This window comes from Symphodus melops, assembly GCF_947650265.1.
Source record: "Symphodus melops genome assembly, chromosome: 5".
Classification (NCBI taxonomy): Eukaryota; Metazoa; Chordata; class Actinopteri; order Labriformes; family Labridae; genus Symphodus; species Symphodus melops.
In genome coordinates, this window is record NC_136695.1 from 23,716,230 (window position 1) to 23,777,431 (window position 61,202).

Sequence of the window (61,202 nt, forward strand, 5' to 3'; positions counted from 1 at the left end):
ATACACTAAGGGTGGGGAGGGACACACAATTAGTTAGGAATGTCAGAGCCTCTTACCCCACCCATGCTGCCCCCTTACCCTGCAGCATGTGGCTCGGAAAAGAATCCCACCCTCACACTATTTTTCATTCACTACAGGTTATAACCAAAGGACCTCAAATCGCCCTTAAAATGTACACTCAGTTATGAAGTTGAGACACAGCCTGGGTCAATAGGAAGGACATTTACTGTACATTTATGTGTTGTGTTGTGCTGGCGGCGATCCTGCAGGTGGAGACTCGGAATCCCATCACTCCCTCTCCTTATCAGACCTGTTCACTTTATTTGATGTTGGGTCCGAGGACAGGGGTCTGGATAACCTCATACACACACACACTCACACACACTGGTGTAACAAATATACCTTATATCTACCCAACATACCTTTTGTTACACCAGTGTGTGTGCGTGTGTGTGTGTGTGTGTGAGGTTATCCAGACCCCTGTCCTCGGACCCAGCATCAAATAAAGTGAACAGGTCTGATAAGCCGATAAGAATACAGCTGGTAGAAATACCAGGGCCTCTGACTTACTGAGGGCGCCCTCACACTAGGCAGACCCTGAGTCCAGTTTTTTGGACTACAGTGAGAGCTCTGGCCCGGATGGAAGAGGTGTGGTTTGGAAATGGCATCGTTGCTCATGCATGAGCACCTGATCGCCGCCTTCCATTACAAAGAGTTTTGTGGCTGTATCTGACCAAACGGACTCAAACTAAGCCACAAAGTCAGCAGAGCAAGTCATATTCTCTTCGTTGTTTCTGATGTGCAGTCACAGACTCGACAGTTCTGTGAGCCATGTGAGTGCAGGCCAGCGGGGAGCAAACATACTTCAGCACAGTACTGAGCAACTGTGTGTGCGAGTGTGCCCTAAGGCCTACACCCAGGAAGAGGGGATGCAGGAGAAGGAAAAGCTGGACACAGGTAGACACACTTGCACAGTAGCTGTCCGCAACTAAGCACTGAGTCATTTTTTCAGTACGACCCCTCTGGCTCTGTAATGTACCGCACACTCTCATAGCAAGATAACAGCTATTTTTCCATGACAGTAAAAGGAAGTTGGAATTGTCCGAGAGTGAAATAAAATAGACGTTGAGGTCAGAAGGGGAGATTGAAAATGGAAGGACAGAAAAAGGGAGTCCCCCGTGTGTCATTCTGGATTTACAAAACACGGCGTACACGCTGTTTATTCTGTTAGCAGCGAGGGCGAAGGTGAATTCGTGACCGAGAGAATAAAAAAAGGGAGGATGGGATGTAAAAGCCTCGCTCCATTAGTAAGTCAGTGGAGCATATGATAGTAATTATCAGGTGTACTCTTGGGATGTCCTTAGTTGCTCTCACTGTCAGTGCTATAACCGTGACACATTAGGGATACAAACACTTTTCACTGAGTGTGATGAAGATCATATGGAAGAGTAAGAGGACGGTATAAATGCCACTGAAGCTGGTAAGCTATGTGACGAGTTTACACATCGTTTCTCATGAGTTAACAAGCAGAGTAAGTCTACGGTCTGTAATAATGTTAAAACGACTTGACGCTGAATATTGCGAATTCGCATCAAACCGCTTCCGTTCCAAATGCAGCCAAAATAGCATCCGTATTTCTCCACTGCAGGTTGATGCACTTTCAATACATAACTGGGAACCTTTTACAAGCATTAGTTTCTCAAAGGACCAGCCGGGGATTGATTAATTTAGCATCTACTTGAAAGCAAAAACACATGTAAAAAAATGTTTTAATACTTGGAAATAAATTCAGGCGTCAAGGGGTTAAATGATCATCAATTTATGAGATCCTCTTGCAATTTACTTTTTTCGTTACATCCTAAACTAAAAGATGAACTCTGCGAACGCTGTTTGTGTCGAGTACTGAAACATTCCCAGTGAATGATTATGATGGACACATTGCTTTCCTTCACACCTGTCCATGCTGTTGTCTTTTTGTTTATGTTTTCGTTTCAAACAAAGGGACACATCCAGTTCATGTGAAAGTGCAGCCCCTGTTTGATCACAGAGGAAACCCTGTAGCAGTGTTGATTTGCATTAACAGTGAGTTCATGTACATAGGCCTTCTCTAATACACTGTGGACTTTGAGCTTCTTTGGGATTTATTTACGTTACAGTGATATTTATTTCTGGAGTAATTCACATGCATATTTTTTTAGCTTAAAGAGGGTGTAAACTTTCTTCTATCGGCATGTCAATGAAGTGTACTGTATGTGTTGATGTGTAAAATGTGTTTTTATAAAAACATTTGCCTACAGTGCCACTGAAAAAAACATCGCCCCATCATTCTCTGGAGTTTCAGGAGTGTAAAATACAACGTTGGATGATGTAAATGCAACCAATGTTTTTGTTGGCTTTGTTTATATGTTTGGCCTCAGGCAGGTGTGTGTATACTGTATGTGTGCATTTTGAGGCGTATTTTGCAGCGAGAGTTCAGCAACAAGGTCAAGTATGAAGTTTGTGCAGCCCTTTGATTACACTACCCAACTCAACATGCTTCAAGGTATGTAGTCCATTTCAAGAGGTTTACGCACACAAAGCAGGGAGTTACGTGTGTTATTGTATTTTTCCTGTGTGTTGATGTGGAGAAATAAATCATCACCTAAAACATGTGTGTTTAAGTGTGTGTGAGTGTTTGAACCTCCAGGCAGCTGCTGTGCTGTAACGTTAGCCAGTGGGAGGAGCCTGCTGCTCGTATTGAAGTCCTCCAAGGAGCAGAACTCAACAGCTGCTCTTCAGCTCCTCAGGGCCACCCCCCTCTTATCTTAACACTCACTTTCTTTTCTGATCCTACTGGGCCCCAGGAGGGTTTTTTTTTTTCGCCTTTGGCTGTATTTTCAGCATTCATAGTGTGTGTGACTATGTGTGAGTACAAATGCATCTACACCATGCAGGATTCTCTCCTAACTCAGTGTGACAGTGACGGAGCACTTGTGGCACTTTCTCAGGTGATTTTACATTTAATTTGACTGAATCTACTCATCATGCTCTTTAACTAGTCCCACGAGTAGTTAACCCTTTGATAGCCCTCCACAATGTGAGGGGACGTCCACCTGAATCAAAGCAAATTGACTACTTTTAATAATATGAGAGATGAATAAGGACAAATGTACGGCATGTAAAACCCCTTTTGACCTTAAATCTGCTCCAAGGGCAAGGAGAAACAAATATGACAGATTTCTGCTGTGCCTCTTTTTCACCAAGAGCAGGAAGGAGCCTTCCTTTCCTTTGTTTTTGGTGACAATGTTGTAATTTAGCATTAAAATCTTCTCCCCTTTGTGTCATATGGAATTATATTCTGGTTATGATCAGGTTTTGAGCACCTGTTGCCACATTGTTCCTCTCCCTCCTCTGGCTCGCAGATAGTGCTCTCATCAAATCTAAAACCTTGTCGCACACTCCAGGTATACACTCCCTTCTGCCCCCTACTCTCTCTGCCAATGAAGGGCGTCTGATTCAACAGTTGCAACAGGGCCTTTAGTGTCTAACTAGATTCGTCTCTTCTGTCGCCCCCCGGTGGTGGAACAAACTACCACACTCCATTCAATCTGCGGTCAATTTGCACCTTTATGAAAAAGCCAAAGACCCAGCTCTTTTATGAACACACATCATGATGGTTTTGTTTGATGATGATGCTGATGGCTGATGTTATTTCCTCCTTTCTTGATCTATGCTTGTGTTGTACTTTTTCTATGATGTAGGTCACTGAATTGAATCACTGAATTGTGATAGTTAGTAGACGATTTGGAACTTATTCACGTAAGTAGGTAATCATTCTGAGATGGATTTTGTCCTGATACTTACACATTAATTGCTGCAGTTGATAGACATAAGAATTAAAAAAAGAAAAACAGAAAACTTGTTCCCCATGATGCTTCAACCCCGCACATGACTTGACTTCAAGGTAAGGACAGCCCTAACATGCTTTGTTTTTTTTGGGATTCAGTGTTTGCACAGTTGTGGTTAAAAATAGTACTGACCTCGTGCTCTTGATGGTTAAACTGAATCTTGGAGTTGACCGCAGCCAGTCAAAAATGTAACAGCCTCTGACCCTTGTGGATCGACTCACACACACCACATCATTCCATTAATTTAGAGGAGCCCTGAGGGAGTGCAGCACATAAACACAGCTCTCAAGTCTGCTATTACATTTTATATTCTACACATCAATGCTGAGTAGTTATTGTTTTTTTTTAAACACTGTTAAGCTCATAAACCCTGCTGGAAATTTAATCTCCCGCCTCTAAATTTCACCAGACACAACACAAAGTAGCATAACCAATTAAAATTAAAGCGCGCCAAGCTGTGCCTTAATAACTCAACATCCCACAGGTAGTCTCTCTCGCCTCACACACTCGTTGAAATTTCAGCGGCAGGGGATCGGCCCACACTCGGCTTAATAGCGCGGTCGCTGATACAATCGATGAAACAAATCTTCCATGCTGCGAGATAGACATCAGAAATTCAGCAAATAAATGCAGGGCTGCAGGTAGATGTAACACATACACACATATTGAGTATACACTGGTATACCATCTCTCCGATCTGTCTCTAGTAATCACACCCAAACAGTAGACGCACTCAGGCCACACAGGATATTAAACCAAAGGACTGAGGGTTAGAAAAACAATTAATCACTCAAGCCTTTTTTATTTTTATCTCAGTACATTTTATTTATACCTTGCTCTTCTTCCTCCCTTTATCAGCAGTTTTATTTCTTAAGAGCAAGTATTTATTAAAAGCAAATGCAGATTTACGACATCTTAACAAGCCATCTTCTGTTTTCGTCCTTCGCCACTGATCACGACTTTCATTTCCTCCCATTCTGACGCGTACACCTTCTGAGCTATATGTGTCTCCACTGTCAATTTACTCCCCCCCTCCCTATCTCTCCACTAAATGCATTTTCTAAACTCCATCCATCGTTTTCTTTTCTTTTTTTTCTCAAGCTCTATCAATTTTTTTCTTCATTTCTGTCCTCCCTTGACACAAGCTTTCCATTAGTCTGAAAGTCCAAGCAAGTCTTCTTTTGGCCCCGTTGCGCTTGGGGTCGTGTGTGCCAACTTTGTGTAAGAAGATGAAGCATATAACATCAAGGAGGCTGCTGTTAAAGCCTTATTCAAAATGGATTCATTTTAAGAGTGTCGTGTACGAGATAATGTTTCTCTATTTTTCTCTCAATCTCTGCATACTGAAAGCAAGGGCTCCGAAATAGCAACCAGATCCGGGTGGAGCAGGCAGAGGGGACAGACAGTGGCTGTCATCCCTCAATAGGCTGACACTAAATGACTAAATCAATTTAAAGCTACTGTAACTAAACCCAGAAGAGGCAGCAGGGAAACTCACAGGGGGCAGAGGGAAGCAGGAGAAAGGAAGGGAAGAGGACACTGGGAGGAATGACAGTAATCCCCCCTCATTGTTAGCAAGACTGAGAAGCTCCAATCCTCTTTCTTTGCAAAACAAAATGAGAGGATCACACAAACACACACACAATCTGTAAAACAGACACTTTTCTTGACATAATCTTAATCCATATCAAACAATGAAAGCTGGGTTTTACTCCACTGCTGATTATCTTTCAAACATTTATATAATCATTACCAAGCAAAACAGTGAAACCAAATTCAGATATGTTCCACTCAAAAACTTATTTGATCAAACACCCCAACTCTCATAATTCCCTACTGTTGGGTTTGCTTGCTAACATATGGTGGCTAATGTAAGCACACTTTAGATTACAACATATTTACCTATATTGACAGTTTCACTACATTTTAGGCATGCCACAGACTGTAAGAAGAAATTAATTACCTTCTAACATTTATTTAATTACAAGTTAGAAATGGAACAATTGAATTAAAGTCCAGCTAGTTAGCTTGGTGTGGTTCAGTTCAACAGGTAGCTTCAAAGAAAAATTTAAAAAAGAGCATACAACTCATAGTTACTGAATTGTGGCCAAAGATTTCATTTATATTGCAGGCTTGCTAGCAATACCTCTCTGTTCAAGAATTAGCACTGTATGTTTTTTTTTGTGTATAGCATTAGACTTCTCTAATGTGTAGTTAGTTAATGGTTAAACTAGCAGCTAATGTGAACACTGTCATAACTTCCTTCTGCTTCAATAAATCAAGTTTTTTTTACCACACAAATTCATAAAAAAAGAGTATGTCAAGGCACAAGTTAAAAGACCTCACTCATTGTTACAAAGACCCAATGTTCAACACAATGTTTATCCATCATAAACTCAGCTTGTTAAACCATGATGCCTAAATTGTTTATTGTTGCACAACACAATAAGTAGCCCAATCTATAACATATCAAAGGTAATACAGCACCAATGTGAGATTTTAGAGGATTTATTTATAAAGTAAACAAAATACAGGCCTACCTTGTTGTCTTCTGTGCTTCCTCGGCTACTCTTACGTCCACAACAGACACCAGGAAGTACAGGGAAAAATCCAATGGCTACTTTCTTGAAATTTGAAACATGACCTATCGTTCTTCTTGAAATATTTGGCTACTTTAAATCAAAGAGTCCCAAAGTATTTGTTTTCAGGACTATCAGATGGGCTGTCTGATGTAGAACAAAAAAGTCATGTTTTCTTACAAATGGTGATTCTGCAGTTGGTACCAAATCCCAGATTAGAATTTGTTCTCAGGTATCCTAGAAGTTAAAATAAAATCCACTCATATGCGAGACATTTTTCGAATTAATTTCCTCTAACTGTCTGTAGATCTTACGATGTGAAGGTGCAAATGGTGATTCACTTTATGCCTTGTTTAAGGCTCTCAAGAAAGCTAGAGGAAGTTGTTGCTCATATAGTGAATTAACATCCATTAAAAAATGAATGTTTATTCCTTTTTTTGTTGTCATAATCAATCAATAAATCTTTTTTTTTCATGGGATTTCCATAGACTTTTTGTATTTATGTGTTTTGTTTAAGTGATGATATGCATTTTTTATACATATTATATATTTTCTTTGGTAAAAATCAGTGTACATTTTTCCCTGTGTGGCAAACATGAAACAGCAAATGCATCAAGCTATTATTTCAGGTTTTATATTCTGAAAACCCCTGTAGATGCTTACATTTCATCCTTCAATCACATAAGCAATGGAACTTGCTCTGTTATTTATATGTTACATAAATTACCTTTATCTGCCTATACACTCTAAGTGCTTGCGTATGTCTTTGCTTGTTTGTATTCAGAGCACAGATCGATTTCTCCAGGTCACATTGATGGGAGACTTTAATTTCCTAATGGAGAGTCTGCAGCGCAAAGGGGCGTGTGGAGGAACAACGTTGCTGATAGGCCTGTAACCAGAGAGCCTCTGTATGTGCATGGTGTAGCTCTTTAATCGTCACAAAGAGTTACAAGGGTAAAACATACTGTTATATAAGCTAAACAGAAGAGGGAGGGAAAACTTAATGTGGGGAATAATGCGGGATAATTTCGATTTTTAGATGAATTATTTGGCCGTTATCGTGATCCACTTTGATTGTGATTCATGAATTTGCAAATGACCAGTTATGATTATAACTGGAACTGATAAGAGTCATCCCACTTACTTTTACTGATCTATGCACAATCTGCCACACAGCAGTTTGCAGATGATTGGGAGCTCCATTTCAGCTCATTTCTTAAAAAATGAAAGTGAAGTTGGCAGTGATCCGATGCCTTAAGCAGTTATCGATGCAAAACATGAGCTTCCTCGATTTTTCAGTTCTGTCACAACAAATTAGAGGATCAATCAATGTGAGGGGAAATTTACATAATGCTGGTGTTATCAAAGAGATTACACTTTGCTGCAAACTAGGAATCAATTTAGATTTCATCTTCTAGGAACTGAAGAAAAAAAAGCACACGCAGGAATCACATCAAAACCAATTGGATCTATGATAGCTTTTTTTGCTTTTTGGTCTGATTGTGAAGTTTGTAGAGATGCTGTTCAGTGTTGAGCAAGTGTTTTAGTAGCTTTCTTGATCCCATACAATTTTGTCTCCACAAAAGCAGCAGATTTCAAAAGAAATTTAGTCCCATTAGGGACCAAAAATAACAAGTGATCTCGCAAAAAGAGAAATCGTAAAGTGGCGTTTCAAAAATTGCTAAAAAAAATTGGATTGAAAACACAGGATGCAGGGTTGTGATTGGTTTTCTTTTTTTTTTTTCATTATAAATTCTACACAGCTGGAACAACAAAAAAGGATACATCAACACACAGAGGTCACAACAGCGTACCACAAAATATACAGCATACAGTACAGAGAGAGAAAAGTCAAACGCACTGAGAATTTCTCAAAAAATCCAAAGAAAAACAATCTCTCAGAGCGAGTGGAAAAGCATGGAAAAAAACGAAAACTCAGTAGTTCAAAAAAAAAAAAAAAAAGAATCCCCCTCCCTAAAAAACACTTAATACCACAATATCTTTCATATAAAACATAAAAAAAGAATGCTCCAAGTTCACTTATCTATCTTCACCAGGTTTGCTAACAGTCAATATGGCAAGATCAGTAGACAGACACTAAAAAAACCCAAAATAAAACGAGCCTTTTCGGAAGCGATAGTGGTTTGAGGTGACCTCTAACAAAAATCAAGGCCATTGGTTCCAGTGTTCAACGAAGTTATAAAGGGCACATCAACCCGCTATCAGAGCTCTCTGGTCTGGACAGTGTAAGAGCAGAAACAGAAGACAAGCACACACAGTAGCTATTGCGTACCTACAGTAAACAGAGAAACATTCCTGCTGTGACACTCTAAACTTTCATTTGGTAAAAATAAAAAGTACATCACATTCTCCAGCAACAACCCCCAGATCCCTCCCACACCTTCCCATTCCCTGTTGGATCAAACCAGAGCAAACTAATGGCAGGGATTTCTTCTCCAGGTGAATCTTTGAGAACTACGCCGCTCACCGTGAAGGTCTCATTTTGCTGCCATGGTGAACACAGTAGGCTACAGTTTTAGATTGTCGAACATTTTGCCCTATTCTACCGATTTTAAAGTGAACGTTGATGATAATTGGGCCTTCTGAGCATAGCTGCTGCTGCATGCTGAGAGAATGGTTGGCTGCGAGAGACTTGTTAAAAAGTGGTGGCAATCACAGTCAAACACCAGCAGTGTAGTTAAAACAGACAATATGGGCTCCACATTAGCACGCCTGGAAGACAGGGAAATCAGAATTTACAGAGAAACACAGGATCACACAGGGGAAAAAAACAAGTGAATGTACTGACATAATATACATGTGTGCTGGAAAAGGCAAAAACAAATTTGTACAACCTAATAGCTTGCTCGTTTGAAGTCGTTTTAGCTGGATTTAAAAAGGCAAACAATCTTAGAGGAAAGATTGGCATTATTAAAAGCCTGGGCTGTTTCTGCAGAAGGCTAATTAGGGATATTGGAAAAGGAAAAGTACATAAACATTCACAGGTGGCAAAAATGCAATCAAACAAACAGCGCTGAAGTGAACACAGAGCTTCTTTGAGCGGAAATGTTACAGCAATGTGTGCCAAACTGTGTGCTCAGTGGATTTATTGTTGAAGGCATAAATCATCATGTTTTACTGATGTGTTTAAAACTGAATGGCAGCATGTGATAATTTATCCCAAAATACCTGACAGAGAGCACAGAGTTTAAGTGCAGACTCCCATACAGAGTAGAGGTTCTTTGTCATGTTTACACACACGCTCCAGAAATACACAGTGGCTTAATGGTTTCATTTGGGGGAGATAAGAGATTCTGCCACTGAGTTTGGATTGTATCATACACACCTCGCTGTACAGCTCTGCTCTGCAGAGGAGTCAACCAAAGATGTGTTTGGTGAATGAAAGATGATTATATTAGCATCCAGTGTTGTCACATTTTGCACGTGTATGGTTTTAAAACCTGTGGTAGCGTTGATGGATGGACTTTCATCTTTCTTGGCAAATCGAGCTTTAAGGAAAAGGAAAGAAACTCCATTCAAGAAGGTCTACTACAGGTTATAAAACAAGCACACCAAAGCCAAACATGGTGCCCCCCCCCAAAAAAATAAAAAATAAACCCCAACTCCAAGCTCCACCACGTGTTGTCCCCCTTCAGTCGAGTGTAGCCAAATAAAAAATAGCCCTGTTGTCTTCATAACGGTCCTCCGACTTCCCTTCATCCCTCTGTCGCTTTCTGTCATTGTCCTGTTTTATCACTGTGAGAGAGAGGAGAGAAAAAACACGACAAGTAATATAAATATATTGAATATCGGAGATGACTAAATAATGGGTATTTGAGAGTAGAATATTATAGAACCATATATAATAACTAAACCATAAAACTGATGTTCATGACTCCAATATTTTTGTATATTTAAATGAAAAACGAAAAATTAAATAATTTAGATTAATAACTTCCACATACTTGTGCTCAGAGCCTAATTAAAGCCCCTGGAAACCTGACTTAACATTTTAAAAATCTGTATGTGATATCTAAATGTAATGCATCATTAAGCATGGACAAAACTCGAAGTAAAAATAAACATTAATAAATAACAGAAAACCTCACCCAAAAACAGCTAATTTTGCAGCTTAGATCATTTATCAGGACCATGTGGGGGCGTGTCAGCTCACAATGGACACATGTCAATCAAAATGACCCCCCCATTGTGTATTGCAGTCGTTCGACTCCTTGCTCGAAGCAGAACATTAACTATAAGTCACCATTTGCATTGTAGGGGGCTGTAGTTTAAAAAAAAAAAAAACAATAGATGTTTTCAGACTTTTTGAAAAGGGACTATCCACTGAGGACTTCTGCATTAACACCTCAATGGTACCTACTCTGAAGCAGAAGCTAAAAAGGTTGCTCTAAACGGGGTTCAAAGAACTAAAATAGTTCATAGTTTCTGCAGTGCGGAATTATTAAAAAAGGGGGAGGGTTCCAACAGTTCCTAAAATGACGAAAAAGTTCCTTCAGTCTGAAAACGTCTAATTAACACTGTGCTATATAACCCTGTTTGAAGTTGCTTCATACAATGTGTTCTCCTCCTGCAACAGAATGGATATTCAAATTTTTTCTGGCATGGAAGAAGGAATATGTAGAGGTTACAAAAAGTTTGATCACAGAATACTAACATACTTCTGCAGCTGGCTTTAGAAGCTGCAAGCATCAGAAGCTATTGCCACTTCATCCATCTCTTAGTATACTCACATATTCTCCTAAATGAATGTGTTCTAAAAAATGTAAAGATTTAATTTTGCAGTCAAATTTAAACTGTCCATGGCTCGCAGCTCTGTAGCCTTTTAGAAGACATCTTACAGAGTCATATTTTTTTAATGACATCTTTTGAAAGAAGCATCACTTTGTAGCACATGGAGAGGCCGACTTTAACATCTCCTCGTTTCATCCATTTCAAAAGCAAAGTAAAATGTGTCTGCAGCTATCCTGAAATGTCAGGCAGTTTGCTGTCAGCGGTTTTAGAAATCACATAAAACAAATCTCGCATAAACTGACTTTTACATTCACATTAAATCTGCCGCTTCCATAAATGCATGGGTGAAATGTTGCACATGTTTGAGAGCACACTTTCAGATAACTGGGTGCAGCTGTCACACTCTGTCATTTGGGCTGCAGGGACAGCTTTTTGAAACATGCTGCATTTGAACTTGATGTGACTTGAGACAAGCTATCAGCATGACTGATTCATCTGAAAAAAACATTTCTGCTGACTGTAAAGCTCACGTTAAAGTAAAACTTATCGCTCATGAAGGATTTTTGAAGGCGGGTTTGTGTCTACATGATCATTTTCAGGCTTGTCGTGCTGCAATAACTCAGATTATTGTGCATTTAAGTTACAATTGCATGCGCCTTCTCCTCCAGAATCCAGATATGTATTTTACTTTACTACATCTAAATTAGATAAAATCAAGATGACATGAATGCAGCGTTTGAATATGGCCCAGTATCTTGCAATCAGCTGTGATTAGAACATGCATGTGACAGGCCTAACTACACACAAGAAATTATTTTGTATATAAGATGCTTAGATCAGGAGTGAAGTTGTTTTAATTCACCTCCTTGATGCTTAAAGTGTCTTTGACCTGTCTTTGCTTACAATCAGGCTATGGCATCATGCGGCAAGGGCAGTAACCCCTCCCCCGGGTGGGTGACACTCCCACAGCTAACAGGTAAGTGTTTATTCTGCCCTCTGAGCCTGCCATCTCACTGTTAACAATTGGGCATGGTTCAAGAAAGCCAGAGACACCCACACCTTTCCAAAGGGGCGTGATCAGACACAGCTCAATTTAAAATCACAGATATAGAAACAGCCTGTTCAGAGCGGGGCTGAAATAGTGGACTCTTTAGACAAAATACAGGATCAGAGAGGATTTTTGAAGAAGAAACTTCACAGAGATGTTTTGGGGAACTCTAAGACTAATTTAAACTTGTTGAAAAGGAGGATTATATTGGACCCATAAATCATACACATGTCAAAGCCACATTGTAAGCTAACTGTTGCTAACCTGTCCTGTGGGCGGCCTCTTGTTGAGGAGACCAGCTTCTTCGTTGGCTTTGTCTGTCTTCATCTCTACCACGATGTCGTTGTTCACCTCTCCACTGACCCTAAAGTGAGAAAAGGAAAAACAAGGATGATGTATAAAAATAACTTATGAGCCAACTGGTGGATCAAGACATTACGAAGAACTGTTGATTGTATGTTTGACTTTGAAGTTGTTGGTTGTTCTTGACATAGAGATTGAGGCTGGGTTGCCTTAGATACTGTTTCACTTCTAGGAGTCTGTTTCTAGTTTCCCAATCTTTCTACATTTTGAGACAGCCTTACAAAAATGAAAACAGACTACAATGCAAAGTTATAGAGAAGCTCACTCATAGAGTCTGATTACAGATTGTCCATGGATGGCATGAGTAGATTTATTTAATTATTACACATTATGTTAATGCTTGCTAAAAGCACTGTGTTAATTAGGCCTAAACCACTGATTGTTCCATGAAAACATGTATATTTGAAAACATGGGGAAGCCTGCCACATGTTGCTTGGCATCATTTTTTAGAAATGGAGCAATCCAGACGGTTGGCAGAAAGTTTAATTAAACAGCTTTGTAATAATTTGACTCTGATGCTGCTCTCTTTGGCATTTTTTTTTCAGAAAGCTTTTCAGCTGCTTGAAATGAGCAGTCGTTTAATTGTAGTGGATTTATCTAACCATTCATGCTTTGATACATTGAAGCTGCTATTTTTTTAGTCACATTGTTCTCTCTTTATTTTCATGAAAATATCATTTACAAGCTGGGGCCTACTTTACTTGTTTTGTCATCACTGTTTTTTATAGAACCAATAATTAATGTAATTCACAAGAGTTTGTTTGCCATGTTTGTCACGAAGAACACCCTTACAAAAGGAATACATCGCTGTTTCCAATAAGTGGTTATTGAGATACATGAGGTAATTACTGTCAACATTAATCCCTTCCTCCCCCCATCCCTCCTCTCCTGTCCACTTACACTTCCTTCTTGTCCTTCTTGCTGCAGGGCAGCTTGCTCTTCTTGTTCAGGAAGTAGATGAGGGCCACCAGCAGCAGGAGCAGCAGAACACAGACCACCACGGCTATCACCACCCCGCTGGAGCCTCCCTGCTGTTTATCAGCTACAGCGACGCAACGAAGGGACACATGGAGGGATGGATGTTGGGGTGGATGGTTGGTGGGATGGAAGAGGTGGGAGGGAAGGGTATAGTGGGGTGAAGGATTGATTATAGTGAGGGAGGAGGGGAATGGGGTGATTTTTGATTTGGAGGGGGCATCATGAAGGGTGTAGAGTGATTATTTTGATTTGTGGGGAAGAAGAGAGGGAAGCAGGGGGAGGAAATAATTTGATTTGGGGTGCAGAGAGAAATGGTGTGAGGAGGGGAGGTTGGGAATGGGGATGGAAACGGATGGGGTCCAGATGAAGACAATGCATGGATAGATGGGTGGAGAAAAGAAGAATTGGGAGGTGGGGATTGGGATGTGGGGTTAGACTATCTTTTGAATGCAATGGCTGAAACGTGATGGGACCCAAAGACAGGGCCTGAATACTCACAGATAATACTAAACAACCTACCAGAGCAAGAAAACAACACCAAACATACTCACCCATCCACCTACACTTGTATCACCATACTTGTGAGGACATGACTCTGAAATTATTGATGATGTTTTTCTAAATAGGCCTTAAAACTACAATGCTCTGAAGTGTTTTGTAGACCATATGACATTATATTTTACTTAGCGTCTTTGGGTATTTAGAAAAGTGCTACATAAAATAAATGTATTATTACTATTATTATAATTAATTCAACATTTCGGTAAGTGTAGCCTACTTCTTCACTTTCTTTCCAGGAGTAAGAAGGCAAAATCAACCCCACTGAGATATCTTTGTGTTTAAAATGAAGTTTGGAGTAGCTAGATTAGCATTAAGACTGGGAGCAGGGGAAAAAGCCAAACTAGCTCTGTCTAAAGCTAAAATAGAATCCAACTTCCAGCACCTCTGTAGGTTACTAAATTACACATTATAGCTAATGTTTTTAATGTTTTACAGGGATTCTGTTATGTAGTCTCCACTGGTTAACTCGCAACAACATGGCTACAGCAGGACTTAAGACTTAAAAACTCAACTATTTCTCTAGAATGATCATCAATAACAATTTCTGTGAAAAGTTATGATAACTTAAATAGGTGCAGAGTTTGTTTTTCAAGTCCTAAACTTAAGTATGTCCTCTCAACTAGAGTGATACAAGTACAGATACAGAAACACCAGCTCTTGTAAACACAAAAACATTCACCTGTGTGCACACAAACAAACAATACACAGACTTACAGTTGTAGACAGACGCCATACACATGTTTAGAGCGTTAGCAATACAGACCTGACGTAAGCACAGGGTTTCCAGAGAGCAGCACTTTGAGAAAAAGAGAGTTTCTCAGTCTGAGTAGCATAGCAAGGCAAAGCAACTTTCACCACATACATTTCACTGAGGGCATATGCACACAAAAGCTAAGGTTATTAAATCACACACACATCACCCCGACAAGAGGAAATGACGAAAAAGGTAAAGCGAGAAACAAGAAGGCAGTCGGAAAGAAGAGGTGACTAAAAAGGAGACACAGTGAGGAAACAAAGAGAAGAAAGGAAGAAATAGAATAGAATAGAATCCTTTATTGTCCCCAAGGGGCCACAAAAAGTTGTAGTAGCATCCACAAAATATAGGACAGACATCATACAAAGGTGACAAGAGAAGAAGAATAACAATATACAATATCCACAGTGTTTGGTAGCAAGAGGGCAAATATACAAGATTACAGTACAGCAGAGGGAGTAGTGTGTGTGTGTGTGTGTGTGTGTGTGTGTGTTTGTATATTTTGTGTGTGATGAAGGGCCGGTGCAAAAGGAGATGGGTGGATGGGGGGGAGGGGGGCGTAATTTTCTAAATTAAAGGGTCTGTACATAAAAGAGTCCTGAGAGAAGAAGGGAGGAGAGGAGGAGGAGAAGGGAGAAGGCTCTACCTCTGTCGGCCGAGTTGTCAATTGCTGCAAGAGAAGAGAACAGAGGGGGAAAGGAGGTTTTAGCCTGCATGTTAATGTGCTAGTTAAAGCGAATATGAAACCTGGATTCCATTGCATTTGGTACATGTTAATCCAAATTTAGTGGTGATGATTTCCAAGTGGTTAGCATAGAGTTTAGTTTACAGGCTTAGTGCGAGTGAAACAGCAAAAGAAACGTGTGTCAGCTGAAAGTCCTTTCGAAGTTCTTGGTTCTTAGCTGGTAGCCAACAAGCTAGTTTGAGCATGATTTTAACACATGACACAGCTTCGGGGCAAAAAGTGTATTACATTTACCTGAAAACTGTAGGTTGCCCTTTTTCTTCGCTTATTCTTACATGGAGAGATATGTAAGTTCAAAATTAGCAGTTTAGCTTGTGGGACTTTTTTTATGTTAATGCAAACCTAGCTGCAATTATTTGGTCATTCACTGTTATTGAAATAACTTACTTTGAGATATAAGGGCTAAAATTGTTCACTTTGCATTTTATGAAGTTTGAAGTTCAGGTCTGCTGGCAAAAGGCTATCATTTTTGTATTCTGTGAACATATAATTTTATGCTAACATACGTTTTGGCTAGGTTAACTCCACAAATGTCACACCTGAAAGCTACAAGGTTTTTAAATTTGTGACAAACTCTGTACAGTAGAACTAGTTGTTGTGTCTTTACTTAACAAACACTGATAAGCATGCTGAGTTATAACCTTGAAAAAAACAATTCTTGTCATCTTCAAATCAAATAAGATTCATGGGCACAAAGCCAAAACACATTTCTGTATATTATGAACATCAAATGCCCACAGTGAAAAAAAAGTGCAAGATAAGAAGGCCTCATCTTTCCCGTCATCTAAAGAAACTGACCTCGTTTGAGAGATATCAGGAAGGTCTTGCTATCTGTTCCATGCTCGTTGGAGGCCTCGCAGGTCACCCCGTCCTTCATGACCTCGGCTGTGGCTTGTAGGCTCACAGTGCTCACCACCTTGTTACCTTCCACTGTCACAGACTGGAAAAAGGGGACATGAATTTTAACATAGTTCTTCATCATCTTTTTGCCTACATTTGACACTTTTCGCAGCAATTTTCAAGTCTGACTCCCTTCATTGTCATCTCTTCTTTCACTGTTATCCCCTCCCTTGTGCTGATGAGTCTCATTAATACATTGAAAGCCTCTCTTGGAAATTCTAAGTCATGCAAGATCAAACATGTCTGAACTTTGATTTGACATATATCCCATTTTGCTCTTGAAATTAGCTGTTTTTTTCACCAGAAACATTAAAGTTATATTTCATTTCCAAAGAATTTTTTCCCCAGTAAAATTTTAATTTCAAAGCTCTCTTCCCCTTGTAGCTTCTGGAATTGAAGTTGGAATTGTCTATTCAACCATATCAAATCCATATAAAAACCAGTCTAAACCAGTCTACCAAGAGATAGACATTAAGATGTTATCAAAAATCAAACTTCACAAAATTAAACCCCAATGTTAGCGGTAGCCATGTTTGTGTGGAATACAACTTAATCTCTGTATTTATAATTAAATGTGTGCTTCATTCAATATTTTAGGAAGTAGCAATTACATGTGTTTACAGAGCAACTCCTGTAAATTGTAATCTATGAGAGGAAATAGATCATGTGATGATAGGTTTTAAATTTATCTTGGCTAGTCGTGCTTGTTTTCATATCCTCACCTCTTTTCCTGAGGGCTTCCAAGTAAACTGAGGGGCAGGGGATCCGTAGGCAGAGCACTTCAGAGTCACCATGTCTCCTTCCTTCCCCACCTCTCCGACAGCGGGGGTCTCGATCATTGGCTTTCCTGGAAAGAGAGTGAGAAAATACTTAGAGGGGAACTCCTGGTATAAACAATACAGAAACAGCTCCAACACACATATTCATCGACTGTAAGAAATGTAAATTACATGAGAAACAGTTGAAAAAGTCCTCTTTTGTGATTTAGTGCATTCAGGCTTACATTCAAAACATACATACATACATACATACATACAGAACATGCTAAGTAAATTTGCTTTGAAGTTAGCAAATTTTGTCTTTTGGCTTTCTTCATTTGCAAAAAAAAGTTTTAAACTCTAAAACAATGCATGCTGGGAAGTCTACTTGAATGCTGAATATTGTTTAAAAAACTTCCAGCAGTCTAGTCCCCTAAAAATGTATTCTTATGTTTTAGATTTTTTTTTTGGTTCTAAATATTAATAAAGTATTTGAAGTTGAATCAATTTAAATTAGTAGATTGATCAGAATCAGTTTTTACTGTCAAGCACATTTAGATATACAAGGAATTTGTCTTGGTGTTTTGTTGCAAAAACAACAAGGGAAATAGAGCTCAAATAGCAAGAACTTAAATAAAATAAACTATAAGAAGTCATTACAAATATATATGATAGAGTATAAAATAAAAAAAACAAAAAATGCACAAAATATGCAGTATGTGTAGCCCAGTGACCCCAGACTGAATCTTAACCATCAACAGAGAAGGAAACCACACCTTCAACCAGTTGCATCCACTCAACCTCCTTCCTCCGACTGAAACAATACCCAGCACATACCATTGCTTATTATTTCAAGAGTAAAATGACAATGTAACAAAGAAGATTCTAGTGTGATGGAATCGATTTCTTAAGTCTGTTTTATTGGTTTTCCTTCGTTGTGCGGTGCATGTGGGTCAATGAGTCTGTGTATACATGTTTTTACAAGCGTGTTACCTTTGACAGTGAGGTTGACGCTAGCCTGAGCCGTCAGCCCTGGCACGGATGGCACAGCTCCAACACACATGTACTCTCCAGCTTTATCATAGGAAACACCTTGTATTGACAGCATGCCGTCCTGAGAGAGCACCTCTGAGCCCTGGAGGAACAGACACGCACACAGTCACACACAGATACGTTTAGACTCATCCTTCTATTCTCTCTTGCTTTTTTTGTGTGTAAACATGAGAGCAGAAGAAACGTGTTAAATCTGTTTTGAAGTGTCTGCAATCTGGGAAAGCAGAAATACAGCCTTCACACACACTGTTCAGAAACATTGTGATAACAACTCAAAGTCAGTCGGCCGAGATGAACCTGTCTCTTACTATTCTTCTCAAGTTCTTCTCATAGGATTTGGTCTTACTGAGAACAAAGACGATCTCTACCTAGAAAACCAGCAGCCGATGAGTTTCTATCACCCACAGGAGACACAACAATAGATACACAGGCTACAACAACAGGCCAGACACTGGGGGAACACTCTGCACATAACAAGAGGAGGAGAAGAGATGATGAAAAATACCAAAACAATCCACCAATTCTACACCAGTGTCTGAGTCTACGGAGTTTGTACAAAAAGACTACAAGAGTAAACAAATCCTCTTCTCTTTGTTGCCAGATGTTTACAGCGTTTATATTTAATGTTTTCTCCACAGGAAATCAAAACCAGGAGGGCTTTTTGTTAGAATAAAATATTAGTTTTAACTAACTATATACAGTATAAAAAACTCAAAATAGTTTAATTCAATTCAATTTCATGTTAAACTGAAATCATTCTTCACCATAGATTGTATATAAAATAAAATTGGTGTAGTCTAAGGTCTTCACCCATTGGTTTATGATTCATTTTACAATAAGTCAAAAGTACAATATAACAGTGTATAATTTCCACTGGTGTTTTGGCTGTAAGTCCTTATAATATGAAACAGCGGTGTCTGGATCCAGTTGCTGCAATTGGGCACAACATAATGCGTCCTCTGTGTATATGTCGCAACTGTCTTAAGGAAGATTGTCGTTTTGTTTTTGTTTTGTTTTGAGGCTACAATGTCGTACGACGGCTGCACACAAAGTTACTGCATATGTTACACTCCAATTGTTCCTCTTATGCAGTGAGGAAGAGAAATGTTGATATAAACTATCGGTGTTGAAGCCAGCCCAGAATCACAAAATGTCCAAATGAGGAGCTGCAGGAGGGAAATTCATTCTTGTTATTTATCTATCTTAGACATGAACAGTTGTGTTTATACGTAGGAATGATGGGTTTGCTTTTTTTAAATAACTGTTATCTGGGAATGCACAAAAAGAATTTCATGCATACATTCTTAAAATCAGACCACTTTCCCATCAAAGTGAAAAGAGAAAGGGAGTGGAGATAACGAAAAGTGAACGAGCATACCTTCTTCCACTGAACTGTGTGCTTGGCAGAGGCCTTGGTCTTACACTGCCACTCCACCTTGTCTCCTAGCATGACGACCTGAGGCTCTAGAGGGATCACGCTCACTGGGTCGATGTCTGACAGCGAAGAAACAGAGAGAGGTACATGAAACTTCAGTTTTTCCATACATTTGGAGGACTTCCAAGACATTTCACTTTTTGATCAAAGAGCTTCTCATCTCTTAAACAACCCTGTAATAAGGTGGTTAGAAGAGCTGTACTAAGCTGAATAGTTTGCTCTTATTGCAAGTAAAAAGCTAATGCACTTCCCTGAAGTTAAGCCTATTTCAAAGATCGAGGCTATTTGTAGTCTTTCCCCACATTATGTGTGATAAGATCAAATTAGAGAGTGCACAGAGGAAAACATTAAAGAAAGACATGAACTGTGAAAAACTGAATTAGATTTCTGTCCCCTGAAAGAATTCAATTTAAACGTAATCCCTTTTTTCCCTTTGTTAATTCTTTGATTCACAAATACAAAAGACTTTTTACAAAAAAGGGGAAACTTCACAAACAGAGGCTTGATTGTTTTGGATGTGTCTCTAGTTTCATCTGCAATTTTGTGTGTTGGTCTGCGTGTTTTGTTTGGCAGACTCACAATTAACAGTGAGAGTGATAGTTCCAGTCAGGTCAGCATCCAAGTTGTCGAAATCTGTAGCCGTGCACTTGTACACACCATCATCTGAGCGTTTGACAGATTTGATAGTTAGAAGACCACCCTGACCGCTGATGACTTTACCCTGGAGGAGAAGGAGAAGGAGAGAGGAGAAACTGAGTGCTACGAGAATGATCTATGTATTTAAAGTGGCTAAAAAGATGATGATGTTTCTCTGTCTATAAAACATAATAAATCATTAACAAGGAATGCAAGCATACATCTTTTGTGAAGTCAAACTCTGGCTGAGGGTTTCCATCAGTCTCACACTTCATGGTTACAGAGTCACCCTCTTTGACAGGATCAGTGTTGAGTAGGGAAAAAGTGGCCTTCTCAGAGGGATCTGGATGGAGGAGAACAGATATAAAACAGGTGACTACCGTATACCTTTACTCTGTCACACTGCGTGTCATCAATGAGAGATGTGCAATACAATCCAGAGTAATACAATCATTTGTGTATTCCATCCTTTTTCTTAGCTTATCATTCCACCGATCACTGCATTCACTTTTAATGTAGCTGACATGAAATGGACCCATGATGGGGAGATAGCACTGATAGCTGCTTGTGCACCACATCAAATTCTAAAAGATATGATTGAAGATTACTAGGAGTGTCTTACAGAGGCATACATAAATGTTTTACGCAGATCACAGGTCTTCAGCCTTTTAAGCCATGCTAAGGCTTTGTGGTTGTAATGGCATTCCCACTTTCTACTATTGATTAATTATTTAATTCATTTGCTAATTTTAGCATGCTAAATGCTAATGCTGTAAACGTTATACCCACAATGTGAGGTGCCTGATCATATCGTCATGATTCATGTCATGCAGGTCATGTAAGGGTTTAAATCAATCATACTGTAGCTCATGGACTTGAGAAGAAATATAGCAGATCAGAAAATGCACAACCGCAAAAAATATTGTAAACTGGAGGCTTGAAAGTGACGCTGCACTTCAGGAAAACATTATTTTTACTATTTTTTGATGATCTGTTTCTTTTTCTCATCAACCCTGTATCAGCTTGGTCTGGATCACCTACACCTGGTTGTAAACAATTCTTATAGCAAACTGTTCCTTGATGACAAAGTACTGTAGCTAGCTTGCAGTTTTAAGGCCATGAAATTTGAGTGCAATGTCTTGACAAGAAGTGGATGAGAAATTCATAGACAATTCTAAATATGTGGCTACTGCCTGCAGGTAGCTTAGCTTTGCATAAAGACTGGAAACAGGTGGAAACAGTTAGCCTGGATCTGTCCACAGGTAGCAAAATAAACCTTCCAGTACATGTAGACCCCACAAACCCAAACTCATCGTCCTCATGCCCTCCACTCACAGTTGAGATTAATTGTGATAGTGTCTGACTTCTTCTGTTTGTTCTGGCCTTCCAGCATGCTGTACTCCACGGTGCACTGGAACACAGAGTCTTTGTCTGCTTTTGTCGGCTGCATGTACAGGGAGCTCTTGATGGTGAAGAGGCCGGATGCCTCCTTTACTACAGAGGGAATCATGTAGGTCTCTAAAACAGAGGAGGGATTGCGGAAGAGCAAAAACATACAGATTATGTTCTGATTCTAATTGCATTTATTATGTTTTTTCATGACGTTAAACAAACGAGGATCGAGGCTACATACTCTCTTTCCTGTCCTTGATTTCAGGCAGGGGCAGACCATCCTTGAACCAAATGATTCTTGGCTGTGGATGTCCATTTTTAGACACACAGGTACCGATCTGAAACACGTAGGCAAACAAAATACAATTTAAAAAAAAAAAAAGCGTTTTCAGGGTCTCAATAAAAATATGTAACCTAAGATTTTCTGCACACCTCAGAGCTGGTAGTCTCTCCAGCAGTGATGGCCTGACTTGACGGCTTCGTGAGTTCAGGCTTCTCTGGAGCAACTGAGGCAGGAAAAGAGAGGAAGTGGGAGAAATCATTATTATATCATTATGATTCACTGGAAGGAAAACCTTTAACAAGGAGTCAAGCACACACAAACTCACACACTCCGCTTCCACACATTTGGACCATCCCATATGCCTGCTGACCTTGCTAATTAAGTGGAGCAGTAAATATTCTGCTTCACAGTATTCTACTGTGACCTGGTTCACATGAGCTGATAAGGGTCAAATAACAACAAAAAACGAAGCAAAAACAGTACTCCCTCCTCTGGCTTGCACACACACACACACACACACACACACACACACACACACACACACACACACACACACACACACACACACACACACACACACACACACACACACACACACACACACACACACACACACACACACACACACACACACACACACACACACACACACACACACACACACACCTCTCCCTTCTCTGCTTTATTCCCCTCACTCACTTGTTCACATGCAAGGTCGTCTTATCACTGCCTGCAGCTGTCGACTGCTTATAAAAATAAACAGTAGATGGGTATTCCTCTCTCCATCTCACTTGCTAAATTTCTGTTTTGTTTTTTAGTTGTTTGTTGCAGCTCCCAAAATAGCTAAAGCTATTTTCTTTTATAGTGATTCTCTTCTTTAAACTGTGAAATCCATGTATGCAAAGTAATTTAGATGTCGATTAAAGATGTGGCTCCTTCAAACACTCAAAAAAGGACAAAATATTCTCCTTTAAGCTTTTTAAAAAATTTGTAGTCAAGTCATACTGTATTTTTAATGTAGGTTTCCGGATAAAGAGAATTCAGGCAGACCCTCAAGAGACCTCATAACTCACTCCTGTTAAGTGAAAGCAGAACAGACACAGTATAATTCATCCCCCAAATGAGTCAAGTGGACACAGAATTACTCCTGGTTTGTGAGACAGCTTGTTTTCTTACATCAGTGGGCATTAAGTGCATCTAAAAAGGCCTTTGTTAAACACCACTGCTTTGAGGTATTGTCTACAACTGACAGTCTCCATTCACGATTAATAGCTCATTTTATGAGATAGTTTTAAACCTCAGAGCCTCACAGTGTGTAAAGGTTAATGGATAACTTGTGAGCTCTTTTTCAAGTGGAGGCTTGACCAAAGAACGAGTTGTTTTTTGCTTTTCTCTTGACACATACTTCCACTCTATGGATTGATTGATCAGTCAAATTCCAAATGCAAATGAGTGGATTCATTTTCGTTGGCCAAGCAAATGCTAAAAGTTTAATGAATGTTTGCTCAGGGGTTTGCTGTGGGCAAGGACACAGCAAACCCCCACAGCCTTGGTGATAAACCTAGACTGTTATTAAAGTGATATATATGAGACATGACAGGTGGGATTGAAGTATTTATCAATTGTGTCAAGATTGATTAGATTGTGATTAATTGACCTCTGGGGAATTGGTCAACCCAATTGCTGAAAAAGGCTCCATAGTCCTGCACACGATGGAAAACTAGTAGTTAAAGTCTCTTCTATGCTTTGGAAATGCAGAAAATGTGACTAATCATACTTTACGATACAAAATCGTTATCTCTAAAGAGTCTCTCTATCTCTTTTGAGTATGTTTGAAAATGCAATCAGCAAAATGCATTACATTGCATTAGGTACAATTAAGCCACTGCTAATTGAAAGTATGCATGAACACACACACACACACACACACAGTTCTGATTATGCCGTAAAGCGTTAGCCACAGTGACAGCAACAAACAAGTCATAAATTCCACACATCACCAACTGATGGGAAAGTGGGGTGTCTTTGAAAAGGTCACCTTAAAGTCATATAAAAGGCCAAAGGGCATTGTAAAACTCACAGAAGACTTTGAGCATAGTGGCGGCTTCTCCAACCCCAGCGGAGCCGGCGGTGACCTGGCAGTAGAAGACGAGCTCATCTGAGGGTTGAACTGATGAAATGGTCAAGGTGGAGTCCTCTCCGATTGTGACACGCCCGGTCAGATGGGTGCCATCGTCACTTTTTCCTTCACCACCCTGAGAGTGGAAAGCTACACGCTGTCTGTTGTCCTGCCCCTCCTGAAAGGAAGCAGATAGGAGATGCAGAAAAGAGGACAGGATAAACATAAATAGTCGTGAAAAATGAAAACGAATAAAACCTTAGACTTGAGGTTGCTAATAGCATAGGGAAAATGTCTAAAAATGTTTGGAAAAAGTTGACATATAGATGACTTACAATGAACCATTCAACAACTTTGTTGCTTGATGATGATGACACTGTGTAGGTGCAGGGAAGCTTGGCAGTCTCTCCTTTAAGGACTTCCACTTTGGGAGTCACATTCACTGTAACAGTCCCACAACAACCTATGAAGAAAACACACAAAAATAGAGATAGGTTAGAAGAAGGTACAGGAATCCACAAGTTCTGGCAGTAAGGTCTCAGAGGTTATAAAGACAGATAAGAATTAAATTGACCACAAGGCCTCAATTCCACTATTTGTCATAACAAAAGTTCCTTTGATGTTTTTTTTGGCTCTCAGTTCTATCTGACGTTATCTGCTAAAGGAGCTACTGTAGCTACAAGAGTAAGTATTCCCTTAAAAGGTGTATGAACTGAAGTAAAAACTGTAAAGGGCCCCCCGAGTCAGTCACTGTCAGTGTTCTCCATTCAACAGACACATTAGGATGCACATAGTGTCCCAGATATCAATGGGAGAGAAGCAGCTAGAGCACAGACTGGATCCAAACTTGATCCTGTGGGGATAGGAAGCACAGAATAGCACTCTAACTTTCTGTACATGTAGTTTTAAAGAAACAACGTGACGAGCAAATTATACTGCAGAGAGGGGGAGGGGAGGGGAGGGGAAGGAGTTCCATTTCTGCTAATGAAGTCACTGCAGCACATGCAATGCCATAAATCACACATTACAGTGACACATAAAGGCATGTGTGGAGTTCACTGTATTGGTGTGCGGCTGTAATGTGCGGAAAGAGAATGTAGAAGAAAGGTCAGAGTTGTATCAGTGAGAGGGGTTAGAGTCAATGAGTAAGTTCTTTCCAAATGCACTGCATAATTTGTACGTATTATTTAGCATGTTTATTCAAAAGACAGCGCTTGCAAAAAAAAGTACAAAGTGATCGTTTATAAAAGACAGAAAATGCAGGGATTAACATTTTAACAGAAAAAAACTACGTCTTGTGGAGTACAAAATGGATGAATATGAAAAGAGTAAAATACAAAATGATTCGATTTTGCAAACAGTGCCAACATTCATCTTGCTAAGCAAGATTCAAAAAGCAAAACACTATACACTATTTTTTTTTTTTAATATTCATATCCCAGATATACACAGCACTCTGCTAATGAAAAAGCCAGCCCTGTACGCTAACATGAATTAATCATGTTATCAACTTCTGGACTACAAAATCTACACTTTAATAATTTATTTGTTGTGCAAAACAGCCAAGAGGGGAGAGGATGGACTTTGGGGAATCATAGTTTGTTTGACAGGCTGGTTTTAATAACAGTGCAGGAAAATGCAGACGGGTAAGATGAAAGGCTGTTTGCTGTTTGAGCTAGAGAGAGAGAGAGAGGAGCTGGGGGATGACTGCCTTGTTATCACTGTGCTGCGAGGAAGAAAGAGAGTGAAGGGTGGACAGAAAGGAGAGGGCAAAGGGTACATATAGTGGAGATAATAGGAAAGCTGTCAGAAATGCTCACAGTTGTGTGTATGTGTGTTATTGAGATACTTCCTGCTAGGGTCAGATGCTATGATTGACCCGCAAACCACAGTGAGGTCATGGGTTGGTTAAGCGATGACATTTGATGAAAAGACCTCATGTCTCTCCCCACTTTTGTGTTCTTTCACTTCCTTTTTTGATACTTTTTCACTTCCCTTGGCTCTATTTCAACCCTGCTCCTCGATTTCATTTTTTCATCCTCCCTATCCAGTCTCCTCCTTTTTCGAAATATTTTGTTCTATTAGCTCAGAAGCTCAGGCAAAACAACATTAGTTGTGCCAATCAAGTTTCATGTTCCAACTTTGCAAGAGGGATGGAGCCCAAAAGAAAATCTGCCTCTGTTTCTGCGCCAATCCAAAGAACAGACAGACGAGCAAACATACAAGTATGTGTGAGTAAACTTAGCGCCGTGCTTCTCGGCAGCACTCAGGATTTAAGAGTGTCGTTAAGTGGTGCATGGGAAAAATACACACTACATACCCCATTAAATCAACTGACTTCCTGGCATGCAGAGAGAACCTTAATTCTTGCTCAGTTTTTTGTTTGACTAACAACAGGAATCTCTAATACAAAGATAAAAAAATGAACCCAGAACACATTGCAACATGCTTTTTGAGCAGGTTTGGCATTTATACATAACAGGTGGTCAGTCACTTGGCAATTGGTCTCTTACTCTAATTTATAAGTGGACTTTCATTATTGTCATTCAAATTGTACCTTACAGCGCAGTTTTGACATAGAAATAAGGTGCAAACATAAAAACCCCCAAAAAAGATTAACTATTTTCGTTACCACTAGCCCAGGCATGCTTTAGCGCGCTAACAAGCTAAAGCTTGATAGTAGACCTAAATATGTTAAAAAGGACATGCTAATTAGCTTATGTACAGTATTTGTGTTAACCACCAATAGGCCAACATTTGTAAAAATATTACTGTATGGTAAAATGCACACAATGACTTTAACTCCTAGAAGTACATGAGCATTAGATATCACTTCCCATCACGCAGCAACATCCGCCTCACTGTAACCCAGTTAACTTAGAGATAATGAAACTGAAAAATAACCAAGTCAGTGTCGCAGACAAAGCCGCGGAGAGAAATAAATCTACAGTACTAACTGCTTATTTTTAACTTCACAATACACGGAATACAGCATTTACTTCCTGTGGAAACAGCTGTGTTCTTATTGTGTCATATTTTGTGCTTATTTTTCATTCTCTGACACTAATGGAATAATGAAATCTGCTGAATCTTCACTATAGAGCAGCTGTGAGCCCAAATTTAGCCTCTTATGGGGGAATAGAAGTCGAATGCTTTTAGCCAACAGACCTCTGAGACTGTGTGCGCATAAGTGACAGACAAAAAAAAATGTCCAGAGGATGCTTGGAAGTTTTCTGTATCTTTACACAATTAATTAGTTGACTAATTTGTTTTTATTAGATCAGGCATGTAAACAGAGTTACTGTGGGCTAACACAATGATACCGCCATCTGTACCACATGTTTCTTTCTCTCATCTCCCCTTTCCTATCTCTTATTTAATTTTATGGTCCTCACCCTTGTCACCCTCTAACACACACATTTTAGTGTCGTTCACAATATGTTTTTAGTCCAGAGTGATCAGTCAAGCCGCTGCTCTGTGTTTTACCACACGAGGCAGCTGCTCAGACAGAGACAGACAATTAAGGCATAATTAGGGAGTCCTCTGTCCAATCCAAGTGTGTGTGTGTGTTTCTGAGAGTGCGATTGTGTGTTTAGAGACCCAGGCTGCTGGCAGTCTCTTTGTGTGTAAGAGAGAAAGAAAGAGAAAAAAAAAGAGAGAGGTGGGAGAGTTGGGTGGGTAGGGGTCCAGCTTCATGGGGGTCTCGTTAGTTGACGCAGGCCAGCTAATCGGATTTAAGCCAAAGAGAGGGAAAGTGTGTGTGAGGTGGTGTGTGATGGGGTGCATGACCGGGTGGAGAGACAGATGGGAACGAGACGGTCAGACTGTGACCTACACACACACACACACACAAACATACATACATACACTCCTACAGTAAATCTATAATGCATGGGATATTTATGAGAAGCAGAAGCACCCCAAAAAGCTTCGGTTAAGTACAGTGTGTGCAGAAAAAATAAGATCCAAGACCGCATTCGAAGCAACGTGGCAGAGTAGAGGAGACCCAGAGAATCGTGTCAGTCCCACATCTCGTGAAAAGTTAATGTAACACCATCTTCAATACTCTCCGTGTCTTCTTTTTACTACTCTTTTTCTGCCTGCATCTCTTTCTCTTCTCCCCCTCTTTGTCTTTAATACACCTACACACCCAAGCTGCTGGTGCCCCTTATTATAAAAGGAACCAGCAGGATCCTCTCTCCTGTCCTCTTTTATTCTTTCTAGTTCTCCTGCCTCACCTACTGCTACTGTTGTATTCCGGACATTAAAAACAGGAGCCTCTTTTTTTCTCTCCAACTCTCTCCTTTTCATCCCTCATTCTCAAAGAGCATTCTTTAATACCCAGTGCACAAACTCGCTCAGGAGGCTCGTCTGCGCATGTGCATGTTTGAAAAAAACAGAAATAAAAAGAGACTGCAAGAGAGCAAAAGAAAGGCACAAAGACATAAGAAGGGGCAGAAATGGAAAAAAAGAGGAACAAGAGACAGAGAGAGAGAGAGAGAGAGAGAGAGAGAGAGAGAGAGAGAGAGTGTGTGTGTGTGTGTGTGTGTGTGTGTGTGTGTAAAACCAGCCTCACCTACATGAGTGTCACCCAACTAGAACCTCTTTATGAAGCTACCATGAGCCCTGTTTTGCTGATAAAGCCAGCTTGTCTCATTGCTAACCCAAACACCTCTCCATGAGGGAAATGCATGTTCTGGGAAGCCTTAATTGAGTCTACTGTATATACCGTATGGTGGTGCTAGGGGTGCAAGATAACTGTATACTACAATCAGCATATTTCTGAGAGATAGAGCAAATAGACCTGCACCATTGCTAACTAGGGGACAGTGTTTGAAGGACCTATGAGGCGAGGGCAAAGCTTAGTGGTCATTGACTGAAAATGGCAAAAGGTGTGTGTGCACCTTAGTGGGTGTTTGGAGTGTGTGTGGTCCAAACCATCTTTGGCCTCTAACAGGATTAGTGTTTGACTGTTGGCAAAGCAAACAGTGCTCAGCTGCAGATGAGTCTGCCGCAATGTCACGAGGACTGAGTCACCTACAGTATAGCGGTCACATAAGCAACAGCACAAAACACAGATACTTCCACATTTTTTATTCATCACTTTCCACTGATCAGCACCACTTCTCTAATCATCACATTCATTCTCTTATGGGGTGATTTCTCTCTTTCAATGAATGCTAAAATTGAATTTATAGAAAATCTTTAAGGGATTATGTTGCAGCTACAGAGACTAAATACAGCTCGACCATAGCTCACATGCACCCTCTCAAAGTACATTATACTAAAATTAAATTCAATTTATTCAAACTTTGATTTTACAAAAGTTTGTTTCCAAATGTCTGCTTGAACTTTAATGACATCCTTTTTTCTTCGGGAACCTGATGATTTTATGATCCATCTGTTTTAATTAGCTGCCTCTGTGTGAAGCACTTTGCAAAGTGAATTTTCAAATGGTTATTAAGACTTGAACAGGATTATGAAGTGGGCAGAAAGGGTGGTGAGCGATCGGATTGGTCGCAGTTTGTTGGCTGTAGCTCCCTAATCTTGGGATAAAACTCTGTTAATCAGTTGCTTATTTGGTTTATCAAAGTCTCAAAAATTATAATGAAAAATGCCAATCAAAAGTCCCCAATGTTGAAATTCAGATTAATTCTCAAAATTCTAAAGATATTACAAAAATAAAACAGTTAAAGTATCACAATTAGAAAACTTAAACGTTTTTTTTTTGTTACCATCAAATAAGTTGTGTACAATATTCTGTTTAACTTGTTCTGTTTCTGTTTCTACATTTTTTTAGTTTCAGGCGCCTTAAAACCTATCACATTTTTTTTAGACAATTCCCAGAGTCGAGAGTTAAACAAAGGCTTAGTAATCTTCATATTCCCAGTAACAGTCTGGCTATTTTGCGACTCAGAAAACACCTGGATCTCTCTCACAAACTGAGTGAAGGAATGAGACCACACGGATTCTGGCGCTTTGTCAAAGTACCACACAGGCTGATAATGTACGACACAGCTCCCCTATGCTGTTATGGTGGATTCAGTGTGAGGAATCAAATTCTGTGCTAAAACACACAACAGGACTGCTGTGCTCTAAACCTAATACACAAACAAAGGTGCCGCTTCACTCCCACCACAAGCTCTAACAACTCATATCACCACAGACACATAGCTTAGTTTTCATGAGCCACACTCTGCATTTGAGCACAGTTTGTGGCAGCGGGGTGTGGCAGTCTGCCCTCAGCGTTCTCTCACTCTGATAATGGCCCGTTAATGTTGCAGACTGGATGGGACTCAAATCCTGTGTTTACGGCCCTTTCAGAGACACTCAGCACTTGCATTGGTCTGCCGGAATTGTTAGATGGGAACAGTGTGCAATCCTCAGGAAGTGTAGTTTGTTAAGAGAGTTTCATTTCAGCTGACAAACTTGGTCCATCTCAGTAAATATGTCCCAGAGGGCCAGCTTTAAGATGGAGAAAAAAACAGAAACAGGAGTTTGAAACTGCTGTATGGTATAGTTTGTAAAGTGATACTTCCAAGTTTTTAAACTGCAGAGACAAAAAAATGGAGAAAAGTTACAACATAATGTCTGCAACTTTGTGGTAGCAGCAACACCAGTCAAATCTCAGTTATCTTTTTCCTGGCCCCGATAGTTTGAATAGTAGTCAAATTAAAACATTCATTTACTAAATGATCAATATGTGTGAGTGTATTAGTGTAGGTGTGTGCGTGTGTGTCTGTGTGAGTTAAGGAGGCTGGCTGCGTCAGGCTTCCAGTGTCGAGGGTGGGTCCATGTAAGGCCTGGACTCCGTCAACGCCTGAGTGATGAGACAAGAACAGGTGCAGCGCAGGAACAGCAGCTGCTGCTAATACACACACACACACACACACAGTCACCAACAATGAATGCCACATGCAGAGGGCAAGGGAGAGAGTGAAAAAGACAGGCACAGAGTGAGACACACACACGCACAGAGATGACAGACAGGGGGGAGAGAGAGAGGAAGTTTCCCAACCTGCTTACAGACAAGCACAGTTTGTAGAAGTAGAACTTTTAGCAACCAAGGAGACCAAAAGCAAACACACACACACACACACACACACACACACACACACATAAAGTGACACAAATAGATGCAATATATACACTGAGCCACTGCCACTGCACGTCACTTTGGATACCTTTAAAGGAAAGTATATCCATACATAATCCATATCAAACAGAGAGCAGCCATGTCTATTGGTTGGTGTTAAGTTTAAAGAAGGAAGAATTGAAAGTATATAGTGCAGATTGCATTCACACTACAAAAAGAAATGGCTAAAAAATAGAAGAGAAACACAAATAGTAGCCTTTTTCAGACATGCATGCCTAAAAATGTTGACAAAATTTCAGGACAACCTGTCCCTGAAATTGTCCTGCATGTCCCCTTTCACATGATGCATGAGTTTGTTCTTTTAAAAAAAGCTAAAACCACTAATGATTATTCAAGGTTTAACCTTTCTAAAGACATGGATGGCTGTGCTTGCTCTTTGCTCTCCTCGTATGCTATCCCTTGGGGCTTGATTTGCTTATAATGTTCCATGAGAAAGGAAATATCCCAGAGTGACATAGATGGAGTTCTTCAAGTGCCTTCATACTCGAGTCAGAGTCCCAGAAGTGAACTTCCAAAGACAACTTCCTGTGAATTCTACTTAGTTTGTAACTGTATCTCCGCCAGAGAAGTAAGACTTTCTCATGAAGAAAAATGTACTTCAGAAGAGTTCCCTGAAAAACTTTTTTTTAAAGGATTTTTTTTCCTTTTTTTTGCCCAATCACACATGGATCTCAGTCCTCTAAAGTACCAATTACAGCAATGAGAGCAACTGCCTGAGTCTTGTAAATCTCTTCTGACTGTTTGATCCAGGCCGGTCCAAAACCTCTGCAGTCATAACTCCTCAAGTCGATAGCTGCAGTCTGTTGTGCTTCAAAGGTGATATCTGAGTCTCCAATAGGAATCAAACAAAGTATGTCTATGCCCCAATTCCACTGCTAAGTGAAACAGGATGCCTCAGTTTTTTTAGCAATATATTTTGATTAAAGGTGAGATAGTCGCACCCCGGATGTTACGAAGCCACATGTTAAGCTTTTTCCACTGTTATTACAGGATATGAAGGGGGGTTGTCTGTGGTTCTGTCTGGGCTTGTAGCAATGTACCACCTGAGTGGAAGTAAAAGAAAAAAACTAAAAAAACACCTGGGACCTCGGGGAAACACATTCAAACACACATTCAGGCTGCAGCTGGTTGTAGAGGTCATTTGAGTCAAGAGGAGGAGACTGTTTTTTTACATTTTGGTTCTGTAACCTAAAGCTGTGTATGTGCGTGTGCGTGTGTGTGTGTGTGTGTGTGTGTGTGTGTGTGTGTGTGTGTGTGTGTGTGTGTGTGTGTGTGTGTGTGTGTGCGTGTGTGTGTGTGTGTGTGTGTGTGTTTTAGAAGGAGAAAAACATTGTTTTCTGTGACCTCGTATTCTTCTGTTGTCATTCATCTGAAGTTTTGTAGATTCATCTGACTCCGTCAGGCTGAAGTTTTTAAAGTTCGGCTTTTTCATTTTATTTTTTTTTTAGCTTGAAGTCATCTGCCTTTCTTTCTTGTTTGATGTGTAATGCATGCTTTGAATGAAGCTGATCTGATTAGCGGTAACAGACAGAGGACGGCTGACAAGGACACGAGTTTAGACAAGGTCTGATGTTCCCAGGGACTTGTCGTTGACGCAGAATGCAGCTGAGTCAAACATGAGGCTATTAGCAATTAGCATGAGTACACATTCGTTTTTCTGAAATGCCATTAGCCCAACTATGTTAGCATCTGTGTGTTTGACTCGATGCTATAAAATGCATTGCCCAAAGTCATCGCAAAGTGCAATGACTTGGCAAATGAGGACTGGCGGCCGAGCAGCGGGTGTGTGTGTCTCTTTGTGTGTGTGCTGTGTTAGAGTAAAGGGCAGAGGGGTAACATCACAGTGTGTGTGACAGGGACGCGTAAATCACAGTTTTACTGTTGTGTGTGTGTGTGTTTTGTCATCGCACTGCAGTTTAGAGGCTCAAGACAAACAGTGTGAAGTGGGCAACAAGGTCGGCCTCTCACACACTCTTTTGTGCAACAAGAGATTCCCCTTCATCAGTCCTGTTGGCCGGGAAACGGGGTGAGAAGTCAGCCCCATTCAGAGAGCGGAATTTCGAGCTGAGTGGTCAATGTGTGTATGTGTGGTGGGAGGGTGTGTTTGTCCTCTGCGAAAACATGAGCCAGTGAGTCAGGAGAACGAAATGAGGACAAGGATGGATGGTAGGAGCAAGGAGAAGAAAAACACAACGGGAAGACAGGAGTGCATGAGCCGAATACGAATATGTGGAGCTGACATTGCAGTCTTCTCTGCAGAAAGCTAAGGCTGGAAAAATAAAGCTATTGTGTAAAGAGGTTATATATAGAGCTTTAAATGCATAAGTCTTGTGAGTTTTAGTGCAGTGTCAGTGCTTCTGCAAAAGTCACTTTGATAAATGGTCTCACTGATAAACCAAAGGATTGTCTGAGTGTCCTTCCCCATTAGAGGAAAATTGAAATCATTTCTCACATTGGAATATCTTGGCCATTTATAAGAGCCATTATCTTTTGAGCTGACACAGTCTGCTGCTGCTAGATGTGGCTCCATTAGCAGTAAGTTAGCACGACAATAGCTGGTGTCTTGCTCCGATTAGAATTCACTTTAAGGTCTTAATACAGCGCAGGTAGCAAAGGTAAAAAAAAAGAGAAACAAGGCCAGAGTGGTAAATGTACTGCAGTAAGAAAAATCAAGCAGAATTTCATTACTTTTTGAATCAAAGGGCACAAAACTGAGAGGGTCCACCAATTACCCGGCTATGTATCCTCCTGGCTGTCTCTCCTTTTCAGGGGGAACTCAATTTGGTGAAAGAGAGAGAGAGTGTGTGTTTGTGTGTGTGTGTGTGTGTGTGGGGGGTGCGTTCTGATCAAGTGAGAGAGAACCCAATCAGAAGATGTCACTTAGCGGGCAGAGATGAGAAAAGGTGTTAATATTTAATGTTTTCGGGGCCCCTGAATCTGGGCCTCATCTCCCTCTTCCTTCCATCCCTCTCGCCTCAGGCGCCCCAATTAACACACCCTGTCCTTTCTCTCCTCCCTCTCTCCCTCTCTGTCTTGCCGTTCTCTCCTTCCTTAAAACGCAGCCCCTGGCGCCAAAAAAAAAAAAAAAAAAAAGAAGAAGAAGAAACCGGAGGAGAGAGGGGGCAGAGAGTTTGACTATTCAGCAGTGTGATGCAAAGTTTGGATGAGAAAGTTGAGGAGGCGAAAGGGTCTCGAAGAGGAGAAAAAGCATAACGGAGAGGACACTGATGCTCGAGCATCAAACCAGAGAAGAGGCGGTGGAAAGAAATGTTTCTAGATGCAGGAATAAAAATTGGAGCAGAGGAAAAAGAGATGAAGTGAGGGAAAAAAGAGGGTCCTCATGAGGCTTTGCAATTCCCCTCAGCCTCTACCTATTTACTAAGGTAAATGACTGGCTTTAATGGGCCAGAATAATATGCAATGTTTGGCTGAGGCAATCTGTCTGCATATGTTGGCGCTAATGTCGCTGGAGTCCATAATTGGGTCCTGTAATGAGATGCACTCAGTGATTGGAAAGGCAGAGAAGACTATGAATTCTCCTCAGAGCTCCACATAGAGGTAACCCTGGAGAGTAAATGGATGGGTAGATGACAAGTGATGGACAGAAGAAGTAGAGCAAACTGAGATTTTCTAAATCCTGTATTTATGCATAATATTCTACATAAAAAATAGGATTAAAGGACGTTCTCAACATGTAGGGTTGTGTACTCCAGTGACTGTTAAGTGTTGTAACAATATATACATCAATACGGATTGATATTTTGATTCAACAACATAAAATCAAAAACATAATCATCACTTTAAAGCTGATGTGGAGAACCAGTTGAGCGGTGAAGACCCAAACACAGAGGGTGACCGCTCATAGTATTGGTCTACACTCTGGCCCTTTGCTCTTTAGTGCATGAAATCCCAACATATTTCCCATTAATCTTCTTGGTCCTACAGGCTAAAGGTCAAGAACCCCTCACCCCCTGAAAGATAAAGAAACTATATTTCACTGAAGGTATCTTTATTAAAGAAAAGGTTTATTTACAATGTTCGAAGAGTTCCGTAATAAATCAGTCAAATCTTGCCTGGTTGCTTTTTGAGAGATGATATAATGTTACAGAGTAAAATGGGCCAATGCAGTTTTCTTTCATTGATGACAGTCCAGTGGATTGAATTGGATCCCAAATATATCGTGGTATACCTTATTTCTATCAGAAAATATCTCATTTTAAAAATCAAGACTTTATTATATCCAAAGAGTGGATATAATATTGAGTCTTGATTAGTTGACCCCGTAATATTAGGCCCAATCCACTTTGTATAGTAATGGCACTTCAGGGAGTCTCAAAGAAATGTCCTTCACTTTGCACTGTGTAAAGGGATACCATTAGTGCAAAGGGAGGTTGTCCTTCCCTTCTGTTTTTACCAAACTCACGTGGCTTTAAACTGTGTAGTGGCAACAAAGTAGCGTTGAATAGGGTCACTGCTGTTATGTCAGTGGATATCATTTCACAGAGGTCACGTAGAACAAGGGCTTCTCATCTGATGTTGCTTACTTACTTATAGGTCACACAACTAACCTCAGACCTGCAGGTGTTTCTACTCAGATTTTATTGCTGTTTGTTGCTTCATTGGTTTTATATTCTCTAAGCGAAAACGTATTGTCACATCTGTCTCTCGCAGCCAGGACAGATTGTCAGAGAGACGAGAGACAGAGGGCGAGGCGAAAAGGCTGACTCACAGCATAAATAAAGGGAGAGACATTAAGACTACAGCTAATCTCGCTAAAAGGGTTAGGACAAAGTGCTGCTGTCTCTACTGCTTCCCTTCTCTCTCCCTCCATCTTTTAATCAATTTATTCTGCAAGTCATTTCCTAGCACAGTGTATGGATAAATACTACGGGTAAGGTAGCTCTTATGCTCATTTATTGTAATAAAGAACCCACTGGGGTGTGTCTATTACTGCATTAGGATATGTGTGTGTCCTTAAGAACACAATAGCTTCCAGTCTGTTTGATTACAGTAAAAAAAAAAAAAGAATGAAACTGACCCAGACACTTTTGTTCCAGAGAGGAAAATAAGATTTAAGATAAGCTGTAAGGAAAGCAGGCCAACATGTGTCAAATTTCAGCTCTGGACCCTTTTAAAGCAGTCAGTCCTGCCAACACACGACTATTTTAATATCAGCGTGGGGATGGATGTCTCAAGTTCTATTTACAGTGGCCTATTTACAGTTTGATTCCTGTTACATTCACAAACAGAGAGAAGCACGCACACAAACACAAACACACCTGCCTGCCCTTCATATCTCAACAGCTCAATCCCTCAGCCTCCCTCTGGCGCCCTTTTCTCTCCAGAAGTCAACTCGCGCTGAATTGTAGCACCCAGGTGTTTCGTTGGCAGGACAAAGGGACCTGTTCCTGGGTGGACGGGTTATACACACATGGCACAAGGTGAGGTAAATAAAGGGAGGGAACAGATGACTTTGGGGTAAATAACACTGAGTTGCTACTGTCACTCCATTTCTGATTGTTCTCTTTCTTCTGATGTCAGCTTTGTGCTTTTTCAGTTGTCTGTCCACAGCGACATAAATGTGTTCAAAATAACTAAACTGTAAAAATTAGCTGTATCAAATCACAAAATCACAACATTTTCCTGGTGATAACCAGATGATGAATTGGAGAGCTAAAATGAGAGGTATAAAAAGAATTGAAGGTTTTGTGGTAACTTTAGAATAATGCCACTATAGACAAAACATGGGTCTAGATCGAAGAAGTTGTTTACCAGATTTCAGACCAGTTTGCTCTATTTTACTTAGTTAGTGTTTAGATCAAACAATATGGAAATAAACAATGCACACAAAACAGTTATTTTTCAATTTTATCGGATAAACAGGTGGGTAATAAAGAAGTTCTTGAGTTTTTGTGTGGACAGGTATCTTTTGGAAGGGCAGAAATGGTAGCGCGGATGCTGTTTCGACAGGAAATCCACTTCCTCTAATGCCAATGCCTGTTTGTTTTTTTTACTCCGCTAAAGTAAAATCACTCATTCTGCATCCCCTCTCTCACTTATACTCCTCCTCTCTCTTGTCTTTCTGTAGGAGTGCTGAGTAGCACTCTGCCCATCTCATTTAGATACAGCCCTCCCTTCCCTCCTAATGAGTCTTCATTTTGGCAGAAGAGGGAGGAAAAAAAGCCAGAGAGAGAAACACCATTTCCACTACTTCAGCTGACAGCAGTTCCCTCTTGACGCCCTCTTCTCAAACCCACATGGGACTCTCTACGAAAGGGCTGAAATAGGGAGAAAATGGTGGAACAAATGGATCTCCACTCACGCTATTAGCCTCCATTATCGGCAAGCATCATTTCATAACTAGCGGCTAACAAGGCTTCTGTGTATGCGGCCATGCCTCAGTTGTATGTTCTATTGTGTGCCTCGGCTGGGGTATGATACACAAACCTGGTGTGGACAGCTCAGAAAGCAGAGAGAATTACCCTTCTTTGTGCCCGAGATGAAATACGAGAGCAGCCGTTGAATAAAGGGGGTCTTATAAGGGGGCAAGGGCACTCCTTAGGGGGCTAGTCGGTCAGGCGTGACAAGCCGGTACCGCTGTAATGAGATAACAGGCCACTGGAGTACTCTTTGATTTGTCCTCCTTTTTCTCCTTTCTATATATCCCTGATCCCTCTGCTGTTTCTCTTATCCACCCATTGCTTCGTGTTTTCAAAAACCAGGCCATCATGCTCAGCAGGCTGGTAAAGCTGGTGTGTGGGGGACAGATAGGGGGATAGAGAGGACGGGGTAAACACATTGACAGGGAGATAGGGCATGGGGAGAAAGACAAGGGGCAAAAGTGATGGGGAATGAAAGCTTGAACATGTCCTTTTGTGCGCGTGAGTCGCTGAAAATATATTCAAGTGCTAGCTAACAGGAAGTCGTAAATCTTGGATTCAAACAAGGCCAATGTTTAAGAAAAGGCACACTTACGAGATAGAGGACAGGGAGTAATCAAGAGATCCAGAGACAGGGAGTGTACAGTGCGGGTCAGTGCTTCCAGACAGGCTGGATAAGACCTCTGCCATCACAGAATTACCCCCTGCACCTGCCCTCCATTCCTCCCTCCTTTCCTCTCTGCCCCCCTCCTGTCTTGGATAAACACAGTCTTACACAGTGTTGACAGTGGCAACACTCAGTGGGAGGTCGAGAGATACAGGACGCCCAAAACAAATGCCCCCACATGTGTTTCATTCATTGCTGCCACTGACCTCCATTTGTCAGCTAAACCACCAGAATCCAACTTATCTTTCTCACCTCCACATACTCCACTGATTTATTCCCAGGGAAATATTTGTCTCCCTCTTAAATCACGCTTTCCTTATCATTTTAAGGTAGATTTATAGGTTGTGTTGGTGTGGCAGGCGACGGTATGATTTCATCTAAACGACATGAGCCGTCTTCCCGTCCGGGCTATCAACACCCGCTGTACCCAAACAGTGCTTAAGCCGAAGATTTAGAACGGTCTGTCTAACCCTAAATCTGTAGTCTTCTGCCTGGAATACCTCACGCACAGCAGACTGTTACACACAAACCCACACATACACTCTCTCTCTCCCTACCTTTTGATGCCCCCACCTCCTAACCCACTTTCCTCCCCCCCCACCCCCAACCCTCTCTACCTTCCACTTTCTCCCCCCACACTTTCTGTCTTTTTGCCTATTATGGCGGATTAGCTTATAATGCTTGGATGAACTTCAGTAAGTGGGGGGCACAAAGTCACACATCAATACACGCACAATCGCTGGCCGGCCGGCTGGCTGGCAGGGAGATACGGTCACAAGCCCGCTGGCACAGACACATGGAGCCTTCTGGAGACGCATGCGGACACTCACACTCACACACACACACACACACACACATGCACAGACACGTTTACATACGGGACCTCGAGTGAAAGGTGCACAATCCAAACCAAAGCTCCTATTAATCCCCCCCGATCCCTTCGAGATAGAATAATTCAGAGTTAATTAAGATTCTCTTGCATCCCCCTCTTCCACCGTCTTCATTTCTAAATCCACTAAACTCCCTCTCCATCAGGCGACCGTTTGATTAGACTGTCTACTGTAGATCCTTCTTTGTCTCCTCTTCCACATTTTTTATTTGTTTTCCCCCTGCTGCTCCTCTTACTCCTTGGCACACTCTTCCACACTTTGCCGTGACAGAGTAAAATGAGAGGTAAATATGGGGATGAGATTTCTCTCCACTCACAATTTCTTTGTCTTTTTCTCTCTCTCTCTCTCTCTCTCTCTCTCTCTAATGTACAGGCCTTGGCAGCAGCTGACGAAGAGTCTGGCAATGGGGTTGTGTCTTTCTGGTTTGAGTTTGGAACCACAGTGAGTTTAATTAGGGTGGAGAGGGACCACATGGTTGGATGGTGTAAGAGAACATGCTGAGAGGTTGGAGTAAGGAACTGACAACCGCAAAGTAACAAGCAATAGTTGTGCGGGGAACTCAGAAAAATACACACAAGTGTATAGATATAGATACAGATACACAATCATTTGTATGCAGACAGCCTGCAGAATATCTTGGTGCCTCAAATTTATTCCAACATGCAGACAAATGATTATAAAAAGATATAACACCTGTGCGGTATACAGCTAAAAGCATTATAATTTCCAATATCTCACTGCATTATCGTTTGTACCATTTTGCTGCACGCAAGGTGCATATTTTACACGGTGGAAAAAAAAATAGAATGCAACCCAGAAAAGGAATTTCTATTCTTTGCATCAACACTTCAAGACAGGCCGGCAGATAAGCCGGAGACGAGGAGATAGTGACGGGCTGATTCCATTCCCGTACATGGGTAAAGAGTCAGCCCAGAAGAAAGATGTGTGTACTATGCACACACGTGCATATTTACACTCCCAGAGTGCATATTTTAGATATCACGCAGCATATGGGCAGAGCATGCACATGTGTCACAAATGGTATGCAGATCACGTATTGTGCTCACATATTTTAAAAGTATACCCCCGGGAATTTGATCTCGCAGGCGCTGGAGTTAGCCAACTCCCGTTTGGGTTAACCTCCCAGCATTCCTTGCTAATCTGCACCATTATGACACACCTGTCTCCTCAAATTCGTCTTTACTTCCACAGAAACAGAGCGATGGTTAGAGGCGGGTACATAAACATATTCATGAACAAACAGCCTCTCTTTTAATTCTCCCTTTCTTTATGCATCCCTCCATCCATCTTCAACCCTGCCTCTCTTGATCTGTGTCCACAGGGAGAAGCCTCTTCTTTTAAACAAGTGCTGCAGTGGTTTGTCTTTGCTTTAGGGGGGCATATGTTACCACGGTAACAGACACAGAGGTTATTGTCATAGCTAGACAGGCATTATTGGAAAAAGTAGGAAGGACGGGTACAAGAGGGTTTTTCAAGGGGCAGGGGCAGGTCAGAGATTGGATGAGTGCAGGGCCAGGGGGTGAATAACTTAAGCAGTGGGCAGGCTGGGGTAGATAGGTAGGTCACATTATTATTGATTGCCTGACATTATGTGGACAGCGGGGGGAGTCCACAGAGACAGACGAATAAATTGTGGCTTGACATCAAAGTCAGGCAACTGACATTGAGCCTACAGGGGACGGGAGCTGCCCCAGGCTGGATTAGAAGAGGATAGATACGCACAGACGCAGACACAGAAATAAACAGGCAAGGAGAACTTTGTTTGCCAGTTACCTGATAGAGGACGATTATACAAAGAGCCCGAATGAAAAAGGAGAAAATGTCAGCCATGAATAATTTCAATTCCAGGCTCTGATTCTCCTAAATAAACCACTTTTCATCGGAACATTTTTTCTGACTAAGACACCTGAAATGTCGACTTCATTTACACATCAAGTCTCACCGGAGACTTTCAGGAGACGCTTTATTCTAATCATCATACAACTCCAATCTGCTACCCCATAACTTTTTCATATTTATTAATGCATCATGAAATTATTATTCATAACCTGGATGATGATGTGATTAGAGAAGAAATTGGAGATAGCAGATGAAATAATTAGGGAAATGAAGCTCAGATTTAAATATTCAACATTCATTTTCATTTTGACTCACTCGGCTGGTGACTCTGCAGAACAAAAACAGACAATCTAACTGACAGGAGAACAAAGTCATCTGACAAGATAACCGCATAGCTGTCCAACATGATATACTTATTATCCTGTTAAGTCCCCGCCCCGTGCAGGCTTTTCATTTGTGGGCATCAGGCCTGACACAGAGGGCACCATCCGTCATTGTCTGCTAAGTGATTGACCGGCCCGTCTAGATGGCTATCAGCTAAGCTAACAGGAGTGTGCTGATAATATCTGGAATGTGTGAAACCGGAGAGAGACAAAACAACACGTGTCTCAACCTGCACAGACCTGCAACTTTAGGAGATGGAAGATAGAGGGACTGGGGAGGACGTGGAAGGTGAGAGAGGGGATGGGAGGGGGTTAATGCAGGTAAGAGTGATGGGAGGGGGTTTGCCGGGAAAGACAGCTAAGTTAAAAACAAACACACATAAACAGTGGGACGTCGTCATGGAAGTGGAACAATACAAAGGCGAGTAGGGGTGGCGATAGAATAGGAGAAGAAGGTAGGTGGGAGAGAGGGAGAAGGTTGGTCTTGGTAATATTACTGAAAAAAGCCATATTCTGCTTCCATACCAAACTTTTTAATTCTTAAAAATGTCTTTCTAAATCAACAGTCTTTTGATGGTCCTTACCCAATGTAAAATAGGGGAATCAAGTCAGAATAACCCAGCACAAAGAAAAGGACCCCAGCCAGTTTTTGTACCTAGATGTAGCAAAACAAAACTGTTTATATTGTAGCTCGAAGCCATTCACAGATTTATTTTTATATCTTTTGCATTGTGTTTGTGAAACTGCCTTGTTTGAATGAGACGTTCAGTTGGTAATTAATCCACCCATGTCAGTACTATCTTGAGTATCCAATGAGGTATAACAATAACAACGGTATCAACATTCCATATGTATTGACATCACTTTAAGGCTGCTGATGTTGGAATATTCAGCACTACTGTCAGACCCAGAAGCACTACTTTGGACCCATTCAGTGCCAGATCTTCCTCTGCTCACACACCGCCCATGTCCTCTTTTAAGGAGGAATATAGCCAACAAAAAAACCAACAGCCCTTCCAATCCTATAAAGTGAACACACACAAGGTCAAATGCTGACGTGTGCTGTTGAAGGCCTCCCATGAGATCTCATACCAGATGGGCCTGTGACCCCTATTGCACCCACACACTAACACATACACAATCATTCAACCTTATTAAAAAAAACACATTTACACTACTGTCAGGTCTGTGTGTCCCACTGACATCTCATCAATAATGTGGCCCCTCCAGGACAGTTTACTGATGCTTTTTACAGGACACTGAAAACCAAGAATTTTCACAAGGTAAGTCTGAGGCGTCAATGACATGGGAGTTAGTCTATAAAGAAGGACTCTAGTGTAGCATAAAGTGGATTTTTTTGTGGTGATGAATAGGTTGTTTGTTCAATGATGGACTTGAATATTTGATAAACCCCGAAAGCAAATAGGCTGAACCCAATCCAATACAATCGTTTTGTATTTAACAATGTGCTACTTTTGTTGAAAAATCTTGTTGCCCACTGTTTGAAAAACAAGCCCAACAATTACAGCTCTTAAAACACGTTTGGGAATCTTTTTCAGATTGAAAAGAGTAAACCTTCAAAAGAAGATGATTTCTGAATAATCCTTTGAAACCCTGACAAGAATTATTCAGTCATTACAGTAGCTATCACTGACTGAAAACATATCAGAAAAAGGATCTCCAACTCTACCAGTAAGCAGCTCTTTCAAAAGAGTATCTCCATTAACTGAACTTGTGACAAACGTGTCCAGTCGAGATACCACACTGAGAAAAACAATAGACACATGAGGTGAGATAGACTCGGAAAAAAGGCAGCCAGTGATGACAAAAAGATCAATTCTGACAAGCAGAGATTACAAGGAGGACAAGTGCTGATAGGAAGGGAGGGAGAGAGACAGAGAGAGAGAGAGGAAAAAAATGGTAATGTGACAAAACTGGCATGAAGATCGGCAGCATACCAAGATCAAAGAAAAGATGAATCATAGGGAAGGAGTGTGTCACACTGTCCTTGTATCACTTTAATCATGGCTACTGCATACCACAGTGGCAGACGGATGGTGAGTCAAACGCTACCCTCTTAATTAACAGCCTGACCTGGAGAAAGGGACTTTCAAGTCTTCCCTGCACATTAGATATGTTTTGATGACCTTTTCGCCTGAAAAGACTGGAATATTTGCTAATATAATAATAATCCCAAAAAGCAAAAATTCTTGAAAAAGCAGGCATTAATTGGTGAAAAACAAATTCTGATATTTTGCTGGATTGGATTAACATTAAACTCTCAACTGTTGTTGTGTACCATTGTTGTATGACAATTAACAGGAAAAAGTTGGTATTTTGTGTGGACAACTTGAAAATGGTTTGCTGTATTTACTGGCAAACTTGCCAATATTGCTACATTTCAGGCAGCATCTGAGAATGATATCGATATGAAAACAGATTTTTAACCTGTATCTTTAGAATAACTCTATGGTAAAATGGACACTGTGGGATGATTTTTTTATCTTTTTTTTTTTTACATGCAATCAAAGCTACTTAAAAACCATGAACAAGTAAAATACAGTTGAGCATTATATAAGCAAGCTTTTGCAGCTGAAAAACTTGGTTTCCCTCCAAGCAGATGAGTAGGTGTTTATAGGAGCAGATGGTCCAGGTAGGTGTTACAACTACAGGTATTTTAGGACAATGGCTCCTACTGTGTAAGGCCAAGCAGAAGGGTGCATGTGTGAGTGCAGTGTTGTGTGCAGATGAGGCTTCTGGAAGTTTCTCAAGGTGTTGAAGCTTTAGGTTCAACACCTCTGCTACCCTGGTACCATCTAATCCACCTCCTCCGTCTCTAAGCATCTGGTAATAATGTAGACATGTTGGAGAGTATGAGAAGGAGAGGGGGAGGGAGCTCGAGAGAATGGGGGAGGGAAGCCTGGGATGGGTAGAGAGGTGAGGAGAGAAGGGTGGGGTTAGATAGAGGGTTGCTGGCTAGCGGAGACCGTCGAAGCGAGATTAAGATAGGAAAGATAAAGCTGCCTACTAGTGGTCTTCCCATTTTTAGCCATTTTTGGAAGTAAGGAATAAAGATAATAAAGAAGGCAAATCTATGAAAACATTTCCTTTTAATTTAATGAAAATCTCAGGAAAACATTTTCTGAAAAGAGATGGGCGACATTAAATGAAACCACATAATACTGAGCATGTGTAATCATAACATCATATTCATAGCTGTCAAACAATGCTTTTCATTATAGGAGTGGGGGATGGAGGGCTAAAGGATACACGATGGAGATAAAAGCAGACCTGACACTTTTGAACTTGTTTCAATTAGATGAACTCAAAGGCGGCAGCTTCATGATTGGCCCTCCCACAAGCATCATTCATTCATTATTCACCACACTGTGTCCAAAATCACAGTCCTATTCATAAGAGACGTGTTTTTCTTTTTTTTTCTTAACAAAGCACAAAAGATGAGTGAGCTATTTGATTTACAATTTCATTCATTGTTTTGATGTGAGTCACCAATGTGAGTTTTTCTCAAAGAGTCTGTATGTCACCAAATGTCATTTGAGAACAGCTCGCTATTGTAGCGGCTGGGTTACAATTACACATTCTGCAGGAGTGTTTGGGGCCCTTAGGCGAATTCTGACATTTACGGTGGGGAGGGTATAGTATGGGGTTTGCACAGGCAGGCAAAAGCTTGTCCACACAGGTACAAGCCAGAGAGGGGTGAGGAAAGAAGGTAAAGGACGGGGGGGGGGGGGGGCTGTCATATCCAGGAAGAGGTGAAGAGTTAAAGAAGTGTGAGTTTAGGAATGTGGAAGAGAAGTGAGCCGAGTTGACGGACAGGCGATGTGGAAGCTATCATCAGCAGAGCTCCCGGATTTTTCCATGACTTCAACTCTCCCTCTCATAAGAAGTGAGATAGCTGGGGGGCAGAGAAGCCTCCAGAATATCTCCATAATGAGCAGTGGATAACGGGCTGAGGTGGCAGGGGAGGCAAGGACGCACATTGAGGCAACACTTGGGTGTAGCACTCGGGCTTAGAGTTTCATCTGTGCACAAGTAACGGCAGATGGGTTGGAAATACCCAGTAGCCTACAGTAGCAGGAAAATGTGTTCTCCTGTTTAAACTGGCATTATGTACATTCAGCATACTAGAACCCAGATGCTCACTGCAATGTGATCACACCAAATGGCTGCTTCATTCATAACATTTAGCAAAACATTTGCCACATATCGGTGCCATGCCACATAATAGCAATAGGTATGTTTTTGAATGTCTTCATTTAGGTCTTAGTGTAGCTTTGAACTTTATGATATAGTTATAAATACAGATCATAGACTGTATAAAAAATTAACAACATGACAGCTTGCGAAAAAGTGAAGCCACTGCAGTATTGCTTATCAGCTCCACCGTCTCTATGTTAGCAGATGGACAGAAGGTGCATGAGACGAGCTAAGAACTAAAACTAAAAAGGAATAATGGTTTGTTGTTGTTATGCATTGGATAAGGAGTGTAGAGGAGGCAAGAGAAAAGGCAACACACAAAAAAAGAGTCATTGACTCATTGGCACATTAAATATGTGTTTTGGTCTGCAGAAAGGACAGCACGCCAAAAGATGCTGACTCTACTGTGCCGCTGACCTGGCATTCCTTAGCCAATGTTTTCAAATGACGTCACCAGCGCAATACGCGGATGCCTGTACCGGCGGTGTTTTGGCTTCCCTTTTTTGGACAACAAAAGGATATGGAGAAGCTGCATCCGTCTTTTAAAGTCAATGTCGCCGATGCAGTCAATAATGACCCAAAAGCAATAACTTATGGCTGAACACTGCTTGCAATATATTTGAACAAAAGGTTTCAGCAACTCAAAGTCATTAACATAATTTTGCACGACTTCTATAATCCAGACTCCTCTTCCCAAACACCATTAATAAAACTTTTGGAAAAAAAGAATCTATTCTATCTGATACGTCTTTTCGTTTCGTGTTGTACTACAATCAAGGCAGCTGCTGCAAACAAACAGGAGTGCTGCAGTGTGCCACTGTAACTGGCTAATGTGGTTTATGGGCAGACCAGTGGACCGATCCTGGCTCAGACTGATATGGAGGCTTGTTTCCACGGTCTACATCCAAGCACAGCCAATCATTTGGATATTGTCTCATGTTTATACTGGAGGCTTTGGCTGCCCTCAGTGAGTCAACTGACTGATAATCCACTGCAGGGGCTCTGACCACATAGTGGAGTGTAGGGAAAACATGAAAATGCACGGGGAAAAAAAGAGTAAAAAAACAGAGAAAGTCAAAGGGATGTTGGTTGAACAAATGAGTGAAAGAAAGAGAAAATGAGAGACAAAAGAGGGTGAAAGTGTGGGGAAAAAAAGGGTGAAAAAAGTAAAGGGTGAGGAGACAGAAAGAAAGAGATGAGGACACATAGAGAGAAAGAGGCACAGACATGCAACATGATCTTGAGTCCATGAGCATCCAGCTGTCTCTCCTCTTTCTCAGTCACTGCCACTGTTTCTTTTGTCCTGCTATAAAATGCCAAACCTGCCCGTTGGGAGAAGGCAGGGATAGAGAAAAAGAAAGCAAGAAGGAAAGTGTTCTTTGAAGGACACAGGGTCCTGTTCTGACACTTGGATTAAGCCAAAGCGAGGGTGGAGAACAGGTGGGAACTGCAGGAATACAAGTATGCCTTTGTTTGGCTGATAGCAATGTGACCATAAGGCCCACGTTTCCTAGCATGTAGCATTTCTCGCTGATTTTCCAAGGATGTTAGCATTAGCTTGGGGTTACTTCTGCACAGTGAGCTGTGACTTTGTTAGCCCTGTGATGCCGATGGTGGGCCTGGCTCAGATGCTCTCCTGAACCGTTACACCAACTGCCCCCCAAAAACCAGCGCCAAATGTACACACATACCATCTACCACAAACAGATGGGGCGAAGTAGGGGGTGGGTGTGGGGCTGGAGAAGAGGGTGTAGACAGTGAATGGTAGTTTTTTTTTGGCTGGTTTTACCTTGCTGACTTCCTTGCCAACTAAGAGGCTGTAACCCTGACAGCCTGGATCACATAGCACCAGCTGGTAAACCTGGAGCCACAACCATGAAGGCTCAGTGTGACACAATGCAAACTGAGAAAAATTATCCAATTCATTTGCTTCATTCAAACACTTTGAAAATAAGATGAAAGAGACACTAAAAAAAAACAAAAAAACGTTGAGACTCCATTTATAGACAAATCTTTGTTTGAAAAGTGAGTAGAATGAAGTAAATATCTTATCTAGCCCTGCCCATTTAAATATATATATATTAAATGTATAAACTGTATCAGTTAAATCCAGGCCAAAGCAGAGAATGAAACAAGACTCAAAGGAAACAGTGAGAAATCTGAGAAATTCTTGGTCTAAATAAAGCTCAAACTCTGAAATATTTTTTTCTTTCCTGATTTGGAAGAATAGTCTAAAACCAAGTCCCCCACGCAGCGAAGTCAAACAAAAATACATCCAGTAAGTGTATTATGGGTACACAGAATCATTCAGATTTATGCCAAAACAATGAAAGTTGTAAGGTGTACAGTACTAATGTCAGAAAAGTACTTTATTCTAACATCAAACTGCTTTCATATTTTTAATTTGAAAACACTGAATCCTGACATTTTGCTTGTTTGGTCACATTATCTTTGACTCAAATCTGTTCTCATTCACAGCTCCAAGTCAGAAGTTGCTGGCAACCATGATATGTATTCATGCTGTGACTACCTCCGTGCTAAAGCGGAAGAAACAAGTTGATGTTTTGGGGGCTAATAAATGATGTAATGGGAGTCGCAGAATTTCCATGCAATGCTGATACTGTGGGTATGAAACAACTCTAAATAAGATGATTTTGGGGACATTTTGAAACATAATGACCCGAGAAAGACAATAAATGCAGAAGGCAAGGTCAAAGAAAAGGCTGCTAAGAAAGCAAGACTGGAGAAATTAAGTGGAAGAGAAAAGAAAACAGGACTAAGCAGACATGGGAGGCCCTGCTCGGTGTCATGGTGGGCTCTGTCCCATCGCCAGCTGGTACTGCCATCGATGTGATGGGATTGGACACACACACACACACATCCCCATACACACACCTATTTATAACCTCTGTTAAGTCCGGATTTCAGTTCATGTTAGGGTTGCAGTAATGTTCACATGCTCCAAGCAGCTCTGACTGCTCAACGTGATGGGTGCCCACACACACAGCTCAGCCCTGTCCCACACACTCACGCTCACACACAACAGCACAAGTTCAGTTAATGGGGTACACATTCCAGACACGTACGCCGAAATGCCCAGACTTCTCACACGTATGGAGCTGTGAACACACACTTAATAAGTACCTGTATGCGTACATGTGTTCATCCATGCATGCGCAGTCCCACACATTTTAAACCCTGGACTAGCATGTTCACCCTCTCACAGCGCCTCCTCACTCAACTCTCCTCTCCTTGTTTCCTTCTTCCGTCTCCTTCCCTCTCCTCCTCCTCGCTTCCTCTCTGCCATGTGTGTAATCAGCCCAGTATTAATACCTGCATTCCAACAGCCTACAGGAATGTTTTAACAATGTAGCCTTGTTCAGGTGCAGAGACAGAAAGACCTCTGAAAAATACATTAAAAAAGTGCGTCAATAAGGAGTCCCAAGGCTGCAGTATGCTTGAGCTGAGGCGAACAAATAGAATTCACTCGGCTCTGGTGCAGACGCCATGACTCCAGGCCAATGCTTATAAAACAACTACAAACACATATAGGTCAAGTGTACTGCTTTATAAATGTTTTGCATGCATTCAGAGTCTATTAGCCTACAAGTTGAGCATGCTGCTACATCCACACGTTTTTAGCATTACAGGTATAATTTTATGATCTTTTACAAAGTTGTCTTAAAAGGTAAAAGTGTATCGACCTACTGAATAATAAAATAGTCCCAATATTGACATTCTAAGTGCAATATTAAATGAGATGAAATATTTCCCCCTTCTACTTCTGAATATTATAAATGTCCCTGTTTTATCCATGTTTTCTCTCTTATTGTTACCGCTCACATCTACATGATTTTAGGCTACTTGTATCTGCCCTGATGATGTCTGTACCTTAGCACAACTACATAAGGGTTACTCCACGATGATAGTCATGATGATGATTAAGATTCTTCAAACTAAATGGTAAAACATATTCAAGTTCATGAGCTTCCGTTTTGGTCAGTTGTGTTCTTTTTTTTGTCAGATTGAGTTTTGGATTTTGGATTTTCGTTTGGACAAACAGATTTTTCGTTTTAGTCATTTTTAGACCGAACCATTCATTTGTATTTACTTCTATTTACTCAAACTTTTACGCAGACTGCACCAATGTACGGTTTTCGTTATACAGCTGCAACCTGTTGCATTAACCCATATTATTGTAGGGTACTATTTTCATTAACATAATGACATTGATTTCCAGTCATAGAAGCAGAGAGAGACATAATGAAAAGTAGTGACATACTGGATGTTCCATCATCCTCCCATCCTCCCTCTATCCCTCCCCCTGCCTGTCCCCCTTTGTCAGGCCTTATTATTGAACATGTGTCCTCTCTGCCCCTTCCATTAACCAACCCCACCCTCAAACACTGCTTTCAAAGCATAGGCACACACACAAACACACACACAGTGCAGCACACACTCCACAAACGGCTAATTGACAGAGGGAGTTGGTGCATCTTTCATCATTCTCCATGGAGACACATCTTGAAGTGTGTGTGTGTGTGTGTGTGTGTGTGTGTGTGTGTGTGATGTGTGTTTGGATGACATGAGTAGAGATCAAAGGCGGTCCTCCAAACTGCCTAGACCTCTCAGTGTCTCTCTAAACTCCATGAAGCTGCAAAGAGCAGAGAATATCTACTGCATGTTAGCCAACATCCAATTTATAATCACGCAGTTTGAATAATCATTAACTAAATTAAATCCTGACTGTAAAACATGGCCGCCAGGGCAGAATGCAAAATGCTCTTGAGGCCAAACACCGGGGTTATAATTACTTTAGCCTTCAATAACAAGAGGCTAAATCAGTTAGCCACTCTGTAAGTCCAACATTATCCACACAATAACTATCCATCACATTTGTTGTTCTGCACAATGCACAGACATGTAATTGGAAATCATTTAGCCTGATGGAGTCGTAACCCAATTAAATACTATTGATTTTGGATTAAATATTGATATGGGCACAAAGAGAGCTTGTACTTTTTTCCCTTGATGGATGAAATCCAAATAATGCTATGAAACTTGACTCTTTCTCAATAGCTGGAAGACATGGCGACTGGTGAACAACACAGGAAATGCAGCAACAAAATTGACAATAAAAACAGTCTGAAAGATGCACTTGCTGCCTTTAATCTCTAAAATGAAACTTAAGTTCTTCCCTTGCAAGTCAACTGAACTGCAGCTTTATAAATACTGTTGCACCAACAGAGAGTGACTTTAAGTCTTCTTGATTACTGTCATTAGCCGAACTGTCAGTCAAAAAGAAAAGATTGCCTTCCCCTACTGCTAAAACTCACCAGGGATTTCAGACACCCTGCTTCTTGTGGCACCTTCTGTTCAGGTTATTGTGATGATTAGACAGCACATGGTCAGGAGGATGCATGTGTTTTGTGTTGGTCCCTCGCGGGGATGTGAGACAGATGATGGATGAAGCGTGAGGTTAAGTTTAGAGGAGGAGAGAGACAGATGAGAGTGAGAGCTTTAGAGAAAAAAAAAACAAACCCAGTGATAAAAGTGATAATTCACACAGCTGGGCATGAAGCAGAGTACTGACACCGACAAGCTAATTCCTGGGAGAAATGTAACTAACGCAGAGAGAAAGGAGACTCAAACTAAAGTAAAGAACAGGATGTGACTCGAGGAGAACATTAACAGTCACGGCATGGTAACTTTACGCTCCTACGCTTTTCTTTCAAAGTCAAGTTCACACAAGCAGAGACGAGCAGGAAGAACTTTAGTGCTACCGTTGTTTCAGGGCGATCGGGTAAGTGAAACCAAAGAGGAGTGAAGCAGAGAGGAGTCATGTCCTCAGGCAGGTCACCTGATGAGGAAGCCCTGAAAGCTTAACACTTGATCTGTTCAGTGATGACACTGAGGCCTGGCTCTCGGGTAACGAGGGGAACCCCCTTTTCTCACGTACAGACATGAGGTCATTGCAAACATCCAACAAAGAGAACCGAGTAAACTCTGACATAAGCTGAACGGCAATGGATGTTTCGTAATTTTCACTCTTAAGTTGTCAAAAATAGCTGCTTTTGTGCTCAGTGGTTCAAGTTGCCAACCCCTCACAGTATGCAGGAGGCAACACTGTAGCAGCCCCTCTCTTAATACTGTTAATTGTTTAATGGGGCATTGAAGTTAGATGATGAAGTATAAAGAGCGTGTATTAGCTTTTGGCATGGCAGATGGCTGTGTCAAACAAACATATGTTTTAACTTGGGGACAGGGATTCAAGTCTGGTGTGAAAAAATGTCAATATTGAACTAGTTCTTTTATTTTTGAGTGTAGTTTTGTAACTGTGTCTGTTAGTTACGTTAAATATAATGTCTTAGTTCTGCTAAGTTATGTAGCTAGCATTTCCGCCTGTATTGCCATACTAAAGTCCTAATTTTCAGCACTAACTTGACTTGGAAGTCCCCTGCAAACTGATCGTCTTGGTCCCTAAATAGTCAATGGACTTGAGCTTGTATAGCACTTTAATAGTCTTCTGACTACTCAAAGGGAGTCGGCAGTACCTCAGTCCGTAGGGAACCAGAGGGCCAAGTCCCGATGCGGACCAAAAAATCTGGAAATTGGTGTGGCAGTTGGAGAGGTGCCACTTCCTGGGCACTCCCATTAGTGTAACAACAGAGTGTAAAAAACTAATTTCCCTTCGGGGATCAATAAAGTAAATCTTTTATTTTCCTTTCAAAGAGAACAATTAGGAGTTATGCCCAAAGTTAGGCATGACAGGTTGACAGATTGCGAATAAGAATATGTTGTGTTAGGATGCCATAACACAACCGCCAAACCCAAAATATCTCCACGACCCCTCTTCCCCTCCGCCACCTTCTGCTCCTCCTCCTCCTCCTCCTCCTTCCCCACATGGAGGATTAATGTTCCCACTCCTCTCTCACAGGTCCCCCCGGCCCAGTTGAAGCAATAAGATCTCATTGTCAAACAGTGACCATCCTCAGTGGAGAGGTTAACCACCGCTGCTTAACCATTAACTAGATTAAAGTCATGGGAGGCGCAGGAATGTCCTCTGACTGATGGAAGAGGGAGATTGGACATGGAAAGTGGTTCCAAAGAGAGAAGAGGAATGATCTTGGTTTCGACGTACCTTTGTGGCAGAGGTTTGAGTAAATTTGCTCACACACAGACTTGTGTATGCACATGTAAACACCGTACATTCTGCAGCCTGGTGAACTTTAAGTAACCCTCATCTTAGGGTTATCGTTATTCAATAGAGATAAGGGAGGAAAAGAATCCTACAGTCAAATTTGTGAAACCCCTCCTGAGGAAGCAAGAAGAACTGGGTTAAAGGTTCATTCAAGTATCTCTGCCTACGTAGGAAGTGTTTGAAATCATGTACTGTACAGTCTTTTTGCGGAGGGATTTTTTGGTATGTCGAAAAAAAAAAAAGGACAAATAAGTCAGGGGGTTTTTTTAAAAGCAAAATGAGTTCTTACCTCCCCCCACACCAGCCTGAGCCAGCAGTGTGGAAAGACACGAGGTGGTAACAGAACTCAAGTGTGTGAAGAGGGGAGGGGGTGACAGGGATTTTTTATGTAGGGGTGCACTCAACAACTGCTGCTGAGGCAACTGTTGATGTCTGAAAAGCAACAGCTTGCGGGTCTCCCAGAGGACGCACTGCCAGCCAACAGTCAGATGGAGGGTTTAGGGTTGGAGGGGCGCAGGGGTTAGGATTTCTGCTCTGCTGCCAGGAAAATGATCTCCTTGGCAACAGATCCAGGCTTTTCTGCGGCATTCCCCATTCCTAATTGGTATTTCCCAATCCTGGAGTATTCCTGTCTGATCCTCTCTGCTGCTATATCTGGGCCTTCATCGCTTTTGTTTGTTTTATCCCGTTTGATGGATCCAAACAACTGGACACAAGGGGAGTTTTTATTTGATTAAAGTCTTTTTTTTGCAGCAGAAAACATGAACGCCATTGTGATTCCACACAGACTGTAGCCTCGTGCAAAGAAGAAAAAATAAAGCCAGGTATCCCTGCTTCGCATATTCCTACCCTAAACACATGCATAAATAGAGGCTCTTACTCACATCTTTCCAAAACACTCTGCCGTTAAATGGATTGGCAGCACTTAACCCTCATCTCTTCGAAGAGCTTTTTGAATTTTCAATTTTGCTCCATACCCTGAATTGCCTCCCCCACCGCCAACCAACCAACCAACCCCACCACCACCAGCACATGCAGAGATGAAGAGACAAGGACACACAAACACACACTCATGGAGCCACTTTTCAAGGCTGCATTTGAAATTACCCATCACCATCATCGCCCTCCCCCGAGACAGGAACAACAAGGCCGCACGGTGGCAACACAATAGTCAGCTGTAATCATGTCTCATCCTATCCCCTTGATCTCTCTCTCCCTGCATCCCTTCCTCCCTGCTTCCTTCCTTTCCTCGCTAAAAAAGCCACTAATGATAAGAGAGCATCCTCAAAGCAAAAGACCAAACCTTAACAAGTTCTAACCAGAAAGAGAGAGAGCGAGAGAGAAAGAGAGAGAGAGAGAGAGAGAGAGAGAGAGAGAGAGAGAGCGAGAGAGAGAGAGAGAGAAAGAGAGAGAGAGAGAGAGAGCTAAAAGTTTACCACACATGAACCTTCTGCTCATGTGTGGTTAACTTTTGCATGTTAACTGTAAAGGGTGGAGGTAAACACTACATTGGAATTTATTTCAAAAGGGAGATACACTGTACACGCCAAGTGGGGGAGGATGGTGAGCTTTATTTTGAAATCATCAATAGAGGCCATAAATCTGCTGAGGAAGAGCACCAGGAATGGGCGTAAAAAAAAAGAAAGCAGTCCCTCTTTCCCTCTAAAACTCAGCGGGGTACTCTTCCTGATGCTACCGGGGGTGATTTACTGTGACCCACACACAGCAAGCAAGAAAAGACAACAGCACAGCAAGTAAGCATGCACAGACACAGCAACCTTCAAAACACTACCTCTAGGTGTCATTGAGAAGGATAAAAAAAAGACAAGATAAGAAGGAAAGAGATGTGTGCACAGGAAAAGCTTATCTGGATTAATTCACCTTTTGTTTATGAATGTGTGTGTGTGTGTGTGTGTGTGTGTGTGTAATCACAGGTTTGTGTGGGTGCTTTGAAGCTCCTGTGAGTGTTTGAAGATAAAAAAAAAAGGGGGGGATAAACTTTCTCCTGACTCCGCAGTCAATCAAATCATTCTTGCTAACCAACTCCAAACCAGGATTATGTTCAGGAAGCCAAGTTGCACATCTATGCCAACTGCATGCTCAATTTCCAACATTAGGGTGCTGGCAACCTGTTTGAATTGACTTTAATGTGTCAAACAACTAACAACTTGTGGGTGCCTGAAATGCTGGCAAGCTAAAATCCCATTGTCAGCGCTTCCTAACATCCACAATGTTGTCTTTATTTTAAATGACTAATGTTTAACTAGTGCCCCTGGTTGTACGGTCCAGTGAAATCCAGTAAAACCACAAGTATGCACCCTGACTGCGAGGCAAACTTTTGCTTTGCACCTGTAAAATCACCCCTCAGTGATGAGACAGGAGCTGCATTGTTGTTGCATGTTTGTGCGTGGATTACGGCCTGTGACTTGTGGCGAGAGCGCGGTTTTCAAGCGAGAGAAGGAAGCCCCCTTCTCTATAGAATTGAAGGTGATGACAAACAAACACACACATCACAGAGCGAGCAGCGACGTGTCCCCAGGAATGCCACTCATTCCATCCCAGTGCCTTACTCCTTCACTGCCCCCCCCCCCCCCACCCACACACACACACACACCCACACACACACACACACACAGACAAACAGAGGGGAATGATTCACCTCAATAACTACAGCCCAGCCATTCCAAGGCTTTGCTCCCCCATAGGCATGATGACAAGGGGGCAAACATGGACTTGTTCTCCCAATGCAGCCTCCATCAATCTGTCACTCACTGTAATATGAGCTCAGGTTTCCAGCGTTGTGTAATACACAGAATCCTGTAGCTGTGGGCTCTATATGTAAATGTCACAATGTACAGAATACTCTCTGGTTAGCCTCTGTGTGGTTGTTCTAAGAATGTGTGCCACCTTTGCATTTCCAGTAATAATACTGAATGCACACGTGTAAACTTGCATAAGACTAATTCCATCTGTCCCAGGACAGTTGTAAAAGAGGTCCCCTGGCTTTTATCTCCTCATGCCTAAATGCCTCTTTTTCTGGCCCTAATACCATAATAATTACACACATGGCCACAGGGGGTGAACTTTTGATTCTGCGCTGGCAGGGGGGGACAGAAATTAAAAGTGAGGAAATGACTGTGGGAATTAAAGCAGCGATAGACAAAGAAGCTGACGCAGCGTGTTAGACTCTAACGCCTTGAAGTCAGCTGATGCTTGTCACTTCGATTCTTTCCACCTGTTTCAGACCACTTTGGAGTCTCTGCAGATGAAATCAGACACATCTGAGCATTTGACTTTGTCTATTTAGTTTTTTTTTGTCACTTTGTTCTTTTTGTCCTTGGAATACTCTTAAAACCAAAGTTAACAAAGAAACTCAGGCAGAGCTGGAGTCTATGTGAAGTTTGTTTTACTCCCAGAGAGCACTAACTTTAGGTGACATGCTATGTTACCTTGAAACGTCCTCTCCAGGGTTGAGGGTTCTTCAAAATTGGTTTAGAAAAGACTGTTTCTAACTTGAAGAGACCGAGAAACTTAAAATGGCAGCATGTCGCTGTCTGTGCTGCAACAGAGAAAGAAATGGCATCCTGAGAGTGTGAAGCATTTACCAACACGTCTTGGTGTGTGGGTCAAAAGGTCACAGTGATCCTTGGCACAGGCATGCTGAGCACCTTGGGGCACCAGTGTCTATCATGTACCCAATATCCATCTGTCACAACTATACATACATAATTGCAGGGAAGCATACTTGAAATATGGTGACACACTTTAAGGGGGTGACACTCATCTGGGTGTAACGTGTGCCCTGGTTCTATTTAGTGCACAAACACGCTCAGAAGACACATAGCTGCAAGTTGCAAGTCTGTGACCAGCAATTGTGAGAATGTGGGTCTGTGTGACAGAATCCCAGTGAGACCCAGCAAGAGCTGCTATTATTAGAGAAAAACTATGCAGAGAGAGAGAGAGAGGGGGAGGGGGGAGAGAGGGAGAGAGAGAGAGACGTCGAGATAGAGTGAGGCTTTGGGCCCGTTTTTCTTCCCAGAAATCAACATTTTTAGCTCAAGAGTGAAATAGTGACTTTTTTCCCCTCCTCAGATTGAGGGCCGCGTGGAGGAACAGGGCAAGGTCAGCACCTGGAGCTGAGCCTTTAAATCAATGCAACACAGCTGTACAGAGAGACGTGTGATCTACACTGCATCTATCAATTACAAGGCACTTTTTTAGCACCTGTTAAAAGGCTCCATGAAGGGCAGACAGACAGCAAAGCGCAACAACTGTCTCTGAGGGCAGAGAGGAGGGAGGGGACGTCGTGAAAGGAGATCTGGGGAAGGAAGTGGCTTAAAGACAAGTAATCTCAGAAGTAGAAGCTAAAAAGGCTAGGTTTTGTGTTAAGAAAAAAAACCCACAATGGTGTTGGTTAAAAAGCTTCAAATTAATGAGAATTTAAAAAATGATGCAGTGAGCTGTGCAAGAGAGAAAAGAAGAGGTGGAGAACAGAGAGAAGAGGGAGTTGCCCAGCAACCCAGCCCCGCCCTGCAGCTCATCCTGCTTCAAACAACCACAGGCTGCTTGCATAGGCAAGGAATTAGCAATAACCTAAAAAAAAAAAAAAAAAGGCCCACAAGTATTCTGGGAAATTTGATCTTGACACACACAAACATGTAGAAAGCTCGGGAGGTTTTAACATATTTCGGAGTCAAACCCATGAAACACGCATCAACATCAAACACTTAAAATATTACATATTTTATAAGGTTATTAACTGAAATACTGTGGTGACACTAAAAGAAGTTTTAAAAGACCGTGAAACAGCCTGCAGTAAAGCCATAATCTCCCCAGTGGTGGCATAAACCAGTTAGAGGGAAATCATGGGAGATAAATCTGCATGATAAATTCATGACTCAAAAATTTACTTCTAGAGCACCAAAGCAACTCCTTAAATGAGTAAGCAAAATATTCAGTTCTGGGAAGTGATATATATGTATATATATATATATATATTTTTTTTTTTAAAAACTTTACTTTCACAAAGTTCTTACAAGGCCTAAATCAGGTTGAATTCAAATTGGCTTAGTCTCTCTGGCAGCACCCAGGGGTGCTCAGGGTGAGGAACACTGCCAGCGAAGGAGACGCAAATCCCGCAGATCAGACATCAAAGCGATGAAAAACTGCACCCAGGCAGCCGCCAGACGAGGCAGCATGAATGAGACTAGACGAGATGGGATACACGGGTTTAAAAAAAAAAAAAGGGCTTATCATTTCTTCAGGGTTAGGGAACAAAGTAGTTCGGGAAAGCTTTTATTTACATCATCAAAGAACTTCTCCCCTGATGAAACGTGGATTTTCCTTACTTACCTTTTTTATCCAGTCTTGTGTTTTTCTTTAATTGCATAAGCGACATGCGCTGATTGCATTGGACGAGGTGTCCAGTTGAAAGAACAGCTTGCCGCAGTCTCACTTCAGTAAGTGCGGAGTATTAAAACGTAAAACTACAAAGGTACACCATTAACTCTTACAATGTTCCCTCAGCAGACTATAGATAACCCGGGCTGCACAACCTGACGGATTCTGCAGATGTTTTTTTTTTTCCCCCACCAACTAAAACAAACATATTTATGTCGTTTGGGGGAAATGTTCGGGTTTACACTTGCTTAAAGCATGCCTCGACTAAGAAGCGCAGACTTCAGCTTGGTTTCGGAACACTATAAGGCAAAGCGCAACCCGAGCTGTTAAGTGTTTCACTGAGCAAAACAACTTCATGAGTCGCCTCTGATCGCGGCATGTGCGCTCCGGTTTGTCCTGTGAGCAGCGGAGCCACAGCGCAACTCCGAGACAACGAGAAAAAGGAAATCTGAAGCCATTCAAAACCAACTAGCGCCGTTTGCAAAGCGTAAAAAAGTTACTTTCTGTCATTTTGTTTGAGTTAAACATTGTGGCGACGAGTGTCATAGAGACTTACTTTGAAATGCCCACAGCAGCAAGGTGCACAGCAGCGAGGTGCGTCCAAATGTTATCCCGTCCATGGCCGCTTTGAGAAGTTTTTCACGGTAGAGTATTCACTTTGTTTTTGGTTGAAAGGGTTGGAAAGGTGGCTGCAGCAAAGTCTTCTTTCTTCTCTCAATGCTCCAAAGCTTTCTGGACTTCTCTCTCTCTCTCTCCCTCTCTCTCTCTCCCTCTCTCTCTCTCTCTCTCTCTCTCTCTCTCTCTCTCTCTCTCTGCAAAGCAGTGCCTGTCTCCCTCTCTCTCTCACACACACACACACACACACACTCACAGAAATCTGATGCTGGTGGTAGTCTTCTTGGTTGATATATTTGCACAAAAGGTGACCCCCCCCTTCAAATACACCCCCCCTCTCTCTCTCCCTCCCTCTCTCTCTCTCTCCCTCCCTCTCTCTCTCTACCTCAGTTGCAGTGAAAAGACCTGCTTGACTAATCCTGCATAGGTCTACTGGGGCCCGCCGGATTTCTTTAAAGGAAGTTAAAAGTGATTTTATCATGAAGCTCTCTGACTCATAGCTACTCCAATCACGCACCACGAAGATAAAACCAGTAAAGTTTTATTAGGGTGTTAAAAAAACCCGAAAGTTTATACTTTCCCACATTGCACTGGTGGTTTTGATCAATACATGCTTTTTTTTGTTAAAAGATGGAGATAATGGCAACTCATTGCTTCAGATAGGCTGAATAAAAATTGAGTTTATTAAGTGGGGAATTTTTGCAATTACTCATTTTAATCTAATTTAGCTAAAGGCTATAGCCTTGATTCATCTTGCAGGTAATCATCATTCAGACATCTATAATCTCAACTCATCAACATAGTAGGCTACCAGCCCTTACTCTACTTCCAGCAAGGACCAACCCCATTTTGCATACTGCGTAAATAATGATCTTCATTTTCCAAAGTTTCTGGAGGCCATTTTTCTTGGAGTGGGCTAAGCTGTCTGTCAGTGACAGACATACCATTCATTCCTAGACTTGTAATCCCTTCAGAATCTGTTTGGGTATTTACAGGGTACGGTACCAGCTATTTGGGTATTACATACTGTACAGTATGGATATACAATTATCATGAAGGACTAAGTGGCTTATTCACCATGCTATAATACCAGTCTGAGTGCTTGGAGTCAGTATTGTGTGACCCATGAAGTTGATTTAGGCCAAATCCCATAAACTAGGAGATGGAGAGCATAAACAGATGTCAGTCCCCAATAAGGTGATTTCATAGACAGAGTGCAGAAGCATCATTCTCTGAAAACAACACTTATGACAGATACAAATCTAGGCAACCTCATGTAAACATGCACTGATACACTGGAAAACTACCAGTTTACACCTAAAAACACAACATATAAAGGTATTACCTTTGTCTTTTAAAGGGGAAAAATATACAGTTTTATAGTTGGCCAACCTCAGGGTCCCTTCTCTCTATCTTTGTTGAGCAATTATCCAAATTAAGGCCCTGTGGAGGTTTGTTAAGAGATTAAGAAACAGTCTGAAATTTATAGTGATGCCTCTTTATTACGCACAAAACCAAATGAGGCCATCACAGAGAAGACTGATTATCTCTATTAAGTTATTTTCAGTGCCTCGCTGCTGCAGGGTTATGGGACAAGACAATTGACAGCATGCTGAAAAAACAGCCATTTTTTACAATTTAAACCAAAAATATTTACAATAAGTGACGACTTCTAATGCTAATAGAAAGGAGCATGATAAGATTTTGATAAACAATAAATTGCAAAAACGTTCGTGATTTAATTAAAAAGGAAAACGTTCATATATTCTACCTTCATTTGACATGAAGTGAAATGTTCCAAACCATTTTGTTCGAATAATGAGGATTACTGTTGAGACCAGCCATGTTCTGGTCAGGCTTGTAGCCTCTGATTACAACGAAAATCAAAAGTCCAGTTATCTCAAAATATTACAATATAACATAAAACCAATCAAAAAAAGCTACATCTGCATTAAATGTTGACCCTTCTGGAAAGTATTCTACACTTGGATGGGGCTCCTTCTGAACGAATTGCGTCATTTTTGTGGAATGCCAAAGTGGCCTCAGCTTGTCTGTATTGTTGGGTCTGGCTGGTGTTTCTCTTCTTCTTCTTGGCAATACCTCAAAGATTTTCTAAGGGAGTTGAGGTCAGGCGGGTTGCCTGGCTAATCAAGCACAGTAACACCATGGTCAGCAAACCAGCTACCGG

General features: G+C 41.3%; 1 protein-coding gene across 3 annotated transcripts; it reads right to left on the minus strand.

Annotated features, from left to right (window-relative positions):
* Window positions 1-8,183: 8,183 nt before the first annotated feature.
* Window positions 8,184-59,253, minus strand: bcam (basal cell adhesion molecule (Lutheran blood group)). 3 transcript variants are annotated; one of them, XM_079344249.1, is made up of 17 exons: window positions 58,956-59,253; window positions 24,580-24,707; window positions 24,206-24,422; window positions 22,275-22,348; window positions 22,084-22,180; window positions 21,786-21,968; window positions 20,672-20,793; window positions 20,394-20,535; window positions 19,758-19,873; window positions 18,320-18,461; window positions 17,291-17,415; window positions 16,467-16,608; window positions 15,570-15,593; window positions 14,933-14,965; window positions 13,531-13,672; window positions 12,531-12,630; window positions 8,184-10,222 (listed from the first exon to the last, which is right to left on the minus strand). In XM_079344249.1, exons 1-17 carry the CDS (start codon window positions 59,017-59,019, stop codon window positions 10,220-10,222), a joined length of 1,854 nt encoding a protein of 617 aa, XP_079200375.1. In that variant the 5' UTR covers window positions 59,020-59,253; the 3' UTR covers window positions 8,184-10,219. The 3 variants fall into 3 exon arrangements, with proteins under 3 accessions (XP_079200375.1, XP_079200376.1, XP_079200377.1); XM_079344250.1 differs by lacking the exon at window positions 14,933-14,965 and having other exon boundaries at window positions 58,956-59,252; XM_079344251.1 differs by lacking the exons at window positions 14,933-14,965; window positions 15,570-15,593 and having other exon boundaries at window positions 58,956-59,252.
* Window positions 59,254-61,202: the final 1,949 nt, after the last annotated feature.

Bases quoted from the DNA above. Each gene is read 5' to 3' on its own strand.
- bcam (XM_079344249.1), bottom strand. From the start codon at position 59,019: ATGGACGGGATAACATTTGGACGCACCTCGCTGCTGTGCACCTTGCTG. The intron at 20,794-21,785 runs GTGAGTGGAGGG...TCCTCCATCCAG, and splicing joins TATCACAATTAATCTCAACT to ATCCCTCTGAGAAGGCCACT. The intron at 12,631-13,530 runs GTAAGTGGACAG...TTCTCACTTTAG, and splicing joins AAGAAGGACAAGAAGGAAGT to GGTCAGTGGAGAGGTGAACA.